Source organism: Elephas maximus, chromosome 25 (assembly GCF_024166365.1).
Source record: "Elephas maximus indicus isolate mEleMax1 chromosome 25, mEleMax1 primary haplotype, whole genome shotgun sequence".
In the NCBI taxonomy this organism is placed as follows: Eukaryota; Metazoa; Chordata; class Mammalia; order Proboscidea; family Elephantidae; genus Elephas; species Elephas maximus.
This window is the reverse complement of record NC_064843.1, coordinates 31154897-31226985: the sequence shown is the minus strand read 5'-3', so window position 1 is coordinate 31226985 and position 72089 is coordinate 31154897. Positions and strand designations below refer to the sequence as shown.

General features: G+C 44.8%; 1 protein-coding gene across 1 annotated transcript; it reads left to right on the top strand.

Annotated features, from left to right (window-relative positions):
* Positions 1-14265: 14265 nt before the first annotated feature.
* Positions 14266-63821, top strand: BPI (bactericidal permeability increasing protein). The gene is made up of 15 exons (XM_049869077.1): positions 14266-14390; positions 16301-16415; positions 34673-34801; positions 36695-36856; positions 38338-38401; positions 44027-44090; positions 45756-45847; positions 49035-49211; positions 50274-50333; positions 51289-51456; positions 52749-52816; positions 55583-55625; positions 60226-60289; positions 61515-61591; positions 63459-63821. The coding sequence occupies exons 1-15, from the start codon at positions 14282-14284 to the stop codon at positions 63498-63500; spliced, it is 1434 nt and encodes a 477-aa protein (XP_049725034.1). The 5' UTR covers positions 14266-14281; the 3' UTR covers positions 63501-63821.
* The last annotated feature ends 8268 nt before the right edge of the window (positions 63822-72089 follow it).

The following is a 72089-nucleotide window of genomic DNA, read 5'->3' as shown; positions in this document are numbered from 1 at the left end:
TTCATAGCAGCTCTATTCATAATTACCCAAAAGTGGAAACAACCCAAAACAAATGTCCTTCAGCTCATGACTGGATAGGCTGTGGTACACCCATACATTGGAATATTTAAAAAAAAAAAATTAATATTACTTACCAATAAAAAGAAACACTACTTTAGGGGTCTTAAAAGCTGCAAGCGGCCATCTAAGATACAACTATTGGCCTGTACTAGTCAGAAGGAAAAGAGTAAGAAGGTAACAAAAATCTCAGAGAAGAAACAAGTCTAGAAAGTTGATAGCCTACATGAGTCATGACCTCATCTAGCCTAAGAGCAGAACTAGATGGTGCCCAGCTACCATCACTGACCCATTCTGACCAGGGTCACAATAGATGGTCCCAGATAGAATGGGAGAAAAATGTAGAGTAAAACTCAAATTCTTAAAAAAAAGCCCAGACTAATTGGGCCAGTTCAGGCCAGAGGACAACCTGAGACTATCGCCCTGAGACAGTCTTTAAACCTTGAACTGAAACTATCCCCTGAGATCACCTTTTAACAAAATAGCAGAGTGGCACACATAATAAAGGATATTACCCATAAGATCAGTATTTGTCTTAGTTATCTAGTGCTACTAAAACAGAAATACCACAAGTAGATAACTTTAACAAAAAGAAATTTATTTTTTCACAGTCTAGTAGGCTAGGAGTTCAAATTTAGGGCGTCAGCTCCAGGGGAAGGCTGTCTCTCTCCGTCAGCTCTGAAGAAAGGTCCTTGTCATCAATCTTTCCCTGGACTAGGAGTTTCTCCATGCAGGAACCCTGGGTTCAAAGGATGCACTCTGTTCCCGGCACTGCTTCTTGGTGCTATGAGGTCCCCCTGTCTCTCTGCACTTTTTTCTGTTTTATATCTCAAAGGAGATTGGCTGAAGACACAATCCAATCTTGCAGATTGAGTCCTGCCTCATTAACATCACTGCTGCCTATTCCACTTCATTAACATCATAGAGGTAAGATTTACAACACATAGGAAAATCACATCAGATGACAAATCCGTAGACAATCATAAATACTGAGAATCGTGACCTAGCCAAATTGACAGATATTTTGGGGGGACAATATTTTGGGGGACAATAATTTGGGGTGACTATATTTGGGGGGACACAATTCAATTCATGACAATATCATACCAAAAAACCATCTGTATGAGGCCAAAAGGTGAACATTTACTCTAAAGGAAAGATGAGAAGATAAGGGGGCAAGGAAACTAGACTACTGGAAATGGAACAACCAGAGCACAACTGAAGAGAATGTTGACACCTTGTGACAAATGTAAGTAATATCACTGAATTATTTGTGTGGAATTGTCAAACGGGAACCTAACTTGCTGTGTAAGCATTCTCCAAAAACACGATAAAATATTTAAGAAACAGAAGAAAACACTGTTAGTACACACAATAACATGGATGAACCTTAATGCATTACCTTAAGTGAAAGAAATCAGACTCAAAAGGCTACTAACTCTGTGACTCCATTTACATGACATTCTGGAAATGGCAAAATTACAGGAAAAGAAACAGATCAGTGGTTGCCAGGGGCTGGGGCAGTGGCAGAGTGTGACAAAAAGTCACAAGGGAATTTTTGAGGGTGATGGAACCGTTTTATATCTTGTTATGGTGCTGGTTACATGACTATGGGTTTGTCAAAACTCCTAGACGTATACGTTAAGAGGGTGACTTTTACTGTATATTATTTGCACCTCAATAAAAAATGCAAACTATGAAAAGCCGTTGTGTATAATACCTTTGTAAATTAAAACCAATAAAGTGAAAGCTAAAGAAAACTATTCTGTGTAAGAATATTTCATAATATAGAAAAACATATACTATATTGTCAGATGAACGTCCATGTTACACAATTATATAATAGGCTTCCATCTGTTTGTGTTTTTTTATATGTGTGTATACATATATGCATACACACACACACACACTGGTAGAAGACTGCTAGAAAAACACCAAAAACTGGTTTCCATGTGTCTCTGTGAGTGGGGTGTTACAGCTGCTCTTTATTTCTTTCACTCCTTATGTTTTTTAATTTTCCCATGACAACTGCACTTTGTCCTGGCTCCTTGGAACCGCTGGAGTCCTGGGCTGGCTCGGGGAGGGGGCACCCAGTCCACAGCTGGGAAAACAGCAGCCCCCAAATGAACCCTGGGTCTCATCCTGTCAATGTTTATTTCTCCTCCCTGGGCAGACAAGGAAGAGGGGCGGGAATTCAGACTCAGAAGCCCCCTTCAGATGCCACTAGGTGCCTGGCGCTCTCTGAGTCAGTGGCCCCGAGGGCTTACCCCTCCCACACTGTCTGGATTCTCACAAGTAAGTGTAAGGTCAAGAGCAAGGGCTCTGGTGCCAGCTGGATCTACTCTCAGTCCATCATTTCTCAACTGTCTGACCCTGAGCAAGTTATTCAACCTCTCTGTGCCTCAGTGTCCTCCTCCATAACATGGAAATGGAGCAGTGTCTACCTTGTCAGAATGCTTGCTGTGTGTGTGTATATACACAAGTGTGCACACACATGTAAAAAGCTTAGAACGATGTCTGGTGTCACACAAGTACTGGGTAAAGGTTTAGGGAAATTGTTGTGAAAACCCAGCTGGTAGGTAGTCCTATCTCAGGGCAAGTGGTGGTCACATCATCTCAGTCCTGACACCCCCAAAATACTTTTAAAATGACTCAAGTTTTTCACTTGTGTTTTTGAGCATCCTGAAGGGAATATGCACAGTCTACAGAAAATCTTCCTAAGGTTCCCTCTCTTCAACCCTCCACTTCCCGCCAACACCATCATTGCCATTGCTTTTGGGGTCCCCTTTCTCCAAACTCCCTTCATCCAGTCAGCGTGTGTTTATTGAGCACCTACTGTGTGCCAGTTGCTGTTCTTGGCACTTGGGATAGATCAGAGAGCAAATCAGATAAGAATACTGTTCACAAAGGGATGGTAGAGCTGTCGCCCAGAGCCAGCTCTGGACCCTTGGTCTTATTCCTCTGCCCCTTTCCTCTTTATTCTAGAACCCAAGAAAACCACATAGTCCCCTCCACAGACGGTGGTAGAGAGGAAGAAGCTGAGTTGACAAAACCAGAACCCTCTTTAGTAGGCAGGGCTCTAGCAAAAGCTGAGCCCCCTCAGTTGGCAACTTGCCCCCAGTTGGATTGGCAGCAATTTCCGGGCGCCTAGCCACACTGTTGTTCTTTTGTTGGGGTATTTACAGCAGGGGCACCCTGTGCACTGATCTTTTGCAGGGGTCACAGATGGCCCATGGTGAGGGGGTTCACCAGCCCAGCCAGGGTTTTCTGTTCACAGACAATGGCGCCCCACACTGGCACAGTGTGAGTACCTTCTGACATCCTCCCCTGGCCAGTCTCCCACCCATTTAGTCCTCAAAGTACCTCTGGGTACTCCATGGGACAGGCAGCTGTGCAGTGGGAAGAGGTGAGGTTTGGACTTGTCCTCAGCTCAACCCCTTAATAGCTATGAGGCCGTGGCCACCTTCTGACCCCAGTGTCTCTATCTGTAAAATGCAAGTGTTAGCCTCTTCCTTGGAGAACATGTTTAAATAAGAAGATGCATGCGGAAGCTCTTTATAAATACTTGTCTTCCAGCAAGGAGGAAGTAAAATTATCTCTATTTGCAGATGACATGATCTTATACACAGAAAACCCTAAGGAATCCTCCAGAAAACTACTGAAACTAATAGAAGAGTTTGGCAGAGTCTCAGGTTATAAGATAAACATACAAAAATCACTTGGATTCCTCTACACCAATAAAAAGAACATCAAAGAGGAAGTCACCAAATCAATACCATTCACAGTAGCCCCCAAGAAGATAGAATACTTAGGAATAAATCTTACCAAAGATGTAAAAGACCTATACAAAGAAAACTACAAAGTAGTACTGCAAGAAACTATAAAGGACCTACTTAAGTGGAAAAACATACCTTCCTCATGGATAGGAAGACTTAACGTAGTAAAAATGTCTATTCTACCAAAAGCCATCTATATATACAATACACTTCCGATCCAAATTCCAATGACATTTTTTAATGTGATGGAGAAACAAATCACCAACTTCATATGGAAGGGAAAGAAGCCTCGGGTAAGTAAAGCATTACTGAAAAAGAAGAAGAAAGTGGGAGGCCTCACTCTACCTGATTTTAGAACCTATTATACAGCCACAGTAGTCAAAACAACCTGGTACTGGTACAACGACAGGCACGTAGACCAATGGAACAGAATTGAGAACCCAGATATAAATCCATCCACATATGAGCAGCTGATATTTGACAAAGGCCCAGTGTCAGTTAATTGGGGAAAAGGTAGTCTTTTTAACAAATGGTGCTGGCATAACTGGATATCCATTTGCAAACAAATGAAACAGGACCCATACCTCACACCATGCACAAAAACTAACTCCAAGTGGATCAAAGACCTAAACATAAAGACTAAAATGATAAAGATCATGGAAGAAAAAATACGGACAACGTTAGGAGCCCTAATACAAGGCATAAACGGAATACAAAACATTACCAAAAATGACAAAGAGAAACCAGATAACTGGGAGCTCCTAAAAATCAAACACCTATGCTCATCTAAAGACTTCACCAGAAGAGTAAAAAGACCACCTACAGACTGGGAAAGAATTTTCAGCTATGACATCTCCGACCAGCGCCTGATCTCTAAAATCTATATGATTCTGTTAAAACTCAACCACAAAAAGACAAACAACCCAATCAAGAAGCGGGCAAAGGATATGAACACGCACTTCACTAAAGAAGATATTCAGGCAGCTAACAGATACATGAGAAAATGCTCTCGATCATTAGCCATTAGAGAAATGCAAATTAAAACTACGATGAGATTCCATCTCACTCCAACAAGGCTGGCATTAATCCAAAAAACACAAAATAATAAATGTTGGAGAGGCTGCGGAGAGATTGGAACTCTTATACGCTGGTGGTGGGAATGTAAAATGGTACAACCACTTTGGAAATCTATCTGGCGTTTTCTTAAAAAGTTAGAAATAGAACTACCATATAACCCAGAAATCCCACTCCTCGGAATATACTCTAGAGAAATAAGAGCCTTCACACGAACAGATATATGCACACCCATGTTTATTGCAGCTCTGTTTACAATAGCAAAAAGCTGGAAGCAACCAAGGTGTCCATCAACGGATGAATGGTTAAATAAATTGTGGTATATTCACACAATGGAATACTATGCATCGATAAAGAACAGTGACGAATCTGTGAAACATTTCATAACATGGAGGAACCTGGAAGGCATTATGCTGAGCGAAATTAGTCAGAGGCAAAAGGACAAATATTGTATAAGACCACTATTATAAGATCTTGAGAAATAGTATAAACCGAGAAGAACACATACTTTTGTGGTTACGAGGCGGGGAGGGAGGGAGGGTGGGAGAGGGTTATTTACTGATTAGTTAGTAGATAAGAACTACTTCAGGTGAAGGGAAGGACAATACTCAACACATGGAAGGTCAGCTCAACTGGACTGGACCAAAAGCAAAGAAGTTTCTGGGATAAACTGAATGCTTCAAAGGTCAGCGGAGCAAAGGTGGGGGTTTGGGGACTATGGCTTAAGGGGACTTCTAAGTCAATTGGCAAAATAATTCTATTATGAAAACATTCTGCATCCCACTTGGAAATGTGGCGTCTGGGGTCTTAAATGCTAACAAGCGGCCATCTAAGATGCATCAGTTGGTCTCAACCCACCTGGATCAAAGGAGAATGAAGAACACCAAGGTCACACAATAACTATGAGCCCAAGAGACAGAAAGGGCCACATGAACTAGAGACTTACATCATCCTGAGACCAGAAGAACTAGATGGTGCCCGGCCACAATCGATGACTGCCCTGACAGGGAGCACAACAGAGAACCCCTGAGGGAGCAGGAGATCAGTGGGATGCAGACCCCAATTCTCATAAAAAGACCAGACTTAATGGTATGACTGAGATTAGAGGAATCCCGGCGGTCATGGCCCCCAAACCTTCTGTTGGCCCAGGACAGGAACCATTCCCGAAGACAACTCATCAGACATGGAAGAGACTGGACAATGGGTTGGAGAGAGATGCTGACGAAGAGTGAGCTACTTGTATCAGGTGGACACTTGAGACTGTGTTGGCATCTCCTGTCTGGAGGGGAGATAGGAGGGTAGAGAGGGTTAGAAACTGGCAAAACTGTTCACAAAAGGAGAGACTGGAAGGAGGGAGCGGGCTGACACATTAGGGGGAGAGTAAGTGGGAGTATGGAGTAAGGTGTATATAAGCTTATATGTGACAGACTGACTTGATTAGTAAACGTTCACTTAAAGCTCAATAAAAATTATTAAAAGAAAAAAAAATACTTGTCTTCCCTTTCTCTCAGGAAGGAAGCTTCCACCTTCAGACAATCAGACACCTGGCAACAGGCACCAGGACACTGCCTTTTGTGGTTCTTGTCACCAGTGCTCAGCTAAGTTACTCAGGGCAACACAGGCACACAGAAAATTACGGGTATTGTATCAATCAGGGATCCTAATTGCAAGCAACAGAAAGCGACTGTGGCTGATTGGAACAGAAAAGGAGTTCTTCAAAAGGATGTTGTTTGAGAGGAAATTCTCCAGACCTGTGCCCTGCAGGCAGAGTGAATTTTCTTAAAATGGATTGAGGTGCACTCTTAGCACTATGCCTCTCATATAGTAAGTGTTCAATAAACGTCATCTAAGAGCAACAAAAGCACTTCTTATCACCTGACCCCTCTGCACCCCTTTACAGATCTGTATTGTTCACCAAGGTAATCCTGGCCTGTAGGGTCTGGATGGTAGGGGTGGGGGGAGGAGGAGGCTCTGAATTCTTTCAAAAGCTCTGCAAACCCACATATCCATGAAGCCTTGTCTGTAGGCCAGCACGCATCCCCAAAGGGGGTCAGAAACACTCCCACCGACCCCACTGCCTGATTCTCTGCTCTTCCCATTCCTTTTCGCTCCTCTAAACCAGCTGAAACCAGTTGTCATCAAGCTGACTCAGCCTCATGATGACCCCATGTATATCAGAATAGAACTGTGCTCCGTACGGTTTTCAATGGCTGATTTTTCCCAAGTAGATAGCCAAGTCTTTCTTCCAGGGTGTCTCTGGGCTGACTCGAACTGCCAACCTTTCTGTTAGCAGCCCAGCATGTTAACCATTTGCACAACCCAGAAACTCCCTGCCTCCCTAGCAATCTGGAATTGCTATTCTCATCAGCTGGACTCTCTAGGACATTGATTGGGTTTGTTTTCTAGGGGGTAGGAGTCTTGGTGGCTGAAAGGCCAAGTGCTCTTTCTCTCTGTTCTACTTTGTGCCATGTGATCAGTAAACTAAGCCCAAGCTTGCTCTTGCCTTCTCTCTATCTTTCTTCCTCCACCCACGACAGTCATTGCTAGGATTTCTCTCCACGAGGCCAGCCAAAGGCTGGGGAGAGACGAGGAGAAGTGGGAGGCCTGTCTGACTGGGCCTTGGCCTTGTGTTCCTGCCCAGCCTTTATTCAAGCCTGCCTCAGCTGTCTGCCCATGGCCTAGCTAATCATAAACCAGTACTGGGTTTCTTTGTGTCCTGGGGGCTCAGGAGGTTCAGCTCCCCAGGTATCTTATGGGGGCAGGGAACAGGAAACAGGCAGGGCAAGTTTGGGGCACACCAAGGTCCCTTTAGCCAAACACTATCAAAAGTCATCAAACATGCCCCTGGCTCCTCATCTCAAATGTCTGTAAACTGGGACTAGGAAAATGCAAATTCATCTTAAAAAGTTAAGCTCATAATGGCCTTTTCTCAATCCTTTGACTTGGCAAATCTAACTACTATCATGGGAGGACCTTCATACCTGACAAACTTGGGGGTCACTGGCCTCCGAGAACAAGACCAAGACAGGACCCTGTGGCCCAGCCCCCACCATCTTCCCCCTTTGCCATTCCACACTGCAGCCACCTGGGAATTTCACCCTCAGTGCCTTTGCTTAAGCTCTTCCCTCCACCTGGCCTCCCTCCCCCCACGCCATGGCAGAAGCTGAATGACTATGTCCCGCCTAGATGGTAGCACCAGCCTTCTCACAGCCTCCTGGCTTTGGATGCTTCCGCACCCCACCCCATCCAGCCCCCACTTAGCAGTCAGAGGGACTGTTCTGGAAATGCACATCTGGTCACATGCTTGCACTGGGCCCTGCCTGAAGCCAGTTACCTGGGTTTGCCATGGAGAACCTGTTTAGTTCAGTTCGACCCTCTTCCCTACAGGCCAGAACGTTGCCGTTTCATGGTAACTGACCCTCCAGGCATGAAATTTTGGAGAATCAGGATGGTGAGGCAACAGCCTGAGCAAGCAGAGGGAGATTGCTGAGACCTGCTTCCTTCCCTTTACGCAGCAGGGGCTCTAACCAGCCAGTTGAGGTGGGCTTGGGCGGTGCAGCTTCCAAACCTGGGAGGCCCCCTGTCAAGTTGTGCCAGCCTGAATACATTCAGTCCTCTGTGTCCCTTGACTCAGCCACCTCACCCCTGGCTCCAGTCAGTAGGAGAAACTAGAGTTCCCAGGAGAGAAGGAGTAGGAAAAGCAGGCTGTGACAAACACCTACTACATGCCAGACCATCTGTCAAGTGCTATGTACACGTTATTGCAATGACTCCCCATGGGACCTTAGAAGCTGGCTTTGCTAATGCACTTTACAGATGAGGAAACTGAGGATGAGCAAGGTAGCGGCCCTTCCTAAGGGCCAGGTTGTTGTTGTTAGGTACCTTCGAGTAGGTTCTGACTCATAGCAACCCTATGTACAGCAGAACAAAATGTGACCTGGTTGTGCCATCCTCACAATTGTTGCTATGTTTGAGTCCGTTGTTGCAGTCACTGTGTCAATCCATCTGGTTGAGGGTCTTCCTCTTTTTCACTGACCCTCTGCTTTACCAAGCATGATAACCTTCTCCAGTGACTGATCCCTCCTGATAACATGTCCAAAGTACATGAGACAAAGTCTCACCATCCTTGTTTCTAAGGAGCATTCTGGCTATACTTTTTCCAAGACAGATTTGTTCATTCTTCTGGCAGTCCATGGCATATTCAATATTCTTTGCCAACACCACAATTCAAATTCATCAATTCTTCTTTGGTCTTTCTATTTTATTGTCCAGCTTTCACATGTATACACAGCAATTGAAAAGACCATGGCTTGGGTCAGGCATATCTCAGTCATCAAAGTGACATACTTGTTTTTTAATGCTTTAAAGAGGTCTTTTGCAGCAGAAGTGGGGTGGAACTGGACTGTGCTGTCAGCGTTTATTCCCAGAATAAAGGGCAATACCTGCCTCTGTGGCCCAGGCCCGGTGTGCCAAGGGCTGTGCTTTGTATGAGATAAATGTAAGATGCTGTGGAAGGAAGAGAGGGAGGGAGTCAGAGGAGGATTTCGGGAGGGCAGTCTGTTCCATCTAACCTGGGAAAGGCGCTCCAGGCTGTGGGGGCTGCTGTTCAAAGGTGTGGAGGCCTGACAAAGCTTCACATGTTCAAGGTTATTCCTCTAAGTTAGTGTTTTTTGAAATGTGGCTTGGAGCCCATGTAAGAATCAATAGGGAGATTCCCACATCCCACGACCTACCTTCTACATCAGAATCTAAGAATCTCTGGGTGGCGAAAACAATTAACATGGTCAGCTAACTGCCAAATAAAATTTTGGCAGTTCAAGTACACCCAAAGGCCCCTTGAAAGAAAAAGGCCTAGTGATCCACTTCTGAAAACCAGCCGTTGAAAACCCTATGGAGGACAGTTGTACTCTGACACACATGGGGCCACCATGAGTTGAAGTTGACTGGATGGTCGCTGGTGGTGGTGGTGACATCGGAACCTAATGGGATGGTGGGGGGTGGGGGAAGAGCAGGGGGAAAGCTCACTAGTCTGCGTATTAACAAGCTCCTGGGGGATTCCACGGAAGCTGCGGTTTGAGAACGACCAGAGCGGGACATGGAGGGTCCTCGGAGCCTGTTAGTAAATGGGCACTTGCCCCTTGGTAATATTAAGGTGAGCTGGAACTTAACCCCAGGAGCTGTGTCTCCAAAAGCAATGTCCCTTGTCGTCTTACTTGCCCTTTGGGGAAAGCACAGAATGACACACTTTCAGAGTATGGGAATCACCAACATCCCTTTGCTGCATCTTAGCTATGTGGCTTTAGGCAAGTCACTTAACTTCTCTGAGGCTCCCTTATCTCACCTGTGGAACCAATGATACCTCCTTTCAGGGTTGGGTGAGGATTAAAAGAGAATGTCAGCCAAAGCTTGACATGGTTCCTGGCATGGATTAAGCCCTACAAAGATGGTGACTGTTCTTATAAATAAGAACCCTGGAGACCACAGACGAGCAAAGGCTGGTCCAAGGCCACACAGCCACGTAAAAGCAAAGCCAGGACTCAAACCCAAGCCCTGCTCCTCACTGGCCTCACTCTAGTCCCAACCTGCCTATGTCCCCAGGCCGTAGTCCAGGCAGGGAACAGCTCCTTCCCAGCAGAGGCTTGGCTTCCCAGAGGTTTGGCTGAACACACAAGCTTATTTCCTAATGTGGCCGCAGGGAAATCGTGCTGGATGTCAGAGGCCCTCGGACATTTGGCAACCGCGGCATTGCTTTTCTTCCTGCGATCCTACCTCAGGCTGAAACAGGCAGAACCTACAGGAGCAACACGTTTAAAGCACTTCAATTTCTCAATTTCCAGAGGAATAGGAGAAGTGAGAGTGCCACCCTCATTCCCCACCATCCCGAGGACAGACACTTAGATTTTTCTTCTCCTTTCCCTCAGCCTGCTGCCCTTCCCCAAAACTGCTCTTTGGAAGCAACCTTCCCTGCATCGGCCCAACCCGGGACCTGGCTCAAATCTCACCTCCTCCTGGAAGCCTACTGGGATTGCCAGGCTGAGCTTGTCCTTCTCAGTCTCTAAAGACTCTCCTTTCATTTATTCACTGTTGAATATGTCTTGGGTCCCTCTCTGGAATTTCAGTAATAAATAAAAATAATGCAGTCAGAAAGATCTACCCCACACTGCTCCTTTTGGAATCTGTATCCTCTAGGGGCTGGGTACTCAAACGGGCCTTTTTATTATAAGACTCAAGGCTGGGAAGGAAAGACACCCTTTTAACATAACAAGGTAAGGGAGACTCTATCGAGAGATTATCTTCGTGGTTTGAAATGTCAAATGGTCTTTTAGATGCACAGATCTCCATGAGACCTATTCTCCTCCTCCTCTTCACCCTCAGGACCCACCTGGAGCCCCTTCCTACACCTGCTTCGCTAATGCAGGGGCACAGAATGACTGACAACCCATACTGGAAGCCAGACACGTGGAAGAGGTAGCCTTGAAGTAGGTGAAGGAGGGAGGGGATTGAGAATCAAGAAGCAGAGGGGGAAGGTCTTATGGGGTCTCATTAACCTCAAGGATGGCCTCATGGAAACACCTGAGCATCTTGGTCTAACGAAGGACCTGTGCCAGGATGGAGTTTGGAGACAAATGAGTAAACTCAGGCTTAGCAAGGTTAAGCTACAAGCTTAGAGTTCAAGGTCTGGCCATCACAGTGCTGAAAGGGGGGATGAGACATGGGACATGTCTGATTCTGGCTGAGCATGAGCCATCAGGGAGAAGCCAGTGGGGGTGGCTTGTTCAGAGCTTGTCAGCTGTTTCTAAGGTTCTGATTTTATGGCAACGTAAGTCATCACCATGTGCGTTTCACCTCAGTGCGCCTTCCCTGCCTGCCACCCTCCTAGATGCACCATCAGGTCGGGCCTGGGGGACTTAGGCACTTGGGGTAATTAGAGCTGGAGGTGTTCAAAAATGTGCGAGATAATTTTTCAAAACTCTAATTTTATGACGAGTCATCGTTCTATGTGTGTGGGCTGCTACTTAGAGCCACCTTCCTTGTACAAACATCTGACTGGCTGGGGGCTTGGGTCACTTGAAGGAAGGTAGAACTGGGGTGAGGATGGAGAGTGATAAGCCCCCCTGGAACTGCCGCAGGCAGGGGACAAGAAGTCTTCTCTCCACACATAGGGCCATGTGACCCTAAAAGGGATTTAATAGCTCTGTGCCTCAGTTTCCTCATCTCCAAAACTGAGACTAATCTGTCCTCCCTCACGGGTTGTGTTTGGCTTGGAGAAAACACACGTACAGCATCTGGCACGTGGAAGGTGCTCTGGACATAGCTCCTGTCGTCATTAAGCAAGCAGAAGAATTCCAGTCGTTGAGGTGTTGCGGATGGGTTAGGAAGGAGAACTTTTTTAGAAACAGACTAGGAGAAGGAAGAAAAAGAAGAAGAAGAAGAAAAAAAAAAAAAACGACACAGGAGGTCTCACACTCACACTCTCAGGGCTTCATTAGACTTTCATAAAATCAGAGCCGGTGAGGCAGGGAGCCAGGGGGCTGATGAGGACCCAGCGGGAGAGAAGCAGCCACCGCCTCCGCCTCCCCGCCCCTCCTCTCATCACCAGGGAAACCCCGCTGGCTGTACAGTGGGGTTCCCACCGCCTTGGAAACCCTATGGGGCAGTTCTACTCTGTCCTATAGGGTCGTTATGAGTCAGAATCAACTTGATGGCAATGGGTACGAAAAATCCACATCTAATATCACACTTAATGGTGAAAGATTGAATGCTGCCCCATAGAGTTTCCCAGGAGCAACTGGTGGATTTGAACTGCCAACGTTTCAGTTAGCAGCTGAGTGCTTAACCACTGTGCAACCAGGGCTCCTTTAAGAAATCAAAAGTAGTGTGGACAACAGAGAATCCCTGATGGAGCAGGAGAAACATGGGATGCAGACCTCGAATTCTGGTAAAAAGACCAGAATTAATGGTCTGACTGAGGCTGGAGGGACCCCTGAGGTCATAGCCCCTGGACTCTCTGTTAGCCCAAAATTAAAACCATTCCTGAAGCCAGCTTTTCAGGCAAAGATTAGACTGGACTATGAGACATAAGGAAACCCTGGTGGCATAGTGGTTAAGTGCTACAGCTGCTAACAAAAGGGTCGGCAGTTCGTATCCGCCAGGCGCTCCTTGGAAACTCTATGGGGCAGTTCTACTCTGTCCTATAGGCTCGCTATGAGTTGGAATTGACTTGATGGCACTGCGTTTGCTTTGGTTTTTTTATGAGTCATAAAATGATACTGGTGAGCGAGCTTCTTAGCTCAAGTAGACACATGAGAGACTATGTGAGCAGCCTCTGCCTGGAGGCCAGAAGAGAAGGTAGAGGGGGACAGGAGCTGGTGGAATGGACATGGGAAAATACAGGGTGGAGAGGAGGAGTGTGCTGTCATGTTGTAGGGAGAACAACTGGGGTCACATAACAATGTGTTGTATAAGTTTTTGTATAAGAAACTGACTTAATTGTAAACTCTCACTTAAAGCACAATTTAAAAAAAAAAATGAAAAAAAAATAGTGTGGAAATAGATAAATAACACCCAAATGAAAACAAAGGCTATTTATTCAGAGCTTGCTATGGCAAGGGAGGCAGCCTGATAGTGGCTTTGGCGGGGACTGGGAAAGCTTTATAGCAAAAAAAAAAAAAAGGGGGGGTGGGGTGAGGAGGGGGAAGGCTTCAGGTGTGCTCTCATGGGAAGCTGCTGGCGTGGAGAAGCTGGAGTTAGGCTAACAAGAAGTGGGGTTCTAGTTAGCTCCATATAATTGGTTTGGGGAGCATATTTGGCTTTCTTTCTTTTGTCGTAAGTTGGAAGCGGTGGCAAAAACGAAAGATGCTGTTAATTATTAATCAAGTCCTGGCCATTTGGTGCTCATTATTCTAGGGGTTGTCATCTGGCTTCCTGGACTGGTAGCTGCAGGTAGTAGTTTGACTGCCTGGGCTGGTTGCTATTTTTGTATGTGATCTGGTCTTTGTCCTTTTGTGTATTCAGTCTTTCAGTAGAAAGAACACTATAATGAACACTGACCTACCCACCACATAGTTTAATGAAGTTCTGAGATGGGGGGATTTGCGTGGGGTTCAGAAGGGAGGGTACTTAGGGAGGGGAATGAGCCCGGGGTCCCAAACTACACACACACACACACACACACACACACACAGACAAATGTGTGCATCGCTGCCTCTGGGGCTACAGCCCCAACCATAATGGGGAACCGCAGCCCGAAATTCCGTCCTGGTTCCTTCCTTCTTTCTATATTTGGCTGCATTGTGTTTCCCCAGCTGACTCCTTTATAGGTCCTGGTTCCCCTCTGAGGCCCCAAGGCTTTGACAGCTCTGGAGGACGAGGACATGGCCAGATGGGCAGCCCTGGTGATGCTAGTTGCAGTGGGTACAGCCGTGGTAGCAGCCATCAACCCCGGCTTTGTGGCCAGGATCACCCAGAAGGGCCTTGACTACGGTAATTGGATGCCTTCCTTACCTCCCTTCCCACCCCTGTGATGCACTTGTTAAGCACTTACTGCGTGCCAGCCCTCTAAATCTGGTACATGGCATGCTCACAGCTCTGCAAGGTAGGCCCTCTTACCCCCATTTTATATATGAAGAAACTGAGGCAAGGTCACAAGGTCACACTGCTGGGAAGTGGCAGAGCTGGAATTGGAGCACTGGAGGACTCCAAGTCCAGTGCTTAGGTCCTTGAGGGTCCTCTTGGTCTCCTCCCTCTCTCCCTCTACCCAACTCCCAAATTTGGATCCTTCTCTTCCTTTCAAAGCCAGTTTGTAGTCCTGACATTTTCCTCTAGATCCCTGTCTCACTCTCAGCATGAACAGAGCTCAGGACCCATAAGGAGGCTGGACAGGTGGGACGAGCGTCTGGAGGATCTTTCTTAGTGGTCTTCCCGAGTGCAGAAGCCAGGCAGCCATGTTGTGCCCATTACCTAGTGGGTGACCCAAAGAAGGTCCCCAGGCCACTCATCCAGGCTCAGATAGAGGAGAGAGTGGAATGAAACGGCCACCACTGCCCTGCACTGGCCTGAGGGCTCTCATTTAGTCCTCACTACAGCCCTGGGAGGGACTTGTCAGTTAGCTGAGCTGGGGGTGCTGAGCTCAGTTGCCAGGTGTCCCAGTAGTCAATTAAGACAACAGCCAAAGTGGAAGTAATGGTCAAGCCTTTAATCATTTGCTGCAATAGTATAAGCAAGGGGTGAAACCAGAGAAGGCACCAGCTCCTCCGTGTTCCATGTTTTCCCAGGAAAGGTACCCCAGTGCCCTTCCCAGTAAGGGGCACGTGGATCAGAGCTGATGTAAAGACCTGTCTCACTGCTGAGGGAGCCCTGAACAAAAGGTTTCTCCAGTTTTATGGGCCCCAGAGCAAGAGGGAGGGTGTGGGAAAAGGGCTAGGAGTGAAAAAGTACCGAGTCAGAGTGGGAAGAAATAATCTTGGAGGTCTCGCCTTCCCTCCTGATAAGGAGGCTTTAGTAGAGGTACCTGAGGAAGGCCTCTATTGAAGGTCCTGATAAAGAGGGGAGCTTCCATCTAATAGGAGATAGAGGCATTAGTGAAAAAACAATATGAGTAGACGTATAACTACAAATATAACAGGTATCCTGAAGGAGAAATCCACAGCGTCAAGAGAATGACAACCAGAGAGTTTACTCTAGTCTACTGGGTCCGGAATGTTCCCTGAGGTACTGATGGTTGAGCTGACCAGGAGCTGACCAGGTGAAGATGGGAGGGAAGGTTTCCTAGGCAGGGGGAACAGCATTTGCAAAGGTCCTGTAAAGAGAGGACCAAAAGCCAGAGGGCCTGGGGGTGGGGGGGAACATAGCACAGCGAGGACATAGCACAGTGCCAAGCATGGAATCAGTATTCAGTAAACCTTGTAGGATGCCTGACTGGATGTTTGGGCTGTGATATTTTAGACCAGAGGTTGGCAAACTACAGCCCACGGGCCAAATCTGGCCCACCACATGCTTTTGTATGACCCATGAGCTAGGAATGGTTTTTCCATTTTTAAATGATTGGAAAAATCAAAAGAAAAATAGTATGTCACAATACATGAAAATGACATGAAATTCAAACTGCAGTGCCATCAATAAAGTTTTATTGGAACATAGCCATGCTCATTTATTTAGGTATTGTCTATGGCAGCAGAGTCGGTATGACCTATGAAGCTGAAAATATTTACTGTTTATCCCTTTACAGAAAACTTAAGATGACTCCTGTTTTAGGCCCCTCCAATCCCATCTCAAAGGCAGCACCCTGGGTGCCTCTGCTATGGACAAGGCCAAGGGCCCGGAGCCTGCCCTGACCTGATGTTCCAGGTTCCTTGCTGTGCTCTGACTGTCACCCTTCTACTTTCTCCTCTCAGCCTGCCAGGAGGGAGTCGCCAAGCTGCAGAAGGAGTTGGAGAAGCTCAAGATCCCCGATATCTCAGACAGCGTTAAGTTGAAGCCTTTTGGAAAAGTGCATTATAGCTTATACAGGTGAGGCCTGTCAGTGTTCAATTCTCAATATGTGGGACTTGTAGGGTATTAATATTTTGTGTCAATTTTATATAACAAATGGTTCTTTATTAATATTTGATAAATTAACGAATCATAAGTTTGTATGACTTGCTTTTGTACAAATTATTAAATCATCAAAATTTATACTTTTAGTAACTTCATTTTCAATTTATATAAATGAAAGTGATATCAGTCACTCTTAATGAGTCATGGTAACAAAGACCCAAATTTTTAATTTTCAGAAAGTTTGTTCTGCAGATGCAATGGTTAATGGAGTTGTTAAGAGTGTTTTATAGGTTGTGACAATTCTGATACATTATCTCAAAATATAAATTTTAGTACATCTAGAGATGATACTCTTTTTTTATAATCCTTAAGGAATAATTCTTCTAAAAAGATTGAACTCTTCATAGAAATCAGTTTTGTGTAAGTCTGAATTTAATTAATCTATTATTATTGTGCTTTAGATGAAGGCTTACAGAGCAAATTAATTTCTCATTAAACAATTAATACACATATTGTTTTGTGACATTGGTTGCCAACCCCATGACCTGTCAACACTCTCACCTTCTCAACCTTGGGTTCCCCATTAGCAACTTTCCTGTCTCTTCATATCTCCCCATCCTTGCCCCTGGGCTGGTGTGCCCATCTACTCTTGTTTAGATTAGGCCTATCTAATCTTTGGCTGAAGGGTGAACCTCAGGAGTGACTTCAGTACTGAGTTAACTAACAGGGTATCCAGGGGGCCACGGTCTTGGGGTTTCTCCAGTCCCTGTCAGACCAGTAAGCCTGATCTTTTTTTGTGAGTTAGAATTTTGTCCTACATTTTTCTCCAGCTCCGTCCAGGACCCTCTATTTTGATTCCTGTCAGAACACTCGGTGGCGGTAGTGGCACCATTTAATTGTGCTGGACTCAGTCTGGTGGAGGCTGTGGTAGTTGTGGTCCATTAGTCCTTTGGACTAATCTTTTCCTTGTGTCTTTGGTTTTCTTCATTCTCTCTTGCTCCAGACGGAGTGAGACCAGTGGAGTATCTTAGATGGCCGCTCACAAGCTTTTAAGACCCCAGAAACTACTCACCAAAGTAGGATGTAGAGCATTTTCTTTATAAACTATGTTATGGCAACCGAGCTCGATGTCACCTGAAACCATGGTTCCCAGCCCTCAACCCAGTAATTCAGTCCCTCAGGGAGTTCAGATGTGTCTATGAAGCTTCCATGACTTTGCCTTGATCAAGTTGTGCTGACTTCCCCAGTATCGTGTATTGTCTTACCCTTACCAAATTTACTACTTGACTATTGTCTAGTTAGTGTTTTTACCTCCCCACCCCTCCCCGCCCTCGTAACCATCAAAGATTTTTTTCTTTCTGTGTGTAAACCTTTTCATGAGTTTTTATAATAGTGGTCTCATGCAATATTTGTCCTTTTGTGACTGACTTATTTCACTCGCATAATGCCCTCCAGATTCATCTGTGTTGTGAGATGTTTCACAAATTCATCGTTGTTCTTTACTGTTGTGTAGTATTCCACTGGGTGTGTACCACAGTTTGTTTATCCATTCAGTGTTGATGGGCACTTAAATTGTTTCCAGCTTTTTTGCTATTGTGAATAACGCTGCAATAAACATGGGTGTGCATATATCTACTCGTGTGATGGATCTTATTCCTCTAGGATATACTCCCAGGAGTGGGATTGCCGGTTCATATCACATTTCTATTTCTAGCTTTCTAAGGAGGTGCCTTATCATTTTCCAGAATGGTTGTACCATTTTACATCTCCACCAGCACTGCATCAGAGTTCCAATCTCCCCCTATCCTCCCCAACATTTGTTATTTTCTGTTTTTTTTTTTTTTCTTATTGGTGCCAGTAATGTCAGGGTGAGACAGTATGTCATTGAAGTTTAGATTTGCATTTTTCTAATGTCTGCAGATCACGAGCATTTCCTCATGTGCTGTTAGCCATCTGAATGTCTTTTTTGATGAAGTAAGTGTTCATATCCTTTGCCCATTTTTAAATTGGGTTGTCTTTTTGTTGTGGAGATGTTGGATTTACCTATACGTTTTGGAGATTAGACCTTTGTTGGATTTGTCATAGCCAATTTTTTTTTTCCCAGTCTGTAAGTTCTCTTTTTACTCCTTTGGTGAAGTCCTTTGATGAGCATGAGTGTTTAATTTTTAGAAGATCCCAGTTATCTGCTTATCTTCTGGTGTTTGTATATTGTTAGGTATGGTTCCTATCTTATTTATGCTGTGTATTAGGGCCTCTAGTGTTGACCCTATTTTTTTCTTCTGTGATCTTTATAGTTTTTGGCTTCATATTTAGGTCTTTGGTCCATTTTGAATTCGTTTTTGTGTATGGTGTGAGGAATGGGTCCTGTTTCTTTTTTTTTCAGATGGACATCCAGTTTTGCCAGCACCGTTTGTTAAGAAGACTGTCTTTTCCCCCATTTAGCAGACTTCGGGCCTTTATTGGAGATCGGTGACCATAGGTGGATGGATTTATATCTGGATTGTCAATTCGGTTCCATTGGTCAATACGTGTGTCGTTGTACCAGTACCAGGCTGTTCTGACTACTGTAGCTGATAGTAGGTTCTAAAGTCAGGTAGTGTGAGTCCTCCTACTTTATTCTTCTTCTTCAATAGTACTTTACATATCCAGAGCCTCTTTCCTTCCCATAAAGCATTAATGATTAGTTTTTCCATCTCATTAAAGAATGCTGCTGGTATTTGGATCGGGATTGCATTGTATTTGTAGATTGCATTGGGTAGAATTGAAATTTTCACAATGTTGAGGCTACCTATCCATGAGCATGGTATGTTTTTCCATTTATGTAGGTCTCTTTTGGTTTCTTGCAGTAGCATTTTGTAGTTTTCTTTGTATAGGTCTTTTATGTCCCTGGTTAGATTTATTCCTAAGTTTCTTTTTTTCTTTAGGGGCTCTTATAAATGGTATTGCTTTTCTGACTTCCTTTTCATAGTTCCCTTTATTAGTGTATAGGAATCCAACTGATGTTTGTATGTTTATCTTGTATCCTGCTACTCTGCTGAATCTTTCTATTAGTTCCAGTGGCTTTCTTGTGGAGTCTTTTGCATGCTTTATGTATAGTATTATATCATCTGCAAATAGGGATAGCATCCAATTTGGATTTCTTTTTCTTGCCTTATTGCTGTAGCTAGGACTTTCAGCACAATGTTAAATAGGAGTGGTGATAAAGGGCATCCATGTCTTATTTCTGTTCTCAGGGGGAATATTTTCAGCCTCTTTCCATTAAGAATGATGTTGGCCAAAAAAAAAAAAAAAAAAAGAATGATATTGACTGTTGGTTTTGTATAGATGCATTTTATTATATTGAGGAATTTCCCTTTGATACCTATTTTATTGAGAGTTTTTATCAGGAATCTGTGCTGGACTTTGTCAAGTGCCTTTTCTGCATCGATTGAGATGATCATGTGATTCTTTTGTTTATGAGGTGGATTACGTTAATTGTTTTTCTGATGTTGAACCGTCCTTGCATACCTGGTATGAATCCCACTTGGTCGTGCTGTGCTTTTTTTTAATGATGCTGAATTCTATTGGCTAGAATATTGTTGAGAATTTTTGCATCTATATTCATGAGTGATATTGGCTTGTAACTTTTTTTTTTTAGTGCCTTTGCCTGGTTTTGGTATCAGAGTTATGCTGGCTTCATAGAATTAATTCAAAAGTAGCCCACCCTTTTCTATGTTCTGAAATAGTTTGGGTAGTATTGGTACAAGCTCTTACCTGAATGTTTAGTAGAATTCTCCAGCAAAGCTATCTGGACCAGGGCTTTTTTTTTTTTTTTTTTGGCTGGGAGTTTTTTTTTCATTACCTTTTCAATCTCTCCTCTAGTTATGGTCTGTTCAGATTTTCAACCTCAGTTTGTGTTAGTTTGGTTAGGTAGTATGTTTCTAGAAATTTGTCCATTTCCTACAGGTTTTCAAATTTGTTGAAATATAGTTTTCATAATACTCTGTTTGCTATGATCCTTTATATTTCAGTTGGGTCTGTTGTAATGTCCTCCATTTCATTTCTTATTTGGGTTATTTGCATCCTCTCCTGTTTTTCTTTCCTTAATTTGGCCAATAGTTTGTCTATTTTATTGATTCTTTCAAAGAACCAACTTTTGGTTTTGTTGATTCTTTCTATTGTTTTTCTGTTCTCTATTTTATTTATTTCTTTATTTTTATTTATTTTATTTTGATTCCATCTTTGATTTCTTCTATTACCAAGTGGTTTTTAAGCAAGGTGTTATTTGGTTTCCATGTATTTGATTTTTTTTCCTGTTATTAATTTCCACTTTTATGGCATTGTGATCGCAGAATATGCTCTGTATTATCTCAATGTTTTGATTTTGTTGAGGGTTGCTTTGTGGCTTAAGATGTGGTCTATTCTGGAGAATCATCCATGTGTGTTGGAAAAGAATGTGTACTTCGCTGCTGTTGGGTGGAGTGTTCTAGGTATGAGCTTGAGGGTCAAGTTGGTTGATTGTGGCCATTAGATCTTCTGTATCTTTGTTGAGTTTCTTTCTAGATGTTCTGTCCTTTATCGACAGTGGTGTGTTGAAGTCTCCTACTATTATTGTGGAACTGTCAGTTTCTCTTTTCAGTGCTGTTAGAGTTGTTTTTTTTTTTTTTTTTTTTAATGTATTTCAGAGCTTCATCATTGGGTGTGTAGATATTTATTATGGTTATGTCCTCATGGTGGATTGTCCCTTTATCATTCTTTAATGTCCTTCCTTGTCTTTTATGGTGGATTTTGTTTTAAAGCCTATTTTATCTGAGATTAGCACTGCCACTCCTGCTCTTTTTTGATTGCTATTTGCTTGATTTTTTTCTCCCATCCTTTGAATTTTTAATATATTTTTGTATTTGTTTCTAAGGTGTGTCTCTTGTCGACAGCATATTGATGTTTTTTTTTTTTCTTTTAAATCCATTCTTTCACTCTCTGTCTCTTTATGGGTGCATTTAAGCCATTTATATTCAGTGTGATTATTGATATGTGTGAGTTTGTTGCTGTCATTTTGTAGTGCTTTTTTTTGGGGGGGGATGCTGAAGTTTTCTTTGTTCCTCTTACTCTCCTGTGCTGAATTCATTTTGTTTGTGTTTTTTGTTTGTTTCTTTCTTTTGTTTTTGTACATGTTGTGTTTATTGATGCTTTGTTTTTCTTCTTTATTTTGATGGGTAGATTTGTTAACTTTCTTTGTGGTTACGTTGAAATTTGCTCCTAGCTTCCTAAGTTTAAACCAGTCTTTTATTACTTGATATTGCCTTGACTTCCTCTCCATTGGAAAGTTTTACACCTGTTTATTCCCTCTTTTGTCCTCTTGTATACTTTTTAGTTTTGTTTTATCCTTGAGAGTTCATTACCTTGGTTGATATCTAGCTGGTGCTGTCCTGTGTCCTACATTGAGGTTGTTGTCTGATGTTGTTAGTTCTCTAACCAAAGGACTCCCTTTAATCATTCTTGTAAGTTTGGTTTTGTTTTTACACATCTCCTTAATTTCTGCTTATCTGGAAATGTCTTGATTCTGTCGTCATATTTGAGTGAGAAATTTGCAGGATATATTACCTCTTGACTGGCAACTTTTTTCTTTCAAGATTTTATATATGTTATCCCATTGCCTTCTTGCCTGCATGGTTTCTGCCAAGTAATCAGAGCTTAGTCTTATTGTTTCCCCTACGTGACTTTTTGTTTTTCTTGAGCTGCTCTCAGAATTTTTTCTTTGTCTTTGGTTTTAGCTAGTGTGATTATAATATGTCTTGGTGATTTTCTTTTGGGGTCTATTCTTATAGGGTTCATTGAGCTTCTTGGATGGTCAGCTTTTCATCTTTCATGATATTAGGGATGTTTTCTGTCAGCAAATATTTCAGTGACCCTCTCTGTGTTTTCTGTTTTCTCCCATTTTTCTGGAACTCTGATTACAGGCAAATTTTTGCTTTTGGTTGTATTCCCACATTATTCTCAGGGTTTCTTCTTTTTTCTTCATTCTTTTCTCTGATTTTTCCTCAAACAAAGTGGTATCCAAGGATTTGTCTTCATTTTCACTGATCCTATCTTCCATTGTTTCAAATTTGCTCCTAAAACTTTCTATTGCACTATTTCTGAAATCTTGTTGTTTATCTTTTGGATTTCTAATTGCTGTTTTTGTATGATTTTCTATTTGCTTATTTATTTTAACATTTTGTTCCTGTATTGTTTTCCTGAATTCTTCCATTGCGTTGTCTGTGTTTTCCCTAATTTTGTCTGCATTTTCCGTGCTTTTGTCTATTTTTTCCTTCCTCTCTTTCCAGTCTCTTGGAAAGCCTCAAATTTTAGAGTTTTGAATTCCCTGTTAGGTAGTTCCAGTGCCTTTTCCTTCTACCAGGAGGTCATCTGGTGTTTTATTGTGGTTGCTTTCTAGAGTCATACTGTCCTGTTTTGTTTTTAATATGTTTTGTTAGTGTCTGCTGTCTCCAGGACACTCAGGAATTATTTTCTTGATTTATTGATTGTAGGTTTGTTTGTTTCATCCTGCTTTTTTGTTTTTATTTGGTTATGTCTGGGCAGGTAGGCTAGGCTTGTTTTGTTGCTTACTCAGCTGTGGACATGATACTTCTCACCAACTTGTCCAGGTGAGCATGGCCGGTCACTCAGCTATGGTACAGCAGTGCAGGTCCAGCGGAGGGGAGCGAGGGGAGGGGGGGTCATTTGCAGCACAAACTGGGGCTGACAGATGGGGCCAGGTGACAGTTCAGGATGGAGTCCAGGGGTCTGGGTATCTGTGCTGGTGCCGCTTGGGAGAGTGATGCTCAATGTTCTGTGCAGATAGGCAGGAGAGAAGGGAGAGGATGTGATGTGTGGAACTAAGTGTATGACAAAGAAGAGAGAGAAACAGAACCAAATTTTAAAAAAGATGTAAAAAAGAAATAAAAAGTCAGGTGGGAGCATGGCAGATGCTGGTGGCTTCCTAGCCAAGTGATGTGGCTCAGCCTGTCTAGAACGGGTGTAAGCAGCACATGGGGCTAGGTGGGCGGGGGGGGGGAGACAAGAAGGGAAAGAGAGAGAAGAGACAAACAAAAACAAAAACAATGGGGGAGCTAGCTATTGGGGGCAGGATGGAATTGGGGTGGTGGTGAGCTATATGTCTCTCTTGCCAGATGGTGTGGCACAGCCCATCAGGAAGGGGCAGAGACAGTGCAGGACCTAGGTGGGAAGGGGGAGGGAGAAGGGGAAAGATAAAGAAAAATAAAAAATATAACACTGAGAGAGCCAGCCTGTGGCTGGCACAGGCCTGGGGAGGCTGTATGCCAGAGGCGATCCAGCCCAGTGGTACAGCACAGCCCATTGAGAAGAGGGGGGGCTAGGTGGGTGGGAGAAAGGAAAGGAAGGAAGGTAGAAAGACAGAGAGAGAAAGAGGTGAAACAATGACAAAAAAAAAGAAGAAAAACAAACAAAAAGTGTTGAGGGAGTCAGTCGGCGATGGCAGCTCAGGCATGGGGGGCTGTGTGCCAGTAACTCTCTAGGCAAGCAGTGTAGCATGGTCCTTCGAGAAGGCGCATGGGTGGCACACAGGGTTTGGCGGGCAGGATAAAGGAAAGGAAGGGAGAGAGAGAGAAGGAACGGGGGGGGGGAAGCAAACAAACTAAAAAAATATGGCGCTGAGGGAGCCAATTGGTGAGGGTAGCACAGACCCAAGGAGGCCATGTGCTGATGGCTCTCTAGCTGAGTGGTGCAGTAAGGCCCTTTGGGAAAGGAGCAGGGACAGTGCACAGGGCTAGGTGGACAGGAGACAGGAAAGAAAGGAAGAGAGGGAGAGAAGAAACAAAAACCATGCACTGGTGACTTTCTAGCCAAGCAGTACTGCACGGCCCATCAAGAAGGGGCAGGGATGGCACAAAGGGCTTGGTGGGTGGGTGAAAGAAAAGGAAGGAAGGGATAGAGAAAGAAGAAACAGACAAAAAAAATGGCACTGAAGGAGCTGACCAGTGAGGGTGGCACGAACCTGAGGAGGCCACTGCCAATGGCCAGTGGCTCTCTAGTCACATGGTGCAATACTGTCCATTGAGAAGGGGCAGGGGCAGCTCATGGGGCTAGGTGGGCAGGAGAAAAGAAAGGAAGGGAGAGAGAGAGAGAAGAAGCCAAATAAATAAATAAATGGAACTGTCGGAACCTGCTGGTGGGGGTGGCATGGACCTGAGGAGGCTGTGCACTGGTCGCTTTCTAGCCGAGCGTTGTGGCACAGCCCATCAAGAAGGGGAGGGGACAGCACACAGAGTTAGCTGGGTGAGATAAAGGAAAGGAAGGAAGGGAGAGAGAAGGAACAAGAAAAAGCCAAAAAAACCCCAATAACTCTCCCCCAAAGAAATGTTGCTGAGGGAGCCAGTCAGTGGGGCAGGGTGGATCCAGGCAGCAATGAGATAGCGTCTCTCTGGTTGAGCAACTGTGGCCCGTTGGAAAGCGGCAGAGGCCACGTAGAGGTAAAAAGGATGAGGGGAGGAAAGCTTGTATTCCTGGTTACTGGATGCTCTGTTTCCTGTTGGGAGCTCCATGAAGCTGCCTTCCCATACTCCCTGTCTGTGTTCCTTGGTGACTGTAGTCCAAGATGGCGAATCCATGCTGAGTTAACTGGTTGAGGACCTCCACTCTGTAGCACTCCTCATTCTCTGTTCTCTCTTAGTTTCTTATTTCATTCGGTGCTTGATCGAGTTCTTTATTCCTTCATTTGATGCTTAGGATTCCAGTATTGATGTTTGTATCTGTTTTACTTACTCTTTTGGGCCTCCCTAATAACATTTTTTTTTTTTTTTTAAATAACATTCTTGAAAACAAACAAAAAAGTGACGTTGAGGGAGCCAGTCGGTAATGGCAGCTCAGACCTCGGGGCGGAGGGGGTTAAAACCAAACACAAGAAGAGAAGTTTGAGGAACACAATGTAACATACCAATGGTCTCTCATAAGAATCAGTTTAGATTTCTCCCCAGAAACTCTTGAGGCCAGAAGACAGTGGAGTGACACATATAAAATACTGAATGAAACAATTACCAACCCAGAATTATTTACCTATCAAATTTGTCATTCAAAAATGAGGGGGAAATCAAGACATGTCCACACGAATGGAAGCTCTGGGGATTTGCCACTACCAGACCAGCTTTGCAAATATTACTCAAAGTAGTACTCAAAATGAAAAGGCAAGAGGATTAGATAAATTCTCATATCTATACAAGGGAAAAAATAAGAGAGAGATCTCCAAAAATGCAACAACAAGGGCAATTGTAAAGACCAAGTATATGATATTTTCAGGGAATAAACTCAATAATAAAATCCTGTAAACAATAAAACATCAACTTTGTAAGAAATAAGTACAAAGTGAGCTTATCAAGTACAGGTTGTATATTGATGTTAATGGAGACACACCAACAGAAATGGTGGAGGGAGGAGCATATCAGAAATAGATTTATTATGTTAAGGTTGTAGGCTAACTGTTGTTCATGTTAAATGTAGTTGCAGCTGTAAGTTGCATAATGTAATATATGTGGTAATCACTAAGAAATCACCAAGAAAAAATATGCAGAGGAAAAGAAGGAAGATAGCAAAATAGTTCATCACAAGAAAGCAGCCAAATACAAACAAAAACAGAAAAATTAAAATTAAAAAACAAAGAAGATACAGAGCATTCAAAAAACAAATAGCAAAATGACTGAGGTAGACAGTTCATTTTCAGTAATAATCATAAATGTAAATGGTCTAAATACCCCATGCAAAAGGCAGAGAGTGGCAGAATGGATTAAAAAAAAAAAAATGATCCATCCTTTTGCTGTGTACAAGAAACACACCTTAGACATAAGGACACAAACAGGCTGAAAATAAAAGGATGGAGAAAAATATTCCATGTGACTAGTAAACAAAAAAGAGCAGGGATGACCATACTGATATCAGATAAAACAGACTCAACTCAAAATCTATTACGAGAGATAAAGGAGGACATTACGTAATAATAAAAGGGTCAATCCAGCAAGGAGACATAGCAATTATAGATATGTATGCACCTAACTGCAATGCACCAAAATACATGAAACAGATACACTCCAGCAAACATCAGAACGATACACATTCTTCTGCAGTGCACATGGATCATTTTCCAGACTAGACCATATGCTAGAACACAAAAAAGTCTCAACAAATTTAAAAAGATTGAAATCACGCAAAGTATTTTTTCTGACCATATGGTATGAAGCTAGAAATCAACAACAGGAAAAATAAGGAAAATAAATAAGTAAATACATGGAAACTAAATAATACACTACTAAAAAACTACTGGATCACAGGCAAAATTAAAAATTCCTAGAAATAAAAACAACGTATCAAAACATTTGGGACACAGTAAAAGCAGTACTCAAAGGGAAATTCATAGCAATAAATATCTATACTAAAAAAGAAGACCCAAAATCATTAACTTAAACAAACAACTTGAACAAATAGAAAAGGAAGAGAAAAAAACCAAAAGCTACCAAAAAAAAAAAGGAAATAATAAAGATCAGGGCAGAAATAAACAAAATAGAAAAAAATAGAAAGAATCACAAAACCAGACGTTTGTTCTTTGAAAGGATTAATAAAATAGGTAAACCACTGGCTAGACTAAAAAAAAAAAAAAACAGAAGAGACAAATAACCAAATTAAGAAATTAAATTGGTGACTTTACAACTGATTTAACAGTTATAAAGAAGATTGTAACTGATTACTACAAAAAAAGTACTTCAACAAATTTGAAAATCTAGATGAAATGAATAAATTCCTAGAAACATACTATCTACCTGTCTTACGCTGGGTTCTCTAGAGAAGCAAAACCAGTAAATCATATAAATATCTATATAAACCAAAAAAACAAACCCACTGCCCTTGCATCTATTCCAACTCATAGTGGCCCTATGAGACAGAGTAGAACTGCCCCATAGAGTTTCCAAGGAGCGCCTGGTGGATTTGAACTGCCAACCTCTTGGTTAACAGCCATAGCACTTAACCACTATGCCACCAGGGTTTCCATAAATATCTGTATAGAGAGCTTTGTATAAAGGAAATGGCTCACGTGGTTGTAGAGGCTGAAATATCCCAGATCTGTGGGTCAGGCTTGAGGCTTCTCCTGATTCACATAGCCACAGGGGCTGGAAAACCCAAGATTGGTGGTCAGACAGCAGGGCTCTTGCTCACAGTCTGCAAAGACTGACAAATCCCAAGATCAGCAGGCAAGACCACAGGTAAGCTGTTAGCTCAAGTCCCAAGAACTGGAGGTCAGACAAACAGGAGCCAGCTGCAGGATCCAGAGCAAGCAAAATCCCACAAGCCTTGCAGGAATGTCCACTTATATTCAATGCAGACCACACGCCCAAGGAAACTCCCTTTCAGTTGATCGGCTACTAACAGCAGATTCTGTCATGGAGGTTATTACATTATATCAAATGTCATCATGTCACATCATCATATGACTGCCAAACTACATCATAACTGCCAAACCACTGATAATCATGGCCCAGCCAAGTTGACACACAACCCTAATGATCACACTACCCAAACTAACACAAACAGAGGTAGAACATTTAAACAGACCCATTATGAAAGAAGAGATCGAAAGTGCCATTAAAAAAACGCCAACAAAAATAAAAGCCCAAGACCAGATGGCTACACTGGAGAATTCTACCAAATATCCAGAGAAGAGCTGACACCAATCCTACTCAATCTCTTCAGAAATATAGACAAGGAAGGAACACTACTAAACTCTTCCTATGAGGCCAGCATAAAGCTGATGCCTAAACCAGGCTTTTTAAACCAGGCAAAGACATCACACACACACACACACACACACAAAAACCACAGACCAACATCCCTTATGAACATAGATGTAAATATTTTCAACAAAATTCTAGCCAACAAACTTTAGCAACATATCAGAAAAATCACATACCATGATTAAGTGGGATTCATACCAGGATTACAAGAGTGGTTCAACATTAGAAAATTAATCAATGTAATCCACCACATAAATAAAACAAAGGAAAAGAACCATATGATCATACAAATTGATGCAGAAAAGGCATTCAATAAAATTCAACACCCTTTCCTAATAAAAACTCTCAGCAAAATAGGAATAGAAGGGAAATTTCTCAACATAATTAAGGGCATATATGCAAAACCAGTGGCTTACATTAAACTTAACACAGAAAGGCTAAGAGCCTTCCCTTTAAGATCGAGAATGAGACAAGGATGCCCATTATCACCACTCTTATTCAACATTGTACTGGAAGTCCTAGCCGGAGCAATAAGACAAGAAAAAGAAATAAAAGGTATCCAGATCAGAAAGGAAGAAGTAAAACTATCTCAGGAAGGGTCAAGATGGTTGAGTAGTTATCTACTTCCTGTGGTCCCTCTTACAACAAAGACCTAAAAAAGTGAGTGAATCAATTATTGATAATCTAGTAGCCCTGAACATCAAAGGCAAAGTCGAGGAACTGGACTGAGCAGCCAGGGGAGGGAGAGATGGTTCAGAAGCAGTGAGAAGTTGCCAGACCTGACTTAGCGGGAACCAGCACCCAGCAGGCTGGATCCGCTGGCGTGAGTGTGGTGAGGCAAGCAGTGGCATTCGGGACACATTTTCCACATCAGGAAGGACCCAGCAGTGGAGAGTCCACTCAAGCCTCCAGAAACAGCAAAAAGTGGTGCTCTCAACAAAAGATAAGCACAAGCATCTAAACTACCTCACAGACCAAAAAACACCCTTTGGGGGGAAAAAACTCTCTCCCATTTTCCTGACCCCTCCCTGTTTGGCACCAGGTCCCTGGGCTGGAAGTAGGACCTGTTGTGCACCTGAGCCATTCTCCCAGACCTGGAGAAAGAACAAATTAACAAACAGGGAAAAAGTAATCTGCCAGCTCCCCTAAACTGGGAACAGAAACAGCTTCTTTACTTAGGATGACCTGGACACTTGAGCTGAATCCATACAAGAAAAGTAAACGGATTCCTGGGCTCATATACCTAGTAACAGCTCTAACCACATGGTGAAGGACTTTAGAGCTTCAAAGGCACCAATAACCAAACTAGCTCACTTGAGCAGCCTATTTGAGCATATCAAAACAAAACAAGAAGCTAGGACACAGTAAACAAACATAAAATAAACAAAAACAATAACTTATTGATTGCTCGGAGACAACTCAATATCAAATCACATAGACAGGCTGACTGTGATGGCTTCAGCAAGCTCCCAAGACAAAGAATCAAGAAATCTTTTGGATGAAGAAAACTTCCTGGAATACAAAAGATTAACATACAGAACTCTTCAATAGATCAGGAAGGATTTCAGGCAAAACGCAGAACAAGCCAAGCAACATAGAGTCAAAGCATTACAGAAACTTAAGAAGATTAGAGAAGAGCATAATGACAAATTTAATAGACTGCAAGAAGTAAAACTATATTTGCAGGTGACACGATCCTATGCATAGAAGACCCTGAAGATTCCACAGGAAAAGTGCTGACACTAATAGAAGAATTTAACAACATTGCAGGGTAAAAGATCAACACACAAAAATCAGTTGGGTTCCTCTATACTAACAAAGACTACTCAAGAAAATACCATTTAAAATAGCCCCCAAATAGATAAAATACCTAGGAATTAACCTAACCAGGGGCATAAAAAACTTATACAATGAAAATTGTAAAACACTACTACAAGAGACTTACAAAAATGGAAACACCTCCCATACTCATGGATAGGAAGACTTGTTCTTGTTAGGTGCCATCAAGTTGGTTCCGACCCATAGCAGCCCTATGTACGATAGAACAAAACACCGCCCGGTCCTGCACCATCCTCATGATCATTGTTATGCTTGGGCCCATTGTTGCAATCGCTGTGTCAATCCATCTCGTTGAGGGTCTTCCTTTTTTTCACTGACATTCTACCAAGCACAATGTCTTTCCTCCAGGGACTGGTCTCTCCTGATAACATGTCCAAAGTATGTGAGATGAAATCTCGCCATGCTCACTTCTAAGGATCATTCTGGCTGTACTGCTTCCAAGACAGATTTGTTCATTCTTCTGGCAGTCAAGGATATAGTCAATATTCTTCACCAACAAACGCATCAATTCTTTGGTCTTCCTTATTCATTGTCCAGCTTTCACATGCATATGAGGCAATTGAAAATGCCATGGCATGGGTCAGGTGCACCTTAGTCCTCAGAGTGACATCTTTGCTTTTTAACACTTTAATGAGGTCTTTTGCAGCAGATTTCCTCAGTGCAATACATCATTGGAAAACAATATAGTGAAAATGTCAATTCTACCTAAAGCAATCCACAGATACAATGTAATCCCTTTACAAATCCCAACAACATCTTTACTGAAATGGAAAAACTAATGACCAACTTCATATGAAAAGGAAAGAACCTCTGAATAGCCAAAGCAATATTGAAGAAAAAGAACAAAGCAGGAGGCCTCACACTCCCCAACATCAAAACATTCCATACAGCCACTGTAATCAAAACGGCCTGGTATTGCTTCAATGACAGACACATAAGCCAGTGAAATAGAATTGAGAACTCAATAAGCCCAGCCATCTATGGACAACTGATTTTTGACAAGGGGTCAAATTTCATTGAATGGGGCAGGTACAATCTCTTTAATAAATGGTGCTGGCAAAAATGGATATCTACTGGCAGAAAAATGAAACAAGACCCATTCCTCACACCATACACAAAAATAATGCAAAATGGATCAAAGGTCTAAATGTTAAACCTAAAACCATAAAATTCCTGTAAGAAAACTTAGAGAGAAAACTATGGTAGCTAATCTTCTGTAAAAATAGGATAACAAACATAACAACAAATACATGAATAGAAGAAGACAAAATAGATAGGACCTCATAAAAATTAAAAAAACTTATGCTCATCAAAAGACTTTACTAAAGAGTAAATACACAGCCTACAGACTAGGAAAAAATCTTCAGAAATGGCTTATAGGATAAGGGTCTAATCTCTAAAATTTGTGGAAACTGCAACAACTCAGCAACAGAAAGATAAACAACACAATCAAAAAATTGGTAAACCTTCACCAAAGAGGACATCCAGGCAGCCAGCGAACATGAAAAGATGTCCACGATCATTAGTCATTAGAAAGATGCAAATCAAAACTACAATGAGATACCATCTTACCATGGTTAAAATGGCACTGATTAAAAAAAAACAAAAAACAGATAACAACAAATGTTGGTGAGGATGTGAGAAGACTGGAAACCTTATGCATTGCTGGTGGGACTGTAAAATGGTATAACCACTATGGAAAACAGTATGGCGCTTTCTCAAAAAAACTAGAAATAGAGCCATCCTATGATCTTTTTTATGATCCAGCAATCCCACTCCTAGTTATATACCCCCTCAAAAAATTATTGCTGTACAGTTGATTCTGACTCCTAGAGACCTAAAATTAATGACATGAACAGACATATGCACACCTATGTTCATTACTGCTCTATTCACAATAGCAAATATATGGAAACAAACCAAGTGCTCATCAAAAGATGAGTGGATAAGAAAATTGCGGTATATACAGCGGAATACTACACAACCATGAAGAACTATTGTGAGGCCTTGAAACGTAACATCGATGGACCTGGAGGACATAATGCTGAGTGAAGTAAGTCAGGAATATAAGGACAAATATTGTATGATTCCTCTTTTATAAGAAGACAAGAATAGATATATACAGAGAGACCAGTGTTCACTGGTGGTTACCACGGAGAGGAGGGGGAGGGGAAAGTATGCTTTAGAACGTAGAGACTTGTTATTTTACTTATTCATTTATTTGTTTATTATGCATGTATATATGTGATGGTAAAAGTAGCACCAAATGTGGATGTAATGAGCACGGAACAGCCAAAGTAAAAACGAGTGTTTGAGCACATATAGATGAGTATAGGCATATTGGTACAGGTAGGTATGGTATGTACATAAAACTAGAATAGGTACATGTAAATACAAATATGTAGATGCAGGCACATATATTCATTGAAGACACAAATATGCTCATAAAGTGAGCAGCATCTGGGATCGTAAAACTTGCAAGTGGCCATCTAAGACACAACTGTGGGTCTCCACTCACCAGGAGCAAAACAGTAAGAAGGTAACCAAAAGCTCAGAAAAGAAACAAGTCTGCCCAAGCCACAACCTCATCTACCCTGAGACCAGAAGAACTAGATGGTGTCCAGCAACCACCACTGATTGTTCTGACCAGGGTCACAATAGGTGGCCCCAGACAGGATGAGAGAAAAAAGTAGAACAGAACTCAAATTCTCATTAAAATAAAATTTTTAAAAAGCCAGACAAACTGAAACAGTAGAGAACAGAGGACTCCTGAGACTATTGTCGCGAGACACTATTTAAATCTAGAACTAAGGCTATCTCCTGAGATCACCTTTTTGTGAAACAGCAGAGTGGCACACAAAATAAAGGATACTGTCCATAATAACGGTGCCATCAGTATGAGATGAAAAGGTCAACAGTTACTCAAAAGCAAAGATCAGAAGATAAGGGGGCAGAGAAATTAGAGTACTGGAAATGGAACAAACAGAACACAATTAAAGAGAATATCGACACGTTGTGATAAATGTAACTAATGTCACTGAACCCTTTGTATGAAAATTGTTAAATAGGAACCTAACTTGCTATGTAAATTTTCACCAAAAAATAAAACATTATTTAAAAAGAAAGGTTGGTGGTTCAAGTCCACCTAGAGGTACCTTGGAAGAAATGCCTGGTTTTCCAGTTATAAAAATTCAGCCATTGAAAACCCAGTGGAGCACAGTTCTACTCTGACACACATGGGGTTGCCATAAGTCAGCATTAACTCGACAGTAATTGGTTTCGTTTGGTTTCCGGGGCCATTAACATCTAGAATTGTAGAGCTTCAAACACCCAAACCCTGAGAGTTTAGGATCCCAAAGCTAGTGCTCATACCATCCCAAGGGAATACAGTCCCCAAGGTTAGCTTGGGGAAAGCCACAAACACTGTCTTTCAGGCACTTGCTGGGACTCCCAGGGTAGAGTCATGAACTCCAAAATTCTGTGCTAACCCATTTATCATTTAGGGTTTGGGGTGGTTTCAGAGACAAAAAAAAAAAAAAAACCTAATCCAAAATGGCCTAAGCCAGAATTTATTGGCTTATATGACTGAAAAGTTGCTGTAGTAGCCTGGGTTCAGGTTCAGCTTAAGCCTGGCGCAAATGATGTCATCGAACCCTGTTTCTCTCTTCCTTCAACCAACCAACCAACCAATCAGTGCCATCGAGTCAATTCCGACTCATATGAGACTCTCTTCCTTGGGGAAGCCCAATTCTCAGATATGTTGTCCTGTCAAGGGACAAGATAGTCACCAGCATCTCTTGCTTTATCTCTTCAGCACTCCCAGTCCCATGGGAGGAGAGTGCCTTTTCCTTGACACTAAAGCAAAAGTCCTAAGACTCACCCTGATTGGTCCCTCTTAGGTTATGTACACACCCCTGAGCCAATTACTGTGGCCATGGGATTAGAATACACAAATTAGTTTAAGACTAGGTCCAAAGTTCCACTCCCTGGAGATGGAGGTGAAGTCAGTTTTTTTTTGAAGTGACATGGAACAGACATGGGGAGGGGCTCCCCCAAAGTAAAATAGCAGTACTGTTCTCACGAGAAAGGGGCCTGGATGCTGGGCAGAACATTCACAAATGTCCTGTACAAAATTGTACACCCCATTCACTCAACAAATATTTTTGACCACCTGCTATGTATCTGGTACAGCAGGCTATGGAGCTACAAGAGTGAAAAAAAAAAAAAAAAGACACATTCCATGCCTTTGTAGAGCTTGTAGTCAATGGGATAAATTTGTTATTTTCATTGAGTGCCACACATCCTGCAAGATAGAGGATATTGTCCCCTTTTTACAAACGAGGAAACTGAGGCTCAGAGTGATTCACTAATCTGCCACGGTCACACACTAGTAAGTGGAAGAGTAAGATTCAAACACAGATTTCTTTAACTTCAAAGTCCTAGCCACTCCACCCACTGCCCACAGAGTTCCCAAGGCCACCCTCCTAGCTCCTGGGTCCTCCTGAGATGGGTGAAGTGGAGGACTGGGGATGGGGGTGGGAGGAAGAGTCTGCTTTAACTGAGTTGTCCTCATGTGGTCGCCCAGGAGGCTGACTGAACATTTCGTCTTTGCATTTGCAGCATAGATATCCGCAGTTTCCAGCTGCCCAGTTCCCGGATAACACCAGTGCCCAATGTGGGCCTTAAACTCTCCATCAGCGATGCTAACATCAAGATCAGTGGAAAAGCGAAGGCACGAAAGCGTTTCATGTACGTTTCCCTGCTCAGGGCTATCGGGTGTATGGGTGAGCTCTTGGGGGATATTCGGAAGGGATAAAAGCTAAGGTCCTAAGAATGCCCAAATTTTCCTTTGCCTGTCACCACTCATCCCCACAGGGGTCTTGAGGGAATTAGGGAATTTTCTACATCAGAAGAGTCAACACAATCCTTGATTAATAGCTAAGCATTTGCCTGATACCTCAATGCAGGACTCTGGCAAGACTGAGTTGGAGCATGGGGCTTAGGATGGAAGACAAAGAGCCTTAGTGGTGTAGTGGTTAAGAGCTGTGGTTGCTAGCTAAATGTCGGCAGTTAGAATCCACCAGCCACTCCTTGGAAACCCTGTGGGGCAGTTCTACTCTGTCCTATATACTCGCTGTGAGTCAGAATCGACTTGACATCAATGAGTTTCGTTTGGTTTGGTTTTGGTATCAGTTAGCTAAGGAGCCTTGGTGCCACAATGGTTAAGTGCTTGGCTGCTAACTGAAAGGTCAGCTAGTCAAACTCCCCAGGGGCTCCTGGGGAGAAAAGAACTGGTGATCTGCTCCCATAAAGATTACAGCCTAGGAAACCGTATGGGGCAGTCCTACTCTGTCACTTGGGATTGCCGAGAGTCAGAATCACCTCAATGGCTCACAATAACAACAACATCGATGAGCTGTTTCTTTATAATAAATCATCCCAAACTCAGTGACTTAACACACCAATTCTGTATGATCATTTACATGTCTGTGGGTTGGCTGGGGTTCAGCTGATCTAGGTTTGGCTCAGCTGCAGTGGCTCTGTTCCAAGTGTATCTCATCCTCTTCCCCGAACCAGAGAGCTACCCAAGGCATATTCTTCTCCAGTGATTGCAGAGGTTCAAAAAAGGGCTTGCAGAAACATGCAGACCCTCATAAGGCCTAGGCTCGGAACTGACCTATAGTGCCTTCTACCCATGTGCCCATTGGTGACTTCTACCCATATGCCCATTGGCCAGAGCAAGTCACGTGGCCCAACCCAAAGTGAAAGGGCGGAGACACACACTCCACCTATCATGGGCCATGGCATTTGTGTGGATGCAGAGAAGGATAAAAAATCATGACTGATAATCCAGTCTCCCACAACTCTGATCTAAGTACTGGGCTCTCACCACAGGCACCCTGCCCACTAGTAATAGTGGCCCAGGCTGACCGGTCACGTTAGCAACTTCTTCTTTGTGGGGATCTAAGAGAGGGCACCTTGGATGAGGAGAGGGGCATGAATCTACCCTCCTTTACAAGGATTACTGTGTCTGCACCCTCCCCACAACAAGAATTGCTTAATGCTTCACCTGGGCTCTTTAGCATCTACCATTTTACTTATTGATCACACACACACAGACCTATACTTCATCACATGATAGAAGAGTTGACAAATTAGATTTATGTCCACTGTCTTACCCAAACCTCACTTCATCTCTGAGGGGGGAATTACTAATCCCATCTAATTAAGACATCGATTAATTAATTGGCTCCAAAGCACCCAGCTTAGTGACAAAGCTGAGACTGACATTCAGGTGTCCCACTGCTGGTCCAGGGTCTGGGTGAGGAAACTGAAGCTCAGAGACGTTAAGAAACGTATTACACAAAGCCACACAGCAATAGGAGTCTAAAGGTAATGGTTAAGAGCAGGGTTCTGCCAGGCAGACGTGGGTTCAGACTTCAGGTGGAACCCTGACTCTAGCGTTCAGCTACTGTGTGACTTTGGGCAAGCCGCCTCCCCTCTCTGAGCTTTACCTTCTCACCTGAAGGGGGGATAATAACAGCACATACCTTCTGGCCTTGGTGTGAAGTTTGAGTGACAGTGGGGAATAATAAATAATGAAGTGCTTGCTCTCAGTCACTTCTCTTCATCTCCCTTCAGCAAAATTAGCGGCAACTTCGACCTGAGCGTGCAGGGCGTCTCCATCTCGGCTGATCTGAAGCTGGGCAGAAACCCCAACTCAGGGCGTGCCACCGTTGCCAGTTCCAGTTGCAGGAGCAGCATCAACAGTGTGCACATAAAGGTCTCAGGCAGCAGAGTGGGGTATGATCGGCTTGGGATATGATCTCCTGGGGCTGGAGACAGGGGAGGGACCTTGAGGAGAACTGTCCCTATCCTGCCTGCATTCAGAACGTACACCCAGAGCACCGCCTCCATGCCAGGGCTTGTTCGGAGGCCTCGGTGAGGGACTGGGGGGTGGGAGTGGAGCACGGATGAGCTGACACTGTCCCTGACTCCAGGTGTAACTTATTCATTAAATGCATTCAGCAGACTTTACTGGGCATGTACTATGCCCCAGCCTCTGTGCAAAGCATTTTATACGTGCTAAATTATAAAATCCTCCTCGCAAATCTGAACACATTCATCCATTCCTTCATTCAACAAATATCTGAGACCCTGCTATTCACCAAAGGAGCCCTGGTGGTGCAGTGATTAAGAGTTTGGCTGCTAAACCAAAAGGTTGGTTGTTCGAACCCACCCAGTGGCTCCACAGGAGAAAAGACCTGGAGATCTGCTCCCATAAAAATGACAGGCTAGAAAATCCCATAGGGCAGTTCTACTCTGTCACATTGTGTCACTCTGAGTCTAAAGTCAAGTTGATGGCACCTAATAACAACAACAACAACAAGCTATGCACCAGGCTTGTGCAAAGTGCTCAGAAAACAACAGTGACCAATAAAAATTTAGGAATAGTTAACACAGATTGGAGGCTTACTCTGTGCCAAGCACTGTTTTAAGCACATATATTATCTTATTGAAACCACACAAGGATTCTATGAAATTGGTCTATTATTATTCCATTTTCAGGGGAGAAAACACAGGCACAGAGAGGATAGGAAATAAACTGTTTCCATAGCTAGTGAGTGTTAAGGAGGGATTCAAATCCAACACCATCTTGCCCCAGACTCTTAGCCACCCAGTCCCTGTTCTCTTGAAGTTTCCAGCCCAATGGGGAAAGCAGACATTAACCAGTCATTGCATTAATGAATGGCTCACGGAAAATTACAAAAGGAGGTAAGAACTAAGAAGAGATACAAGGTACTGCGAGAATATAAAACAGGGAGATCTGACCGAATCTAGAGGCTGCTCAGTCTTTCTTTGAGGAAATGACATTTGAATTGAGTTGAGAAGAATAAGCAGGAGTGAAGTATGTAGATGTTGGAGACAGGCAGCATTTCAGGCAGGGGAAGGAGCATGTGTAAAGGCCCTGTGGTGGGAAGAAGTACAGGACACAAGAGGCCATGACAGGCCAGTGTGGTTGGAGTGCCAGTGCCTGGGAGGGAGGTGAGGAATGAAGCTGAGACTCGGGCAAAGGCCCTGCAGCTATTGAGGGAATGACTCCATAAACAGGTCACCTTACACAGGGTGAGAAGTGCCTAGTGGGGTGTGTGTAGCTGGAGCCCAGGGATGAGTGTGCCTAGGTCTATTTGGAGGAGGGAGGATGGCAGAGGAGGCAGCCTTTAGAATCATCCCAGGGGCACCTGGGAAGCCTCATGCATGCCCCCTCACGTGTCCCTCTCCAGGTGGCTGATCAAACTCTTCCACAAAAAAATTGAGTCTTGGCTCCGAAATTTCATGAACAAGAAGGTAAGTGGGTCTGGGAGTCTCATCAAGGGTCAGAACAGGAGGGGCCCTTCATGTCTGCCCTCATGCTTTGAAACCACAAACCTGGCTGTAAAAGTCAGTCATGGATACTTTACTGATGATTCCACTGAGAGACTGAGAAGGGGGTCACATCACACAGCCCACAGCAACCTGTCCACCTTGTCTACTTGAGCCATCTTGGCTCTTCCCCAGTCTGTCCCTGCCAACCCTCCCTTTCCACAGCCTCCTTCAGCCTTGCTGGCCGTCTTCCCCCACCCCACTACACCTGAAATCCTCCCCCCTTTCTGGTCTCCACCCAGAAAACATGCAACTGATGAAGTTGTCAGGCTAGACTTTGGCCAAACCCCCATTGTAACCCATTCCTTGAAGCTGGAACTGGTATGAGAGGTGGCACCAGCCAGTGTTCCTTGACCCTGCTCATACCCTGAACCCCACAAGACAGTTTCTTCAGCTGAGAAAAAGGACCATTAATTGGTCTGGTTTTCCATTTATAAAACATTACTGTCTGAAAATCACCTGAGCCTATCTTACAGAGAAAGCTTCCAAAAACAGTGAGCTTGGGCTTTCTCAAGAGGGCAATGGGGAGTCACTGAAAATTCTAGGCAAGGGGGGTGACCTGACCAGATTTGTGGTTTAGAACAATTTTCATTTTTTGTTATGTGACATTGAATTTATTAAATTATTTTTTGAATATTTTTACTGTGCTCTAGGTGAAAGTTTACATAGCAAATTAGTTTTCCCATTAACATGTCATACACAAATTGTTCTGTGACATTGCTTGCGATCCTCGCGACTTGACAGCATTCTCCCCATTTCCTCCCTGGATTCCCCATTTCCATTTGTCTGGCTTCCCTGCCCCTCCCTGTCTTCTCATCCTTGCTTTTGAGCAAACACTGCCCTGCCGGCCCCGTAACGTTGAGTATTCTACAGAGCACATTCCTCAGGGGTGTTATTGTTTATTTTATAGGCCAGACTATTATTTGGCTAAGTGACCTCCAGGAGTGTCTTCAATTTCCAGTTCGAAGGTTATCTTAGGGCAATAGTCTCAGGGGTTCCTCCAGTCTCTATCAGACCAGTAAGTCTGGTCTTTTTTAAGAATTTGGGTTTTGTTCTACATTTTTCACCCATTCTAACTGGGACCTTCTATTGCAATCTAGGTTAGAGTGGCCCGTAGTGGTAGCTGGGCACCATCTAGTTCTTCTGGTCTCACTTTAGAGGAGGCTGGAACAATTTTCTTGAATGTTATGAGAATGACCTGAGGGGCCAAAAGTGGGGACATGAAGACCATGGAGGAGGCTCATATAGTCTTCTAGGCAGGAAACGTTGGTTTCCCAGTCAATAGTGCTGAAAATATGGGTAAGGAGACAATCAAATGAAATAATCTATCTGAAAGCACTCCGTCAAAAGTTTCTAAAAATCAGTGCATCATTGATAAGCTGCATAACCCAGTGGATGAAAGAATGGGTTTTGGGGTCAGAACCCCTGGGGTTTTAGTTCTGCCTCCACGGCTGGCTTAACTAGCTGTGTGATCTTAAACAAATTACTTGATTTTTTCTGAACCTCAGTTTCACCATCTGTAAAATGGGAACATTAACACTTTAATGCATTTGAATTATGGTGTTGGTGAAGAATATTGAATATACCATGAACTGCCAGACAGACGAACAAATCTGCCTTGGAAGAAGTACAGCCAGAATGTTCCTTAGAAGCAAAGATGGCAAGACTTTGTCTCACGTGCTTTGCACATGTTACCAAGAGGGACCAGTCCCTGGAGAAGGACATCATGCTTGGTAAAGTAGATTGTCAGTGTGATGGTTAAGATTGTGTGCCAACTTGGTTGGGCCACAGTTTTTAGTGTTTATATGTGATCACTCCCTTGATGGGATCTACTGTGAGTAGCCAATCATTTGAAAGGGAGCTTTTTTTGGGCGTGTGGCCTGCATCCAAATATAAGCAGATGCTCTGACTTTTTGCTCACCCTGGATCCTGCGGCTGTCTCCTGTTCGTCTGACCTCCAGTCCTTGGGACATGAGCTACCAGCGTACCTGAACTTGGGATTCGTCAGTCTTAACAGGCTGTGAGCAAGAGGCCTGTTCTTTGACCTGCCAATCTTGGATTCGCCAGCCAGCCGCTGTGACTACCTGAATCAGGAGACACCTCTATCCTAACCCCACAGACTTGGACGTTCCAGCCTCCACAACAGTGCGAGCTGTTTCCTTGATAGAAATCTCTCTCTATAGATACATTTATATGCTTTACTGGTTTTGCTTCTCTAGAGAACTCAGCCTAAGACAGTCAGCAAAAAAGAGGAAGAGCTTCAAAGAGATAGATTGACACAGTGGCTGCAACAATGGCCTCAAACATAGCAATGATTGTGAGGATGGCACAGGACCGGAGTTTAGTTTTGTTATGAGGTCGCTACGAGTCAGAACCAACTTGAAGGCACCTAATAACAATACCTTCTTTACAAGGGTGCTGTGACGACTAATGAGATAATGCAGGCGATGTGATGATGACGATAGTGAGGAGGAGGAGGAAGAGGATGATAACTGTAACGATGGTGATGATGGCAAGGATGATGATGGCTTACACATGCACAGTACTATGCTGTGGTACTCTGCATGGCAGTAGAGTACACATGACACTATGCTATGAACTCCACGTGGATTTTAGCATTTAATCCACACAAAACCCCTATAAGGCGGGATGTCATGAATATCTCCATTTTACAGATGAGCAAACTGAGGCACGGAGAGGAAGTAATTGTGCTGGAATTCAAACCCAAGCCACCTTACCCCAGAGGCAAAGCTCTTAATCATAACAAGATACTGTTTAGAATGAGATATCAGGGCATCCATGATGCCAGCAGGGGCTGGAAATGGAGAGGAGTGAGCTCAGGAGTCTGCTCCCAAGGAATGCAAATTCCAGGCTTGGTATCTGGGGAAAGGAAGAGCCTGAATCTATGTAAGGTGTATATGGGGGAGGCAGGAAAAGGGGAAAGAGCCAGAGCTCCCAGCTGTGATTTGCTGTAGTTTGGAGCCCTCTGGTGGCCCTGATGGGTGAGTGGCACTGGAGGGTGGTAGCCCAGACTGCCTGGTTGTTGTTCCTCCCACCCCTGGGCCACTTGGAGAAGAGACACAGACTCCTCAGGGAATGACATTCTGGGTCCTCTTGTGACCCAGAGTCTGATGTGACAGAAATACACTCCAGAGAAACCAACTTTTCTCCCCCTCTGTTCCTTCCTTCCTTTCTCCTTCTCCCTGCCTCATTCCTTCCTTCTACATCCTTCTTTTCTTTTTCCTCTGTCCCTTCCTATTTCCCACCCTTCCCTGATAAAATAACGGGCCATGGAGAAGAAGGGGGAGGGGAGTTTGGAGGCTGACCTCTGGACAGATGGTGGGTCCAAACCCAAGGAGCAGTAAGATCCTGAGGAGTTTGGTTTGGGAGCTGGCCTTGGGAGGCCTGGGGCACACACAGGGGCAGGGACATTGTCTAGGAGGCAGCTAGGCCCCCAGGCTCAGGGTATAGGTCTGGGCTGCAAACCCTGGTCTGGGTGTTGGCTGCATATTGGGAGCAGTGGAGGCGACTTCCCCCGGGGCAGAAGCCGAGACTAAGATTTGGGTGTAAGTGGTTTACTTAGAGGAGAAATCAGGCATCCCAGTGGGGGCGTGGGGAGAGGAGACAGGAAACGCGCATTAATGAAGGGATACTGCTGTGGGCAACTGGGGCTCCAGCCTGCTGGGGATTCTCAGAGGAACTGTGTGGAACACACCTCAAATTGTCCCAAAAGGGGTAAGAAAGCTGGGAGTATTTATCCACCAACTCTTACCCCCCCTTCAGTTGAAGACTGTTTCTGGGGGGTTTTAACTCCTTGGCACCTCTGAGCAGCTCTGGTCAGGCAGCTACAGAAAGCCCTCGGGCAGGGAGATGCAGGAGCTGAGGGCAAGAAGTCATGGTGTGTAGGGGAATTGTTCACACCAGCTGTAGGTGACTTCCGGGAAGGCCATGTGGATTAGGATGGGGCGCCAACAGCATCTGCTACAGGGGGACACAGGTGTGCATGAAATGGCTCAGGGAGAAGGCTCAGAGTGGAAGGAGTAGGAAGCCAAGAAAGGCTTGAGGAGTGCCCACATTTACATGAAGGCAGAGGAGTTCCCAAAGGATGTCTGAGGAAGAGTGACCAGAGAGATAGGAGGAAAGCCCGAAGAGTCTTTGGTTATAGGGCTCTAGAAGGACCATTTCTAGAAAGAGAGGGTGGTCACCATGCCAGGTGCTGTCCAACAGTCAAGAAAGCAAGGACTCAAGAGACTCAGTTGGATTAACGAGGTGGAGGCTGTTCATCCAACATCTGGAGGGTGAGGAGAGGGTTTATCTGACCACTACCCCAAGCCCCAATCTCTTCAAGTTAGGGACAGCTCTCATTTTAATCCTATGTTCCAGCTATCCATCGCTTCAAAACAAACAGCCCCAAATTTAGTGTCATAAAACAACTGCCATTTTACAATGCTCATGGGTTCCGTGGGATCTGAAACTAAGCAGCCACAGCGGAGATGGCTTAGCTTCTCTCTCCTCCGTGATGTCTGGGGCCTCATTTGGAAAAACTCAAAAGCTCAGGGCTAGAATCACCTGGAAGGTTCCTCTCTCATGTGTCTGCCTGGGCTGGATGACTTGAAGGCTGTGCTCAGCTGGCACTACTGACCAGAGCAAATTCCCATGGCCTCTGTGGCTTGGCTTCTCACACCCTAGTGACTGGGTTCCAAGAGGGTGCAACCAGAGAATGAGCATTCAAGAGACCAAGGCAGAAGACACATAGCCTTTTATGACCTTGCTTCTGAAGTTACACACTCTTACTTCTGCCACATTCTCCTGGTTACAAGCAAGTCATAAGCCTGCCCAGATTCACGGGGAGATTCACACTTCACTTCTGGATGAAGGTGTGGCAAGGTCACATACAGAAGAGCAAGCAGAATGGGAAATATCACCTGCCACAGTCCATTTTATAGACAAGGAAATGGAGGTCTAGAGAAATGGAGGAAGTTCCTTACTGGCAAAGTCGGCATGTGACCTAGGTCTTCTTAGACCAGTGCTGCTTGTACCCCTGGGGGTGATGTGGGGACGGGGTCAGGGAGGGCTTCTCTGGTGGTACACTGCAGAGGTGAGGGCGCCCACCCAGACTTGAACAGAGGGCCTGCACTCCGCTCCAGGGGCAGCACGGAAAGGGGAAAGCTGACCACTGACCACCTCACGTTTATTGTTTTTTTACTACCTCATTCCACAAGAGACCTTAGACAGTAAAAACAAGCAGATAAATGAAATAAACCCACATTAGAAAATAGAAAACATAAATACCCATCAGGGAAGTTCCAGAGCAGAGTAGGGGACAGAATGCAGATGTGCAAGTCATCAAGTCATGCAGTCATATACAATTACTATTTTCAAATGGCATGTTCGGTTCTGAGCTTCCTGGTGGCCAAAGAGAAAAGGGAAACTTGATTAGCTACATGGTTTTCAAGGAGACATTTAAGGAAAGCAACGCATATCTTACCATTATTCATGAGGGATGTTTTCCACTATGGGAAGCCCTCAATGATCACTTCTTCTCCCCAGATCTGTGAGAAAGTGGCCGAAGCTGTGTCCTCTAAGCTGCAACCTTATTTCAACACTCTGCCAGGTGAGGGCTGGGTGGGGGTCAAAGAGGGAGGGGATAGAAGGAGGAGGGGTCAGGGGAAGCAGGGCAGGTGTGATGGGTGTGATGGAGTCAGCAGTTTCCCATACAGGCCTGGAATCGAGTAGGGATGGGTAGAACAAGCTCTCTTCAAATGGCAGCTGGCATTGGATTCCTATTGGGCCAAGTCCTGTGGTAGGTCCAGAATCGAAATAGAAAACATGCCCCTCCCTTGCAGAGGCCAACACCCCAATACTGCTGGCTCTCTAAGGCCAAAGCCCCATGACTGGCCTGAGACCTGAAGCTGGTTACTTCTTGTCTCTGGGCTTCAGTTTCCACATCCTTAAAACTGGGACAACCTCCCTGCTCCCAAGTGCTTAGTAAACTGGGACGAGCTTGGGGGAGAGCTCCCCGTGGCTGCGTGCTCTCTATGTGCCAGGTACTCAGTGGAATGGTCTCCTTTTGGCCTTCCAACACTGCTGAGGTAGGCGTTGTTCTCCCCATTTTACACATGAGGAAACTGAGGCCCAGAGAAGATCCATGATTTGTGCAAGATCACAAAACCAGTAAAGGGCAGAAGCAAGATCCAAATCCAGGTTTTCTTACAGAAGAGCCTGGGCCCCACACTGCTACCTGGGCAGCCTCCCCACAGAGCCTGATGTACGTGGTGAATACATGCTCCCTGCCCACTTGAGATGCATGTTCTTCCTGCAGAGACCATCCCCAGGCTCTCCAGGAGCAGGGGCCCATCCTGTACATGCTCAATGCAGTTCTAGTGTCTAAAGTTTGGCCTTGCCAGGCAGGAAAATGATTTTGGTTTGAGTACCAGTCTTGTCACTTTAGCTGTGTCACCTTGGAAAACTTGTCGTTTCTGTGCCTCAGTTTCTTCCTTCTAATATGGGAAGGATGAGTCCCTGGGTGGCACAGTTAAGCACTCAGCTACTAACCGAAAGGATGGTGATTTAAACCCACCCAGAGGTGCCTCAGAAGAAAGGCCTGGCTATCTGCTTCTGAAAGGTCACGACCATTGAAAACCCTATGGAGCACAGTTCTACTCTGACACCCATAGGGTTGCCATGAGTCAGAGTCAATTGACAGCTACTGGTTTGGTTTTTCGGTTTGACGTGGAAAGGAAGCACTAAGGGAAAGACCTGGTATTTATTCAGTTCTCATTGGTTACTGCTGGGAAACAAGCAATTGAGACCTGAGTCAGGCTGGGCTCAACCTGGGATGTCACCACTGCTAACAATGATCCCTCCTGACCTTTGAGCTCCTGCCAGGTACAGGGTGTTTGGCATATACCTTCTCATTTAATCCTCCCAGTGTCTATGAGGTTGCTAGTATTACCCCATTCTACAGATGACAGAGATGCTCAGAGAAGTAAAGGGACTTGTTCAAGGTCACGTAGCTGGTGAGGGGCTGAGTTCGATCAAGTCCAGGTTTGTCTGTCTGTTCCCTCGACCCTGTGCTCATCTCAGGACTGTTGGAAGAAGAGAATGAGATGATATCTGCAAATATGCGGTGTAGCATCATTTTCCTTTAAGGAGAACTCAGGGAGGGCTCCCTGGAGGAGCTGGGAATGGAGCTGGCAATGCAGTTTCTGGTCCAACATCCAACCCCAGGGATGTTGCCACGGAGAGCCAGCTCACGATCTATCTTCTTTCTTTTTAGTGAGTTCCAACATAGATGCTGTGGCTGCGATCGATTACTCGATGGTGGCACCTCCGATTGCCACAGCTGACAGCTTGGACTTACAGGCGAAGGTGAGGCTTATACCACTAATTACGTACCTTCATACCTTTACTTCAGACTCTCCCAGGCTCCCCAGCATCCTTGGAAACAAATCTAACAGTGGTTTCCACCCATCCCCCTCACCTCGTCTCTGCCCTGACCTACACCCTACTTCCAGCCTCTCCCCATTCCTGTCATACTGGCCTCCTTGCCATTCTTTAGCCCAGGATGCTTGCTCCCTCTACCCGGGTGCTCTCCTCAGATATCCTGCACAGCCCTCGCTTGCTTCCTTCAAGTCTTTGCTTAAATGTCACCTCCCCAGAGAGGTCTTTCCTGACCACTCTCACTGAAATAGTTCCCTCCTCTTTCCCCATGCTCTCCTTTCTTTTCCTCAGTAGCACTTACTACTAATGTGCACGCACGCGTGCACACACACACACACTCACACACACACAGACACGTGCACGCCCGCAGAGTCTCAAACCTATCTCCCTCACTAGAATGAGAGAGAAGTGGCTGTGATTGCTTTGCTCACTACTGTGTCCATACAGTAGTATGTGCAGTACCTAGAACTATGTTTGGCACATAGCAGATATTCAGCAAATTTTTGTTGGCTGCAGGGAAGGAGGGAGGAAGTATGGGTGGGTGGACGGATGGACAGACGGACAGACGGACGGACGGATGGGTGGGTGGACGGGTGGGTGGATGGACGGGTGGATGGACAGGTGGGTGGTTGGGTGGAGGGAGGGAGAAAGGGAAGGAGGGAAGAAGAAAGGATGGGAAGGAAGAAGGGAGGAAGGGAGGGGGATGATGGATGGGCGGAGGAATGGAGGGTGGATGGAGGTGGATGAATAGATGGATGGATGGATGGATGGAGGGTGGATAAAGGGAAAGAGGGAAGGAATAAGGAAGGGAGACAGAGAAGGAAAGAGGGAGAAAGGGAAGGAGGGATGGTGGATGGATGAAGGAAGGAAGAATGGAATGTGGATGGATGGAAGAAGGGATAGTGTTTCATCTCGTACCACTCTCCCCCTTACTCTCCACCCCACAACCAGACACACTGGCCTTGCACTTCCTCAAGCATAGCGTGCTTGTTCCTACCTCAGGGCCTTTGTCCTTATTGTTCCCTCTACCTGGAACTCTGTTCCCTCCTAATGCCCACCCTACCCCACTGCCTTCTTCTTATACTCCAGATGGTCTCTGCTCAGATGTCACTCCCAGAGCGACCTTCCCCACCACCCCAGCTAGAGTAGGTCCCCAGTCCTTGGAATTCATTCCACGACTGGCGATTTGCTTGCTTGTTTACCGTTTACTTGTTTGCTCATGGTCTCCCAACTAGAGGGGGAGCTCCCAGGGAGCAGGGACCAAGTTGGCTTAGTTCATGGTTGTAGTCTCCGCCCATGTAATCAAATAAATGAATTCAAAACCAAAACACATTAGATGTAAAAAAGAAAAGAAAACATAGAAACTCCAGAAAAGAAGAGAAATAAATAAATAGGAAAGAAAGTAGGGAGGGAAGAAAGGTAAGAAAACATTAACCACACCTTACATCCCAGAGAGAAGCACTATCAACACACAAGTAGATTCCCCTTACACACCCACAAAATACACACAGAAATGTGGAAACAAATACCTTCACCCAGTGAGTTATAGTATATGTACTGTTTTACAACTTAAAATGTAATGTGAGTATCTTTCCCACCTGTCCATGAAACGCTCTCTTGCAGCCGTTTTACCGCTGTCAGTCTTTTGGTGAGTGGTGAACAGTGTCCCCTCCTGGGACATTTAGGCTCTTTTCATTTTTTTCCAAACGGAACTAGAGCTGCAGTTAACATCAGTGTAGCTGTATCTCTGTCCATTCTTGAACAGAATTGCTGGGCCAAACAATGTGCTTAAAAAAAAAAAAATCTAAGTGGTATCACAAAGTAAAAGACTGAAACAACACATCATAATTATCCTTGGCAAAATAGGAAGGTCCCATTTGCCCCTTCTCCCTACCTCCTGGGCTCCTGTCCAGAGGCAAGCATGGGCTGTATTAGCGTTCTAGTCCCTTGGTTTTAAGCATTCACAAACACATACATGAAAACCCATCTAGATGTTACTGATAACACTGTGTACGTGAATAAATATACACTGTTCTTCCACCTGCTTTTCTTACCTAATAATATTGACTGGAGATGGTTCTTGGTTGGTCCATACCAGCCACCAGTTGCCAATTCCAACTCATGTCAACCCTGTAAGTCTATCTTTTAAGAGTATGATATTCTATAATATCGGATGTCATCTTCTTTGATTTTAAATGATGAGTTGATTCAAAGATGCAGAGAATATTACACGCTCCGATGTAGTCACCACCCAGATTTAACAAATGTTACCATCTTGTTATATTTGCTTCTGTTTTTGGTTTTCAAATAAAACATCATATAAGTACCTTATGCCCCCTTGGACACCCCTGTCTAAGACCTGCCCCCCACCCCTGGTAACCACAGTGATGACAATGACGTGTGTCCTTCTTGCGCGTCTTTACTACATATCTATGTATGTCAGTAATTCTTACATAGTATCATTTTATGGGTCTTTAAATTTTACATAAATGGTATCGTACCATATGTATCTATCTACAATTTGCTTTTTTTTGACTCAACAATTTTGTAGCTAAACAAATGATCACCTCTTGCAGCATGTTGCTAAATTGCTCTTTGGAAACATATAAATTTACATCTCCCCAGCAGCGTATGAACACTTTCACCAAAAACTGGATCGCATCGTTTTAAAACACACACCCTCAAGATGGTTTACCTCTCTCTTTTAAAAATATTCTAATTCGATAGATGAAAAAGCAAAACAGAATTTCTTTGTCCTTCTAATAGGGTGTCTGAGGCTGAGCCAATGGAGTGGTTAAGAATTTCTGGGTGCCTGGGTTCAATTCCTGGCTTTGCCATTTACCAGCTGTGTGACCTTGGAAAAGTCACTTAGCCTCTCTGTGCCTGTAAAATGAGCCTAATTACACCTACCTCACAGGGTTGGCTGAAAGATGCTTAGAAACTAGCACGTAGGAGGCATTTGTTGCTTTAGGTGATATTGTTGTTAGATTCCGGCCATTGCTTTTTCCGCTGTGAATGAATTGTTGGTTCCTCACCCCATTTTTTTCCTGGGATGGGCATGCAGAATTATTACCCTTGAAAGGTTCTCAGGCTCACTCTGTTACTTCCACCCCAGGGAGAATTTTTCAGTCGGACCAACCGCATCCCATCGCCCATTTCCCCATCAGTGGCAGCGTTTCCCACTGAACACGACCGCATGGTGTACCTGGGTATCTCGGATTACTTCTTCAACACTGCTGGGCTTGTGTACCAAGCAGCTGGGGTCCTGAAGCTGATGCTCACAGATGAGAAGGTGAGGCCGGGCTGGGGTTGGGGGTGGGAGGAGCGCTGGACTCAGAGTCCGGCAGACCTCCTGGACTCGAGAACTTCTTCTTACTGGGGGTGATGACAATGATGAGCCAACCAGCCCTGAGTTCGAATACTGGCCCACCACTCTCCTGCTGGGTGACGCAACCTCGTGAGGCCTCAGTTTTCTTGTCTGTAAGATGCCAGTAACAGCATCTTCCTCAAAAGGATGTAATGAGGATTAAATGCGATATTAGTGCGTGAGAAGCCCTCGGCACACACGTAGCATGCAGGAAATACCCACCAAATCACAAAAGCAATGGCTAACGTTGACTGAATACCTGTCCTACGCCAGGCTCTATAATCATACCACCATTGTCATCCTCCTCTATTGTCTCTGTCACATAGTAATGGTCGAGTCCCACTCTAAGCCTCAGTTTACCCGTCTGTAAAATGAGGAAACAGCCATCCTTTCCAGACTGTAGGTACAGCCTGATTCCAACATGGTCACAAACCTCATGGGTTCATCCTAGGGGGCTCCTGGAAGAGATGCCAGGTCCTCCATCCCTGCAGGGTGCCCAAGGAAGGCTGAGCACCCCACATCCCCTGTAGAAGTAAACACAGACCACCCAAATGAGAACAAACAGGGGCTATTTATTCAGAGCAAGGGAGTCAGCACCCTCACTTGTTTGACAGAGATTCAAAGGCAGGCAGGGAGAGGGGAAGCTTTACAGTGAGAGAGAGGAAGCTTCAGGTGTGCTCTGATTGGAGGCTGTTGGCCTGGGGAGCTGGAGGTGGGATAACTAGAAGTGGGCATCTTATGTGATTGGTTCGAGGAGCATATTTGGCTTTCTCAGGGACAAAAAGTAGAGAAGCTGGCAGCTACTGAGCAGGGCCTGACCATTCTGGGCTGGTTGTAGCAGTGGTTGTGGGTCAGAGTTCTGTTGTCATCTGTGGTCTGGCCATTGTCCTTTTGTGTATTCAGTCTTTCACCACCCATGCAGAATCTGCCGGGGGGAGGGGCACCTATAACAATCCCCCAAGATCCTTTTTTCTTTTCTTCCTACAGATTTCAAAGGAATCCAGATTCCGATTGACAACCAAATTGTTTGAAACCCTCATACCTCAGGTAAGAAAGGGCCTGGGGGTGCTGAGGTGGGCTGGGCTCTGCTGAGCTACCTGATGAGCCTTCCCCAACCCCAGATCTAGAGCAGCCCACCCTGAGAGGGTGGCAATAGCTTCATGCAGCCTCTCGCCCATACAGAGACAGGTTCCAAGCACCCAGCTGGCCAGGTGTGAGTATAGACCCTGGGGGCTCATCCATCCAAAAAATATTTGTTGCATGCCCGTCATGTGCTCGAGCCCCTGTGCTGGGCACCCAACAGAACAGACCAGGTCTCTGCCCTCCTGGAGCTCACAGCCCAGCAGAAAGAAAGAAATATTATTCACATACAGAAAACAATAAAAAAGAACAGCAGACTGTGACCGTGAAACCAACAGTTTGATAAGGTCGCTTTAGGCCTCTCTGGTGGTGGCACCTCCAGAAATTTCTGTATAGGAGACATTGAGGGAGGTGGTTGGTAGCGGGGCTGGGGGAATTGCCTTCAAGCCTAATTTGCGTAACAATCACATTATTTTTCACTCTGGCTGGGAGTTTACCTGGTGGAGAGTTGGAGGCTAGCAGATATGGCCGGATCACCAAAAGGCCTTCCTCAGTTCCCCTTTTTAAAGCCACTACTGCTTTCTGAGCAGTGACAGTTGAGCTTAGACCCGAAGAGCCAAACTTGGGAGGAATGTGGGGACAAGCACTCAGGGAGAGGGAACAGAGTGCAAAGGGTCTTCAACAGGAAGAGAGCTTGTCTTGTTTAAGGAAGAGAAAGGAGTTGCATGTGGCGGGCAAATGGGAGAGGCATGGGGTGAGGTTGGCAGGGCGCCAGGTGCCAGGTTGACAGCCATTCGCATTTTTAGTCTAGGAACAATGGTAAGACATTGGAGGTGTCTATGCAGGGGCAGGACCTGATAGGATTTGGAAACACTTAATAAAAACTACCTCTGTTTTTGGTTGTCCTCGCTGGGGGCTGCAGGTGACCAGGAGGTTCCCGAACATGAAGGTGCAGTTCCTCCTGTCCCTCTCCTCCCCACCACACCTCACCGTGGACCCCAGTGGCCTCACCCTCGTCCCTGAACTCGAGGCCCAGACCTTTGTCGTCTTCCCCAACTCTTCTCTGGCCCCCCTCTTCCTGCTTGGCTTGGTAAGCTCTTCCCAGATATGGGCAGATGAGGTGAGCCCCATTCCCAGGCAGCCAGGGAGCCCAGGGTAACACTGAGAACACCATCCTTAGAGTCAGAAAGCCCAGGTGTGAATCCTGCCCAGATTCAGGCCTGAGCTACCGTATTATTCAACTGCCCCTGGCTCCCACAGGCATTCATTCTTTCAGTCTTCATTTGTGTACTTGTTTACTTGTTCATTCAATTATTCACCCACTCAATTTTTCATTCATTCACTCGATTTTTAAACTGTTCATTATTCACTCCATCATTGACTTGAAATATTTTCTATTTCCAATCCATATATGCATTTATTTGTTCACTCATATCTTTGATCATTCAATCATTCATTAGATCATTCATTCATTTATTCATTCATGTATATCTTTGATCATTCATTCTTTTGTGTATTTGTTCATGCATTTATCCATTTATTCATTCAACTATTAATTCATTCAATTATTCCGACTTGGAATATGCTACACTGTTTCTGGTTCAGACATGAATTTATTATTCAGTTATTCACTTATCCATTCACTTACACCTTTGTTCAATCAATCATTCGTTTTTGTATTTGTTCATTTATTCATCCATTCATCCAGGCATATCTTTGTTCATTCATTCATTCATATATTTGTCTAGCCTTTTATTTATTCAAGTTTCATTCCACTGTGGATCTGTACCTTCATTCATTTGCTCATTTCATCATCCCACAAACACTTGGGAGCACCCCCAATGACCAATAGGGGTGTGGTCCAGCCCTTCTTTCCCACCACGAGGTATCGCCTTTCCGCGTGATGCATGCAGGCCTGAGTCTGGGACCGAGACCCATTATCCCCACTTTGCAGATAAAATGGGTCCTGTGGGAGTTACTGGCCCAAGATCATGCAGACAATGAGCAGCAACACTGAGGAGGGAACCTCTGTTTTCTGACTCAATAAACACTTGTTGAATGAATAAATGAATGAAAAGATTGGGGCTGACCTCAGTCCATCTCAAAGATCCCCTCCAGGAAGTGACCAGAGAACTCTAAAATGATCCTGGGAACAGGGAGGAGAAAACCGTAGTTGGCTAACAGTCCAGGACTTGTCAGCAACATCAAAGCAAGAGGACTCCTTGCGCCATGGGTTCTGTGGGTCTCGCCCAGCAGTGTGGGCTGCTCTGCTGAGCCTGTGTGATGCGGGCCTTGTGGACAGGGGCGCACAGAAGTTTGGAAGCCTTGAGAGCTCCTGGCTCCTGGGTAAGCAATTTCACCTTCTGGGTTGTTGCTCTGCAGAGCATGAAGATTTCCGTGGCGGCTGGTGCCAGTTCCGACAGGCTGACTGGAGAGCTAATGATGAACAGGTAAGTGAGCCTGTGGAGGAGGGGCTGCCCTGCTGTTCTTGGTGCCCACGTGATAGCAAAAGCCCTACAGTGTGCCACGCTCTGTGCCATTGTGCTCCTGCTCACCCATCACATTGAAGCCTCAAACGATGCCAGATAGGCACAATTATCCCCATTTTGCAAATAGTGAAACTGATGCTGAGATGAAGTGACTTGCACAAAGTCACATGTCACATGGTGGCCAACCATATCAGTTTGCCCGGAAGTGTCTCAGTTTTTGCACTGGAGTCCTGCATCCTGGGGAATCTTCCAGTCGCAGGCAAACTCTCCTGGCTGGAAAGTGACGGAGTGATGACCCCACTTCACACTGACCACCGCAGCTCCCAGCTGCTCCACGTTCCTGGCCTTCCTTGCCACTTGGAAACCCTCCTTCAACTTCTTCACATCCCATCCTTGGGACTTAGTCATCCTGCACCTACTGGAAGAGTTTGGAACCCAAGTGATGCGGGTCTGAATCCTGGCAGTGGAGGCTGTGGTGGGGAGTGTGGGCTCGGGTGTGAGGCGGCTCTGCACCTGAGCCCAGCTCACCTCAGCAAGCACCAAATCTGCCCAGCTTTAGTTTCCCTGACAGTCACATGATTGCTCTTTATCAACAGCATCATCATGAGGACTAAGTGAGGTGTGGATATGCGTGCAGTGTTTAGAGCACTTCTGGGGGTGTGATAAATGCTCAGTAAGCAAGAGGGAAAGAGAAAGAGAGATGAACAGAAAAAGGAAAATAAGGAAGTGGAGGGAGAGACATAGAGAAAGAGAGACAGACAAATGGAGAGACACAGAAAGAGACAAAAAGAGGGAAGGAGGAAGAGAAGGAGGGAAGAAATAGGAAAAGAGACAGAGAGGGAGAGAGTAATAGAGAGAGACAGGTGGAGAGACACAGGAAGACAGAGAGACATACAGGGAGGGAGGACCCCCCCCAACTGTTACCCTGAGGAAATCTTTAAACCTTGAAACAAAACTATCCCCTGAAGTCATCTTTGAACCAAGTAATTGTTTAGCCTAATTAGAAAAGAATATCTACATCAAGCATTATACTCTTTAAGAATTATCTTTATGGATCAAATTGATGACAGCAACTCAAAAGGATAGATGAGAAGCTTAGGGGGTAGTGAGATTGTGTTAGAGATGGTGAAATAGTTGGGAAAAAGTTGTTGAGAAAGGTGGCACAACTTGAAGAATGTAACTGATGTCACTGAGTTGTACACGTAGAAATTGTTGTAGTGGTATATGTTTTATTATGGGTATTTTCACATACACAAATTAAATTAAAAAGGGAGGAAGGGAGGGAGAGGGGGACAGAGAGGAGACTCACAAAGATACAGAGAGAGGCCGACACTCAGAGAGTAGATGTGATGACCCTGACATCTAGACCTGGGTGTCTGGCTCTTCGCCATGGCCACACTGTTTAAATTGCACCTTGACCCACGTTCCTGCTGTTTCTGGCGCAGCGCTGTCCTTCTTCACCTTGAGATCAGCTCCTGAGGTTTACATGCTGCTCATTTCTCCTGGAAACATGTGGTTTTAATTTTCCTTGAAACACCTGTGGGCCTCTCAAGTGGAGAAGCCAGAGAGGATACAGCTGGGTGTTGGCTGAGGCCCAAAACCAAAACGAAGCCTGTTGCCACTGAGTCGACTCTGATTCATAGCAACCCTATAGGACAGAGTACAACCGCCCCATAGAGTTTCCAAAGAGCATCTGGTGGATTTGAACTGCCGACCTTTTGGTTAGCAGCTGTAGTACTTAACCACTGCACCACCAGGGTTTTCAGGCTGAGGACAGACATACTGAAATGTGCAAGGGTGGGTGGGGGTTGAGAATCCAGAGGGCAGGGGTCCTAAGGCTCCCAACTCTTGGTGAACCAGAGCAAATCTTCAAGCTTTGTCAGACACTAAAGGCAAGGACTTTGGCATCAGGGAAACCTGTGTTTGAAATCCTGCTTTGCTAGTCATTAGCTGTGTGACCGTGGGCAGGTGGCTTGATCTCTCTGTCAGTTGCCTCATCTGTAAAATGGGAATGTGATGGCTTTTGCTTCTTGGGGCACTGCAGGAATTCAATGGCATAAAGCACCCAGCATAAAGAATGATAGGGGTTCAATAAACAGCCACATATTTCACCCTTGCTCTTGGAACTCTATAAAATGTCATAAAAATTGTAAAGGGGAGAGAATTTATTGGCTCAGGTAACTGAGACGCCCAAAGATTTTAGGCAAGGGTGGATCCAGGTGCTCAAATGATGTCACTGGGAATCTGACTCTCTTCATCTCTTGGCTCTGCTATCCTCTGTACTGGCTTCATTGCCTGGCAGGCTGTCACCAAGTGGTGGCAAAATGGCCACCAGCAGCTTTCTAATTTTCCTGGAGAAAAGAGAATACCTCATTCCAGTGGAAGTACTGGGGTCAACTCTTATTGGGCCAGCATGGGTCACAGGTCTATCCTTAACACAATCACTGTGGCAAGGGAGGTGAACTATGCCCTTTTTCCAGGTCTAGAGCTCAGAGTGGGATAAGCAGCACTCAAACAATGTGGCTCAAGAGTGGGAAATAGGTGGCTCCCTCAAAGGAAAAGTCAGGAAGCTATGAACAGAGGAAGGGGGCAGGCATACTATGCCGAAAAACCAGCTGTTGTCCACCGGAACAGGCCCATTCTCCCGCCTGGTCCTGCAGCCAGCAACTGGGATCTTGTACAGGTCAGGACAATGGTGGTCTCAATCTCCCCCTCCCTTTCCCACAGCCTGCGCTTGGAACTGAAGCACTCAGATGTTGGCTTCTTCTCGGTGAGTCTGAGGCTCTTGGTGGTTCCTTCCTTCCTTGACCTTGGGGGGGACTGTCTTGTGGGCCACTCCAAGCTCCTGGCATAATTTTAGCAGGCCACTGATTAATTTGAATATAATTCGCATGTGAATAATGGTAGGAGTTGCTTTGGGGGCAGAGAGAACTGTGCTGGAATCTATGCTGTACGCATTTTGTGTGTGGCACTGGGCAAGTTGCTTCCCCTCTCTGAACTTCAGACTTTCCCCATAAATCAGAGATATCCCTTCCACCTGAGTTAATGTGGTGAAGTTTACATAAGATTAAATGTGCATGATCCAGGGCAAAAAATCTGTGTTAACAAATGTTTGTGGAATGAACAAGTTAATTACTTTATTGAGCACCTATTAAGTGCCAAGCACTGTTCCAAGGGATATGGATAACTAAGACAGGGAATCAACCTCTTCTCTGAGCCTTACATGGTGGTGGAAGACAAACAGAAATAAAGATCATTTCAGTCATGACCAATGCTATGAAGAAACAAAATAGGGGTGAGAGAGCAAGTGATGGGAAGAGTTGAGAGTTAGATGGTGTGATTAATAAAGGCCTTTCTAAGGAGGTGATATTCGAGCTAAGTCCTGAAGGATGAGAAGGAACCAGCAGGTGAAGATCATTTTCAGTCAGAAGGAAAATAGCAGGGTCAAAGACCCTGTGGAAGAAATGAACTTGGCATGTTTGAGGAGCAGAAGGGAAGCTAGTGTGCCCAGAGCAGAGCAAGGAAGGGGTGGAGAAGGGGATGCAGCCAGAGAGGCTGGCATGGGCCTTCTGGACCAGGGGATGGGAGGGCAGGTTGTGTTTCAAGGGCAGTGAGAAGCCAGGGAACTGTTTCATGCAGGGCTCAAGACGGTCAGATAGACATCTTTATAACAGGGCCCTCTGGCTGCTGTAGGGGGAATGAAATATAGGGGACAAGAGTCAGACCAGGGAGACCAGTGGGGACCAGGTGAGAGATGATGCGGGAAGAAGGAGAAAGATGGGGATAATAGAGACATATTTTGAAACAGAACTAGGCAGAACTTGGTGAGGGATTTGATGTGTGTGGTGAGGGGAAAGGGAAACAAGAATGACTCCTAGGTTTTCAACTTGGGCAGTTGAGTAGGAGCCCCTGGGTGGTCCAAACGGTTAAGCATTCGGCTGCTAACCTAAAGGATGGAAGTTTGAGTCCACTCAAATGTGCCTTGGAAGACAGACCTGGTGATCTACTTCCAAAAAAATCAGCTGCTGAAAACCCTGTGGAGTTCAGTTCTACTCTGACACACATGGGGTCACCATGAGTTGGAATTGACTCAAAGGCAAATGGGGGGAAAAAAAGAGCTGAGTGAAGAATGGAACCTTTACTGAGATGAGGAAGTGGCAGGTGGGAAGGACAGCGGCGGGGACCACCCAGTCCGGGTAGATGATTCCACTGCTGACCATCAGTAAACAGACTCCCCTGCTGCCCTCACCTGGGGCACTGGTAGTTAGTTGAGTGGCCCATAGAGGCAGCAGCTCAAATGCCCATCAACACCCACCACTCAGAGCACCTGCCCTTGTGACATAGGTTAGGAGCCTGTGCACTGATTCTGCCCTTGGCATCTTAATACTCATGGGCCGACCCTACTACTGGGCCTCTTGTTGAACCGTCTACTGCTCTGAAAAGCATTTCCTTAGATCACTGAGATGCTCCACAAGTCCCCCACCAAGTGAGTGCCTTGTAAGCCACCAGCTCCAAAGCCAGACCATCCCAAAGCCCCTCCAAGTCTGATGAAAATCCAGCCAGTCGTTTCCACCTGATAACATTGCAAAAAATAGAAAGACCCAAAGCAACCTCATTTTATTTCCACGGATTTATTGTTGCCAAGGCTCTCGAGGTAGCTGGACTAAGTAGGTAACTAACTTCTGCTTCTGCAGAAAATAAAAAATGTTAATTCCCAGGATTCATGGCAAGAAGGGCACCACATTTGATGAACCCAGGGAAGTATAGCCCAGGGAAGGAAACTCAATTGTTCCTGAAACAAAAACATGCATATTTACAAGTTGTAAATATCACACCTACCAGCAATCATCTTGAGGGTTTTACTTTATTTTTTTATTATTGTCCAAGCAGAATAAAAACCATCTGTATTTTTACCACTTAGTTAATATATTAAAGTATATCCTTCCTGACCACTTGCTATGCATAAAAAAAAGTCGATAATTATAATTCTATAATAGTATCACCTAATATAATAGTATTTCCTGACACCAAAGTGCCACCGCTTCCCCCAAGCTATTCCCCTAGAGTTGAACATGTATGTTGCTCTTTGGAGGAGGGCAGGGATTTGTTGCTTTTGATTTATAATTTTGATTAAATGTATTACTTTGATAAGCACCTTTGCATCTCAATTTTTACCCACACCCTAGATCATTTCCTTGTTTATCCTTAGGTAAGTTTTCCTTAGAGATATGTTTGCTGGCCCACAAGGCATACACATTTTTTTTTCTAAGTTTTATTGTGGTAAAATATACACATATAACAAAACTTGTCATTTTAACCACGTTTATGTGTACAGCTCAGTGACACTAATGACATTCACCATGTTGTTCAACCATCACCATTTTTTATTTCCAAACTTTTTTTATCACCCCAAATAGAAACTCGGTACCCCTTAAGCAAGAACCCACCATTTCTCCCTTCCCTCTCGCCCGCAGCCCCTAACCCATTGCTATGGAGTTGATTCAGACACATAGCAACCCTACAGGACAGAGTTGAACTGCCCCGTAGGGTTTCAAAGGCTGTGATCTTTATGGAAGCAGAATGCCAAGTCTTTCACCTGCAAAGTGGCTGGTGAATTTGAGCCGCTGACCTTTTGAGTAGCGGCTGAACACTTTAACCACAAGCCACCAGGGCTCCATCCTCAGCCCCTGGTAACCACTAATCTATTTTCTGTCTTGCATTTGCCTATCCTAGATATTTCATATAAGCAAGATCATATAACACTTGTCTGTTTGTGCCTGGCTTACTTCAGCCAGCATAATGTTTTCAAGTTTCATCCATGTAGTGGCATTGATCAGAACTTCATCTTTCTTTATAGCTGAATAACATTCCATTGTATGGATGTCCCACTTTGTGTCTACCCATTCATCTGTTGTTGGACACTTGGGTTGTTTCCACCTTTTGGCTATTGTGAAAAAGGTTGCAATGAATATCGGTATACGAGTATCTGTTTGAGCCCCTGCTTCCAAGACTTTCATGTATATATGTAGGAGTGGAAGACACACACATTTTTAAGACTTTCGATTAAGTGTTGCCTAAAGGATTTCATTTTACTTGGATCCACAATCAACGCCCAAGGAAGCAGCAGTCAAGAAATCAAAAGATGTACCACATTGGGCAAATCTGCTACAAAAGATCTCTTTAAAGTGTTAAAAAGCAAAGATGTCACTTTGAGGACTAAGGTGCACCTGACCTAAGCCATAGTATTTTCAATTGTCTCATATCCATGTGAAAGCTGGAAAATGAATAAGGAAGAATGAAGAATTGATGCCTTTGAATTATGGCATTGGCAAAGAATATTGAATATACCATGGACTGCCAGAAGAACAAACAAATCTGTCTTGGAAAAAGTACAGCCAGAATGCTCCTTAGAAGCGAGGATGGCGAGAGTTCGTCTCACATACTTTAGATATGTTTTCAGAAGGCACCAGTCCCTGGTGAAGGATATTGTGCTTGGTAAAATAGAGGGTCGGCAAAAAAAGAGGAAGACCCTGGAAGAGATGGATTGATCCAGTGGCCACAACAATGGGCTCAAGCATGACAAAAGTTGTGAGGATGGCACAGGACCAGGCAGTGTTGCGTCTGTTGTACATAGGGTCAGTACGAATAGGAACTCTGGTGGCGCAGTAGTTAAGAGCTCGGCTGCTAACCAAAAGGTCAGCAGTTCAAATCCACCAGCCACTCCTTAGAAACCCTAGGTGACAGTTTTACTCTGTCCTCTAGGGTTGCTATGAGTCAGAATAGGCTCCATGGCCATGGGTTTGGTTTGTTTGTTTGGCTTGGTTTTAATAGCCTTTGCGGAAACTCTGGTGGCATAGTGGCTAAGTGCTGTGCCTGCTAACCAAGAGGTCAGCAGTTCAAACCCACCAGGTGCTCCTTGGAAACTCTATGGGACAGTTCTACTCTGTCCTATAGGGTCACTATGAGTCGGAATCGAATTGATGGCAATGGGTTTGTTTTTTTCTTTTTTAATTGCCCTTGCAAAGTTTGAACCAATTTGCCGTCTAGCTCACAGGGCTTGAGAGGATGCATTTTTCCACACAAAGGTTTTCAAGGTTAAATGCACTATGATGCCCTTCCTTACCTCTGCCTTGCACTTTACAGTTTAAAACTTGTGTCACATCTGGAGCCTTTAGAGCAAAAGCGATCCTTTCCATGACCTTGATCAGGGTGCAGCTTTCCCATCATCACTTGCCTCCATCTCTCAGTGGTTTTTCCTGCTGTGTGGGGAGAAGCTGCTGAGTGACATTGGGGACAGGGAGGGGAAGGTGGACAGAGGATTGCTGATCCCACATGCCCTGACACTGGTCCCATTTTCCTCTTGATTTTAGGTTGGATCCCTGCAGACCGTCATGAATTATCTGATACATTTTCTTGTGCTTCCCATTGTTAATGGTAAGGAGCTTTGGAGATACAATTAAGTTTTAGTCCTAGTGGAAGCAGGTGGAAATGGTGGGGAGACTAGCCTAAACCCCAAAAAACCACTGCCGTCGAGTCGATTCTGACTCATAGCGACCCTATAGGACAAAGTAGAACTGCCCCAAGCAGGTGGAAATGGTGGGGAAACTAGCCTACAGGCATCTAATACCTGGCCCCGGTTGTGGGTACTGGAGATGATTCCCTTACGTCAACTGGCATCTGACCCAGAAAGGGGACAGGAAAAGGGAAGCCACATGTGTCTAGTTTCTACTCTGTGCCCATCTGTTAACTCCTCTCATCCTTACAATAGCCCTGTGAGGATGGGGAATTATTGATACCTCTAATTGTCCTGGGAGCCAATAAAAGCTCAGAGTGGCCTACTCCAGGTCACAGAGCGAGTGAGAGGTGGAGCCTGGGTTTGATTCCAGCTCTGAAGCCAGAGCTTGTGGTCTTTTCCAACTCTGAGAGAAGGGCCAGGGAGTCTCCTGCTAACCTCTGCTAAGAGCTTATCATCACCAAGCTGGTAAGAGCTTCGGGCAGGCCTGCCCCTAACCTTTGCACAGCCAGGGACAAGAGTACAAGTAGAGTCCTACAAAACACGTGACAAGGCTATTTAGAAATTATAAATTAAGCCCAAACATTGTTATATGGAACATGATCTATCCTTCCACCTGGACAAATACAGCTTCATAATGACCTGGGAGACCAGGTTTGAATTTAGAATTCCTGGGCTCTCTGGAGTTCCACCTCAGAATGTGGTGGCATGAGAGGGGCTGACCCCTGGCCAAGATCCATCTCTGGCTTTGTCCTAACTTCAAAGGGCTTTGTGAGCACACAAGTGGATACCCCAAGCTCTGTCCATACCGCTGTCCACACTCCAGCTGCCCTTGACTGCCACTCAGCCCATGGACACCAGCAGCACACTCACTCTCAGGAGTGGGGAAGAGGCCCGCACAGGCCCTGGATAGATGTGGGCTTAAGACCAAGAGGGCTTAAGAATGCCAGGTCCCAGGTGCACAGGGTGTGGTGAATAGGAGGGAGGTGCGGCCTGCAGGGAAGCCTTCCTTTCAGGCGTGTAGGCCCATGCCAATCCCTATATGGAGCCAGGCTGTCACTTCCGGAAGGCTGCTGGCCCTGGTTCTTCCAGGTCCCCACCCTCTACTTTCTCCTCCCGGGTCCTCATCATTGGTGTCCATTGCAGAGAGGCTGAAGGAAGGCTTCCCTCTCCCACTGCCTGCCCACATCCAGCTTTCCAACGTGGTACTTCAGCCTCGCCAGGTAAGTCCCTCAAAGCCTCTTTTCACCAAATCTTCCCTAACAATTGCAACCTCTTGCCAAAACGCTTTCTCCATGCCGAGCCCTGTATCACGTGCTTTCTACCCGTACAACCCTCTTGGGATGTGGTTAGCAAACAGAGAAGAAAGACTAAGGTTGAGAAACGTTAAATAGCTTGACTAAGGCCACACAGCTATTAAAAGAAGTTCCATTCAGAATCAGGCTCTCTGCTTTTCTCCATTGGCTGCATTGTTCCCACACTGCGCTTAGAACTGACTTGGTGGCCAGAGAGGCCCTTTAGAAGGTGGATGCATTTAAATATTTGACTAATAGATGTTGCATGCCACCCCTTAGCATCCAGTATCATTCTAAGCACTAAAAAAAAAGCACTATGCAGTATAAAATGTCAATATCGACAGATTTAGATATACTACCTCCTCTTGGCTTTCACCCAGCCTGAACTTGAAGCCACATTTAACACCATTTACCCCTTTCCTTGGGGGCAGTGGTGGTTCAGTGGTAGAATACTAACCTTCCGTGTAGGAGACCCAGGTTCGATTCCCAGCCAATGCGCCTCATGTGCAGCCATACCTGTCTGTCAGGGGAGGCTTGTGTGTTGCTATGATTCTGAACAAGTTTCAGAGGAACTTCCAGACTAAGACAGACTAGGAAGAAAGGCCTGAGAGTCTACTTCTGAAAATCAGCCAATAAAAATCCTATGGATCACAAAGGTCTGATCCACACTGATAATGGGGATGGCACAGGACCGAGCAGTGTTTCCTTCCATTGTGCATGGGGTCTCCAGGAGTTGGGGGTCAGCTCAATGGCAGCTAACTATAATAACAGTACCCCTTTCCTTGGAAGGCTTTCTTCTCTTAGTTTCAAAGACTCCTTCCTGATTTTCCACCCACCTCTCTCACTGGGCAGTTGCAGACTCCCTTGTGGGTTTCTCCTGCCCCTTACCAGCTGGAGTTCTCCAGGGCTCCTCTCTGGCCTCTTTATTTCCCCCACAATTAGCTTTCTGTGGTCACTCTCGTCAATTCCCTTAGGCTTAACAGCTATTTTTCTTCCACCCAGCCTCCTATTTCTTCTAAGCTCCTGACCTGCATCTGCCAGCTGCCTCAATGCCTCCCCTGCGAGGCTTCTTGGACTCAGCAGGTCCCAATGACGCTGGTATCTCTGCAACAAAACCATCACCTACTATTGGTGCCTTACCTCGGCCAATGGCTTTCTCAGCTGATCACCCTGTTGCCTTCCTGGGAAACCCCCACATTGCTAGAATTCCTCACTCTCCTACAACCCCAAAGTCCAGACAATCAAGCCCCAATTCTCTACACCAGGGAGCTGATAGATCTAGGAGGTTATAGAAAAATAGCTGAGAAAGCAGAGGAAACGTATCTTCCATGTTCACCAAATTTTACCAAGTTCATCTTTTAAAAAAACAAAACAAACTTGACCTCATGGCACAATTTAATTTCTTCATTTCTGAAAATTCCGAGTGAAGGACACGAAGGAACAAAGAGAAATGGTTTTGCAGCCTTGATTAGAACAAGTGTCCCCTTGACTTACCATGAGGCAGGGATGACAAATGAAGACTCTAGAACAGCCCAGGGGTCTCCACGTCAGAGAGGGAAATAGCTGCCAGGGAAGCTGCTGACAGATTCGCAGGCACTGGCAGCCATTGGTGTGCAGGCTTCAGCGGTGACACCCCGCCTGCTCCTACCTTTCTGTCAGCAGACAGGCCTCACTCGGCTCTCTGCTTCCCAATAGGCAGGCTCCCAAGGTTTCCATTTTGAAAGCCCAGCAGCCCCTACATTGACAAATAAGAGGTGCACTTCCAGCTGATGACAGTGTTCCCATCTCTCCCTAGGGTTTCCTGCTGTTCGGGGCAGATGTTCAGTACTACAGCTAAAGTTGCCAGGGATGCTGGAGGCTTTCAGCGCCTGTTCTGACAGGCCTGTGGGGCCCAGGCCATCTTTCTCCAGTCGTCCCTTTCTAGACCTTGACCAAGAGGCCCTTGCAAACTTCTCTGAACTCAGATTCAAGGATGATTTAAACACAGGGAACCTCATTCACTGGAAAAGTGTACTGCATATATTTTAGCTACCGTGAGCTTCTTTCAAGCTCTAAAGCCGTACAGACATTTCCTACAGCCACTGAATTTCAGTTGTAACCACAATATTTCTGTTTGTGCTTCCAAAAAAAAAAAACACTTTCTGGGGCTTTTCCCCTCCTGCGGAATTCTGAGTGCTAGTATTTTTTTCTTGTTTTGCGTCCATTCATTCATTTCCTCACTGGCTATTATCAGTATGGCCTACAGTGCAAATATATAGCACAGACACACAGATATAATCACCTCTTTTTTAGTTCTGTAATTAATCTCTTGAGCCTACATTCGCAGAAAGTCCCATTGCTACGTTTCAAGGACACCCCTCATTCTACACTAAGAGTACTTGCTTGGGTTTTACTTAGTCCAAATGGAATGAGTCTTGCTTCCAAATGTCACGCAGAGTTTGTAGAGTGGGTCAGTTCTCTGGGCTCTTGTTCCTATTACTGCCACATGGTGTCACTTTTGAACAGTAATTCCGCACAGCCCATTGTTCTCCTGTGTAGTCATCAATCCACTGGGACTGTAGGTCTTGTCACTACCACACACTGATGCTGTTCAACAGCTATCCTGCACAACCTATCTTCCTTGCCCCACACTTTGGCTCCATGCTTTCTGACCCAGCATTGTGCCCAAAGCAGAACTCAGCCAGGGGACAGAGGCCATTGGGCTTTCAGCCTCAGCCACGTTCTTGGCTCTTCTCCATGACTCTTCAGACCCTGACATGGAACCCACATCATCAGCTCAGAATTTTCTTGGACTCTTGGTGTGTTTTCTTGGGGTCTTTTGGTCTTTTCATACAATGGAACATCAGATGGGGCTATCTCAGGCCATGCTTCTTAGAAGTGGGGATAGCAAGACTTCAACTTACTTACTTTAGACACATCACTAGGAAAGACCAATCGCTAGAAAAGAACATCACATTTGGTAAAGTAGAGGGTCAGCAAAAACAAGGGAAACCCTCCATGAGATGGACTGACACGTTAGCCACAACAATGGACTCAAACATACTGACAATCATAAAGACAGCACAGAACCTGGCAACATTTCTTTATGTTATACATAAGGTCACCATGAGTCAGACCTGACTTGACAGCAACTAACAACAATAGCATTGGACTTCACATGGATCGAGGAGTCATGGAAGGCCTCTCTGAGCACTGACATTTGGGCTGAGACCAGAAGCATGAGCAATGACACACCTGAAGGGTTTGAAGCAGGGGATGAAGTATGGTATGACATGACCAGATTTTGTTTTGAAAATATTTCGTTGTGACTTCTGAGAGGATTGGACGGGGCAAGATGGAAGGGGACGGGCACAAACTGGGAATCTGTTGCTGTCATTCAGAGTTCAACAAGGGTGGTGATGGTAAAAATGGAATGAAGCCTTTGAAATGAGGAAAAGATGAGAAAAGATTTTTTTGTTTTAAGAAAAATGCACACACTTTTGTCAACATCACTGATTTTCTGTTAAATGGAAGTGGAGACCCCGGGGTCACACGGGAAGCCAGGGGCATTGATGGAGCCCCCACAGGAGTCAAGCACAGCACTCCCGTTGAATCCTCATTGAATCCTCATAGCACTCCCCATCTCCCAAAGTGGGGGTTGTTCACTCCTTTGATTGAATCACTTTCCCCTGATCACACAGCAGGCAGTGGCTGAGCTGAGATTTCCGCCTTGTCATCAGAGCCCGCGCTCTTTCCATTCTACCAGATGCCAAAAGCTTGGCTGTCTGGGGCTTGGCATATCCAGGACATGAGTCAAAAGCTAGACAATGAAAAAAAGAAGACAGAAGACGAATTGATGCATTTGAGTTATGGTGTTGGCAAAGAATATTGAATATGCCATGGACAGTCAGAAGAATGAATAAATCAGTCTTAGAAGAAATAAAACTGAAATACTCCTTAGAAGTGAGGATGGCAAAACTTCATCTGGCTTACTTTGGACAGGTCATTGTTCTTAGGTGCCATCGAGTCGGTTCTGACTCATAGTGACCCTATGTACAACAGAATGAAACATTGCCCAGTCCTGTGCCATCCTCAATCGTAGCTATATTTGAGCTCGTTGGTGCAGCCACTGTGTCAGTCCACCTCATTGATGATCTTCCACTCTTTTGTTGACCCTCTACTTTACCAAGCATGATGTCCTTCTCCAGGGACTGGTCCCTCCTGGTAACATGTTCAAAGTATGTGAGACAAAGTCTCACCATCCTTGCTTCTAAGGAGCATTCTGGTTGTACTCTTCCAAGACAGATTTGTTCATTCTTCTGGCAGTCCATGGTATATTCAACATTCTTCACCAATACCATAATTCGAAGGCATCAATTCTTCATTCTTCCTTATTCATTGTCCAGCTTTCACATGGTTATGAGACAATTGAAAACACCATGGCTTAGGTCAGGTGCACTTTAGTCCTCAAAGTAACATCTTTGCTTTTTTAACACTTTAAAGAGGTCTTTTGCAGCAGATTTGCCCAATGCAATACATCGTTTGATTTCTTGATTGCTGCCTCCATGGGTGTTGATTGTAGATCCAAGTAAAATGAAATCCTTGACAACCTCAAACTTTTCTCTGTTTATCATAACGATGTGAGGATTTTTGTTTTCTTTATGTTGAGGTGTAATCCATACTGAAGACTGTAGTCTTTGATCTTCATCAGTGTTTCAAGTCCGCTTGACTTTCAGCAAGCAAGGTTGTATCATCTACATATCGAAGGTTATTAATGCATCTTCTTCCAATCCTGATGCTGTGTTCTTCTCCACATAGTCCAGCTTCTCAGATTATTTGATCAGCATACAGATTGAATAAGGATGGGGAAAGGATACAACCCTGATGCATGCCATTTCTGATTTTAAACCATGCAGTAGTCCCCTTGTTCTGTTCAAACCGTTGCCTCTTGGTCTACGTACAGGTTCCGCATAAGCATAATTAAGTGCTCTGGGATTCCCATTCTTTGCAATGTTATCCATAATTTGTTATGATCCACACAGTTGAATAATGCCTTTGCATGGACAATAAAAGCCAGGTCCTTAGGAAGGACCAATCCTTAGAAAAGGACATGACGTTTGGTAAAGTAGAGGGTCGGGGAAAACAAGGGAAACCCTCAATGAGATGGATTGAAACAATCGCCACAGCAACAGGCTCAAACATGCCAACAATCACGAAGACGGCACAGGACCAGGCAATATTCTGCCCTGTTATATATAAGGTCACCGCGAGTCAGAGCCAACTCAACAGCAACTAAAAACAACATATTCAAGACAGGATGGCTGTGTGCAGTTATGTAAGTTGTGCACTGTGAAAAGGCACCAAGCAGAAGGAATAAAATCCTTTTTTCTAATTTGTCCACCAAGAGGGTGAGCCTTTTTCTGATTTACACAAAGGCTAGCAGAGGCCCTGAATAGAAACAGGAAAGAAGCCAAGGAAGCTGGAGGGAAGATGGCAGGGGGAGCACAGCAGGGGATGAGGTCAAGGGGCCTCAAAGGCTATTGAGGACTCTGGCTTTTGTTCCAAAAGATCATTGAAACCTGTGGAGAGCTTTGAGGAGGTGAATGACACAATCCCATTCACAGTTTTAAAAGTCGCCTCTGGCAGCGTTGATAAGTATGGGGCATAGTGCTGCCTTCTCCCACTCTCGCTTCCTCTCCCATCATCCACTTTGGAGGTAGTTGGTCCCCTCCAACACCCACCCTCTTTTTTCCAGAACAGGCAACCCTGTCCCAATCTTTAGAGAAAAATGGACAGTGAAACATGAGCAGTGAAAATGGCGATTATTTCTTGACCCTAAAGACTAGCCAGTGAAGCACTCCGTGTCCCGGGAATCTCTCTTTAACGGTGGAGAAATAAGCAGTAGTTTGGGAGCTGTGGTTTGAGGAGTACTCCCCAGTGCTCTCCAAACTATCTGCCAAATTGCCTACAAAACCACTATTTGAGCAGCTTCTGCCTTCAGGCTAGTATTGCCTGCTCCAAATGACTGCTCCTGTATAGAGGGTTTCTTTTTGGTGTGTTAAATATGTTCTAAAATTAGATTGTGGTGATGGTTGCACAGCTCTATGAGTGTACTAAAAACCACTGAACTCCTTAAATGAGTGAATTAAAAAAAAAATTGCTTTCTCTAGGCTGCCTAAAACCTCACCATTAGAGCAGCTTCCTTTCTGGGTTAAGCATTGCCTTCTTCTGGGTTCCTTTTTGGAAATGCTGACTGTAGCCTTAGAAAACACCTAGGCTTTGTAAACATACTTGTTAAATATGAGGGAGTGGGGACCTATGGGGGGAGAAAGGAAAATGGTTCACAGGGAGACAGCCTTGTTCACCATTCGGTCACCTACCATCAGTGGCCATGAGTGGAATTGCTGCCCTGCCTTGGGCCAACCTCTACACGGTTATCTCATTTAATCCTTATGACAACCTCCAAAGGTGGACAGCATGGTCCTATTTTCCAGATGAGGAGCCCGAGGCTTAGAGAGGTTATGTGGCCTTCCCAAGGTTGCTAAGCCCAGTGGTCAGAGCTTGGGCTATGGAATAACCTGGCCCTGGTTTCAAACATCAACCCAGGCCCTTATGGGCTGCATGATTTTCCAAATGTCAGTTAACCTCTCTGGTCTGCTATTTCTTCCTCTGCAAAGTAGAGAAAAACCATGGCCACCTCATTGGAGTGAGGTTTTTGGGAGGAATCAGTGGCACAGTTGATGAGCTCATGGCACAGTGGTTCAGAGTGTGAGCTATTTAAACACTGAAGTTTAAACCCCTGCTGTGCTATTTACAAGCTGTGTGACCTTGGGCCATCTACTTAACTTTCTGGGCCTCAGTTTCCTCAAGTGCAAAGTGGGAATGCTAATAGTGCCTGACATCCCCATGTGGCACAAAGGGTTAAGTGCTCGACTACTAGCCAAAAGGTTGGAGGTTTGAACTCATCCAGAGGGACCTCGGAAGACAGGCCTGGCCATCTGCTTCTGAAAGGCCACAGCCTTGGAAACCCTGTGGGGCGGTTCTGCTCCGCACACAGGGGTCACCATGAGTCAGAATCAACTCAAAGACAACTGACAACAACCTCATGGTACCGTTATGAGAATCAAAATGTGTGAAATCTGTGGTTTGGGACCTGACAAGTAGGAATCCATGGAAGTTAGCTCTAAATAGTAATAAACCCAGTTCTTCTTACTATTCCGTAAAGACTATATCCGGCTCACCACAGCTGTATTCCAGTGCCTAGTGTGGAGTAGGTACTCAAATATTTATTGGAAAAAAGGACCTAAGATTTGAACCCACGTTTGCATGACCCAGGGTGGTGCATTTCTGCATGCCTGGAAGGGCCTGACTGAAAAATCAGAACCCCCAGCTGGCCAGCCTTCTGGGTTTATCCTCTCTGGTTTAGTGATGGATTCACTGTGTGACCTGGGCCAGTCCCTCTCCCTTTCTTGGTCTAAGTTTCCCCATCTGTAAAAACAAAGGCCCTTCTGGAATTATAGGAAAGGAATTCAATAATAGGAGGTCTGACAAATATTAAAGAATCTCTTCTTGTTGAGAAATTTTCATGTTAATAGAAACCCTTCGGAGCTAACAAAGCCATCAAGACCCAGTGAAATGAGGCTCCTGATGAGATTTTAGATGCTGCCAATTACAGAGGTAATGAGCGGGTGGAGGGTGGTACGGGAGGGCCCTCAAGTCCCTCAGATTTCACTGTGGCCCCTGGGGTAAGGGGTTGTCTATCCACATGGCCAGCCCCACTCCAGGGGTCTCCTACCATCCCAAGTAGATGACACACAATACTCAAACCACACTGGGTCTTCACTGACATTACTCGTGTGCATGTGTGAGAGAGTTAGTGTGTGTATGGACAGATCTGGAGGTAATGGGGCTGAGGGTCGGGGAGAACTGCCATAAATGTCAACTCCTTAACTCCAAAGTAGCCTACAGAAACCCAGAACCACGGGCCTTCATAACAAATCGTTCTCTTCCAACAAGAGCCGATGCTCTCAGGAGTGGGCGCCATCAGAGAAGGCTGCATTAAGAGTAAGCATTAACGGTTGTAGAATTGTTGAGCATGGTGGGAAGATGGAGACCATTCCTTGTTCTAGAAGTTAGATGCCCGCTCGGCAGCATCAGCATCACCTGTGAGCTAGGTAGATATGCTGGATCTCAGGCCCCACTCTGGCCTGCTGAATTAGAGCCTGCATTTAAACAAGATCCCTGGGTGATTTGCATACACATCACAGTTTGAGAAATGCTGTCTAGTCCAATGCCCTCATCTGTATTGGAGAGAAAATGAGGAGCAGAGAGGGGTGTGGATTGCCCAACGTCACACAGCTGCCAGGGGTGCAGCCTAGACTTGCTTGCTCCCTGCCCTTCACATTTTATTCTCTTGTGTTTCCCTCTTCCTGGACTGCTCTTCTCTCTCTCCTCAGCAAAACCTTCATTTGACCTTGAAGATCCAGCTGGGATGTCACCTTTTCTATGAAGTCTTGGTATCCTCCCTGCCCCCGAGACTTCCTTGGTGCCATAGCATGGATTGCAGTGTATTTTTAGCTCCGTCTTTAGCAGTCTACTGTCCCTTCCATAAAACCTTGCACAGGCTTTGGGAAAGAATTCAAAGCTTTCTGCAAGAGGATGGCATTTGCTCCAAAAGACCGATAATCACAGGAGAAATGTTACTGATTGTGTCAATCAGAGTCCAGGCAGGAAACCAGAGTCCAACTCAGGTTGTTCTTAGGATTTGAGTTAAGAGGCTGTTTATAGAGGTGCCGCAGGCTTAAGGAGACCAACAAAGGATGTTGAGGTGCCCAGGGATTAGCTTCAAGTGGCAAAGAAAGGAGAATATCAGAGCCCACTGAGAGCTGTAGCCATGGGGTTGTCAGGAACAACACAGCCGCGACCAGAAACACAATGACCCAAAGCAAGGAAGAAATGTTCTGACCCCTCTCCCCTCCTGACTTCTGATCTCCTGTCCCACATCCTTCGGCTGAACCCTACCAGAAACTGGTGAGCAAGAGAGCCAGGCCAAGCAATCTGTAGGAGTCAACCTCCCAGGGCAAAGAGCTGAGTGGAAGGAGAAAATGAGTGAGAATAACCAAAAACCAATCCCAACCAAACCCTATGCTGTCAAGTTGGTTCTGACTCACGGCAACCCCATGTGCTACAGAGTAGAGCTGCTCCATAGGGTTTTCTTGGCTGTAATCTTTACAGAAACAGATCACCAGGCCTTTCTTCCTTGGCACTGCTGGGTGAGTTCAAACCCCCAGCCTTTAGGTTAGTAGTCAGGTGCAAACTGTTTGAGCCACCTACCAATTCAGAGAATTATCAGATGCTAGTAATGAAAACAATAGGCATATGGAATAAAATAAATATCCATGAGTCCATACTGATGTCAATAAGTCATCAAATAAATAAATATATGGGGGAGAAAGAACGGTTCCTAACAGAAGAATTCCAACTAATGAACATGGAAGGAAGCAGGGAGATATGAAATCACCACTATGTACTATCAGGTAATGACGCTTGCAGGTAAAATTCCACCCATGGATAATAAAACCCAGGGGCAAAATTTGAGGAGAAAGAGGATATTTGTATAGTCTCAAGATATTTATTAACTACAAAGGAAAAATGGTAACTTTACAGTGGGGAAACCCGGTAGACGTCACTTTCACTAAGTAACCAAGGTTAACATCATCAGCAATAAGACATAGTAACATCGTGAACCCCCTGATGTGATGCACCAAGGACACCTCACTTCTGTGATAGTCTTGCCAAAAATGTACTATCCCAACCTCATTATGAGAAAAAAATCAGACAAACCTAATTATGAAAAAAAAATCAGTACAGAGGACATTCTTCAAAATAATTGTGTCTATAAATAACTGACATCAAAGTGTCAATGCCATGAAAGGCAAAGAAATACTAAGAAACTCTCAGATGAAAGGAGACACAATGACTAAATGCAACGTGGGATCCTGGAATGGATCCTGGAACAGAGGAGGACATTAATGAGAAAACTGGTGAAAATTGAATTAGGTCTGTAGCTTCATAATTAGTATTGCACCAAGGTTAATTGCTTAGCTTTGATAATTGTACCGTGGGTACTTAAATATTAACATTAGGAGAGACTAGGTGAAGGGCAGGAGTCCCTGGGTGGTGCAAACGGTTAAGACTGGGGGTCTGAGCCCACCCAGAGGCATCTCGGAAGACAGATCTGCCAATTTGCTTCTAAAAGGTCACAGCTTGAAAACCCTGTGGAGAGTAGTTCTAGTCTGCAACTTATGATTTGGAGTCGACTGGACAGTAACTGGTTTGGCTTGCTGTTGTTAGGTGAAAGGCATGTGGGAACTCTGTATTATCTTTGCTACTTTAACTCTAAAATTATTTCAAAAGACAAGTTTTTAAAAATGGATATTGTGGTAGG

Coding starts and splice junctions, on each gene's coding strand:
- BPI (XM_049869077.1), top strand. CDS start 14,282: ATGGCCAGATGGGCAGCCCTGGTGATGCTAGTTGCAGTGGGTACAGCC. Junction 38,402..44,026: donor GAAATTTCATGAACAAGAAG/GTAAGTGGGTCT, acceptor TCTTCTCCCCAG/ATCTGTGAGAAAGTGGCCGA. Junction 51,457..52,748: donor CCCTCTTCCTGCTTGGCTTG/GTAAGCTCTTCC, acceptor GTTGCTCTGCAG/AGCATGAAGATTTCCGTGGC.